Genomic DNA, 60,211 nt, shown 5'->3' on the forward strand with positions numbered 1-60,211 from the left:
ATCTTACTGTTTATTTTCAGCATTTTCTTACTAAATTTCTTCCTTTCTTTCTTATCGTCCTTTCTTGTTGTATGTATGTTCTGTGAAGTCTTGTGCCTCGTCGGGTCCTTGTTACCTTTTACGAGGGACGGTTCCAGCCACGGGGCAACCCTTTCGGCCTGAGCTGTGGGCTCCCTGTCTCGCTAGACAGGAATGATATACTTGGTGGTTTCCTACACTGGGTGCTAGGAGACTGCTTCCGAAAACGAGGACAGCCGATAATACTAACGACACCATTGATAATATGAGGGAAAAATCGTTCCTGATTTAAAAAAAAACATTTTTGAAAAGTTTTATTATCCTTATTTATGCTCCATCATGTTAGTATGGCTAAATGAAACGATAGTTTCATAAAAGATAATTTTTAATTTTTTTTATAGCTTAGGTGGGTGAACGAGCTCACAGCCCACCTGGTGTTTAGTGATTACTGAAGCCCATAGACATCCACAACGTAGATGCGCCACCAACCTTGAGATATAAGTTCTAAGGTCTCAAGTATAATTACAACGGCTGCCCCACCCTTCAAACCGAAACGCATTACTGCTTCACGGCTAAAAAAGGCAGGGAGGAGGTACTTACTTACCCGTGCAGACTCACTAGAGGTCCTACCACCAGTAATTACGCAAATTACAATTTTGCGGGTTTGATTTTTATTAAACGATGTAATTCCTTCACCGTGGAAGTCAATCGTGAACATTCGTTGAGTACGTATTTCATTAGAAAAATTGATACCCGCCTGAGATTCTAACACCGGTGCATCGCTCAACACGAATGCACTCTTACTCGTCGAACTCGTTCGACGTGCAACCCATGCATTAGCCCGCTGAGTCTTTCGCCAGATTTTCTCAGCGGGTCGCGATTGCAATCCGATAGCTGTTAGGTCTTCTTGGAAGCGATCGGGCAGCTGTTAGCAAATCCCACCCTGTCCTGGTTCCATCCCACCTGTCCTGGTGAAACTAGAAATGCCTCCGTACTAGAAGAAATGCCTCAATCCTAAAAAAAAAATTGGCTTGTATGCTAGCTTGCAGTCTCTCTCCCCTAAGAGGAAAGAAATGTTAGGAGTGAGTCAGTTACCCTTTCCCTTTCCTTCCTTTGGTAACTGGAGGTTGGACTATGGGCTGATATGGTAGTTGGGTCTCCCCCGAAACGAATCTTTCAATTTTATTATTCAATAAACCTTTAGACAATACAACTTATCGTATTAATTTTGTAGTTTTGTGGCTTAATCAGGCGGGAACTCAATGCTATTTTATTTGTAAACAGTCAGAATACAAAACAAATATTCAAGGTATGAAAATCTTATGTTTAATTTTATTACAAAAATATCGATTATTCTGAACTTTGTAATTTGGCTATTTATTGCTATTGATCTGTATGCCATTTTATTTGTAAACAGTCAGAATACAAAACAAATATTAAAGGTATGGAAATCTTATGATTAATTTTATTACAAAAATACCGATCTGAACTTTGTAATTTGGCTATTTATTGCCATAAATCTGTGCTACCCGCCTAAAAATGTCGTATAATGTGTATAATCTATGGTGTCCTTTTTTGTAGTCTTCAATGCAAATTGCACATAATTTATCTGTACCATGACATGGGGTAAATTGGGATCCTGGGGTAAATTGGGACAAACCTGCGGAAGATTCTCAAAGTACCTGTAGCACGGAATCTACCTAATTTTGTTTATGTTAATATTTATCAATGTATAGAAGAAAAACCAAGTTAACTATGGAAGTACTAAATATGAGTTATGTTGGTCCCAAAAATTCGTCAAATTAAATTGAAAATAGTGGTTGAAAAGTGCGTTTTAAAACAGCTTAAAGAACTTTTAAAAAAAGTAATATTATCGTTGTTTTTTCAATAAGATCACAGTTTATATAAGTTTTTAATACACCTGGAAATACCACAACAAACGGTAAGTTGCAATATTCTTATTTTAAATACAATATTTCGACAAAATAAAAAATGTATATTTTTTCCTTTCTTTTTGGGGAAAATTGGGACGTATGTAGGGTAATTGGGAACGAGATTGGAAAAATTAGGGACGAGAAAACACAAAATTGGAACGCCAAAAGACAAAATAGGGATGGCTTGTTAGGGTTGTCACTGATATCTTATAATAGATTTTTTAGCCTATACTATCACTTAATTGCGTGATGTAAAGAAGGTTAATGTGTTTATCAGTTAGTTTATGTAAGTATTATAGGTAAAAGAAAAGTATATATATAATTACTTTTTTTTCGCGACATTTACCTTGTAATATCTGCCCGGTCGTATGTTCTTTATAGCAATAAAAAAAATTTAAAGTTAAAAGAACTCAAACGAATCAAAACTTTTGTTATTTCAGAATCTATTCACGCGTCGAATCATGATTTTGTTAACATTCAAAACGCACACACAAATAAAAACAGGCCTCAGATTTTAAATGTAACATTAATTAAAAATCCGAGATATCCAATTATGAGTGAGTGAATTAATTGAGTTTAGTTATTTAGCTTAGAAAGAATTTCTTTTATTTTTATTATTATTGGCAGTAATCAGATAAAGCTGTTTTTTTATCTTATTCACCTGATCTTACTCTTGCTCAAAGATTATTTTGAAAATGTTGATTAAATAAAATTGTATTATTGCATTTCCAGTCCTTTTGTTTTCTATTTTTTATTCTATTTTATCATTTTGTTTCAGAGTTGTGATTTTTAAGGAAATTAAATAATAATTTTCTAAAATATAACATGCACATACTTTTTTTGATCATTGTATTGTTGATTATCATTCACGTCACATCGCTTCGGAATAGAAACCAGCTTAATTTACACTATGTTGTGTATTGTGCTTAAGTTATGGATTGTATTCATCATTTCGGTCCATATAAATAATTATATGGCACCTACCTATATATCGCAGTACTGCGAGTTGACAACCCTTACAAATATCCCAATTTAACCCTTAACCGTGTCAATTTACCCCGGACGCTGGGTAAATTGGGACGGCCATTATTTTACCGATTATTTCTTTAAAATGAATAATTAAAATTATGTAACGGTTTTTATCACCTAGGTACGTTCAAGACTCAACTTATTTCTTTGGTTGAGCAGTGACTATTTAATTGGAACTATTTTAAAATTCAATCTGAAGGTCGATTTTGTCCCTATTTACCCCATTGTACGGTAACAAAGAGAATAAAATACACCAGATTAATCACTAATACATCTCTCACCTGAATTTAGATGTTTATTTAGAGGACATTCATTTTGTTTCACATAAAAATAGGTACAGTCGACGAAGACGAAATGGCAGAGTCGGAAGTTCTTGATTTAGATTTAAACATTGAAGATCTTGTACCCAAAAGCCCGGAGAGGTACGTAGCAAATGCGTAAAATCTATAATTCTAACATCCTAAGAAAACATAATCATAACCCCTTTAATATTTACGGTTTTTTAATCATTAAGGGGAAATCTAATGATGCTTTTGGTTTGACCTACTTTACAATTCAAAATCTAAGTAGATTGTAACTACATCTTAAGAATTATTGATATTACGACGTTGAGTATGACGCTATACTATTCCTCATCGTGAAATTCAGGGTGGATAGATTGAGGTTTGCTCTACCTACTTCCAAAAAAAAACATTTTCGGGTTTTCTAGGAAATAAATTATATAAATTGATTATTACCTGCTGTTTAACATAGGATGCTGAAAATCAATAATTTCTTTGTTTTAAATTTGTGTTAAACTTCCGCAGTCCAAAATAATCATGTGTAACTACTTTAAAAACATCTGGTAGGGCAAATCACAAAAAGAACCCTTGGTTTTAAATTTCATGTCTTTATGACACAGACGATTATCTTAGGAGCCATAAAATTTTTATCCGTGTATGTGGTACATTCGATACAGGTCTGCTGACAAATTTATGAAAATTCAATTAAAAATTCAATTCACATGAAACTACAGATTAGTAAATATTTAGCATGTTGATTATCATTGCATTAGATGGTAGACAACTAGGATGGTTGCAACTAATGTTACCAGAGCCTTAGATGTGATATAGTGAATGCCTCTAACCAACTACGGTGAAAGTTTCAATAGTACTGTGAAATGATTGTCTCATCTTTCAAATTGGAAAGAGTCACTGATTTCTGGCAGATATAGTTAGTATGGTTATAACTCCCAAGTGCAAGCTCATCATATGCTCTGGATGTAGAAGCACCTTGGTTTTTTGTATTTATATGATTGATTGCTGGACAAAAAAATATCATTGTCCTCTGTGTAAGTCCTCTAATTTGAAGTTATTAGAAATGATGAGTTTTTCTATCTTTTGCATAGATGGGTGAACAAACTCACTGCTCCCCTGTAACATTACTTCTAGAGCCTATCATCTCAATGTTAATGCTGCCAGTCACCTTAAAATATATAGTCAGCATTAGCAGCAAACTTGTCCATTAGACAGTGAATCTATTAGTCACTTGCCTTTGTGACACCTACTCATAGAGATGGTGGTGCTATCCTAGGCCAATATCGCACAGCCAAAAATAAGCTTATAAGCTTAAGCAAATATATAAATTACTGTTTAAAGTTAAACTTTGTGTTCTGGAGCCTGTCCCATTCTGTAACTTTTGAAATATTGTGTGGAAAATTCTGACAAGGGCATTATATAACAAATACCCAATGAAATTTATTTGAACAAGATATTATGTCACGTAGGTTTTAGATAAGGAATATTTTCACCGATGTGGTGTTTAAAAGCCTCTAAAAATTTTTTTTTTTCATGTTGAACAATCATATCACAGTGGCAATGCGTAATAAATGGACTGATAATAAAGTGTCAATTTAAATTAAATGTATATAAATTTTAGTATTATACTATCACTATGCTCATTATCAGGGTGGCGCTTGTGCTTGGGGAAGTAGAAATACAAACTTATGTACCTGTAGCAGTTTGTTTCACTTTTACAAAATTCAAGAGGACCAACCACGTTCGCATTCACACAACTATCCATTGTCCGCCACATTTATACTAAAACTAAGGACCGTACAAGTAATATTTTGTACATCTAATATAATCAATTAACAATAGCCCAAGTTTTACATTTAACAGATCACTCTTCAATGGTCTAAACATTAATTGAGTATTAAATTTGTATTCATGTGAATATTGATGTCATTATTCATTATAATGCACCCTGTCTGGCATGGAACTTTCTTATTTCTGAGCAGATTTTAATTTCGTTTATCTTAAATTACTTCCCACCGGTCTTTTTTACATGATAATAAAAACAGGTTAGGTGAAACATTGGTTAGGATGGGGTTCTACAGATTCTGCAACAACATACTTCCAATATATGAATACAAAATGAATAATTAGCAAAACAACATGTACTTTTCTTTTTCAAGCCTGGCTGAAGAAAAAAAAGACAGTGGTAATTATTTATATAAGTTTAAAAATTACAAAGGAGCATTGGCTATGTATGATGAAGCCATAAAACTGTGCCCAGAAAATGCAGCATATTATGGCAACAGATCTGCATGTTACATGATGCTATGCATGTATAAGAAGGCTCTTGAAGATGCACAGAAAGCTGTATCATTGGATCCAACATTCACCAAAGGATACATACGGGCTGCGAAATGTTGTATTGCGTTAGGTAATTTATTTATTATTCAAGGTTGTTGAATACTTTATTAGTTACCATTTGTTGAAATGGTATACATTTTTTTATTAATTTTTGTCTTAATCTTTGATGAATGAAAATTACAAATGAACATATTACTTTCTCTTCATGAAAAAACCTATCTATACTAATATTATAAAGAGGAAAGATTTGTTTGTTTGTTTGTTTCGAATAGGCTCCGAAACTACTGGACCGATTTGAAAAATTATTTTTCCATTAGAAGCCGACATTGTCCCTGATGAACATAGGCTACTTTTTTAAATTTTTTTTTTATTTTTATTTTTTGGTTTCATGTGTGTTTTAATGTTTCCGAAGCGAAGCGAGGGCGGGTCGCTAGTAGAAAATATATGACATAAGGAATTTCACACAATTGTCTTAAGAAATGTAATCAAATCTTTGGCAAATATATTTGATCAGTTGCATGCCACCATAGAGATGATGAATGATAATTTTAAACATTGAAATGTTTCATTAAATACAACTAATTTTCCTTTGATTTGTTTTAAATTTATATATTTGTGTATATTTTATCTAATTGAAAACTTCAGGAAAGCCTACTAACATAGTACCGTCAATATTAGATATGTAGCACACAAAAGATCTCAGCAAAAGTATACTTTTTAAAGTTAACAACATATACTAGTATTGAACAAATTAAATAATATTTATAATTGTAAGTAAATGCGGTAATATTTTTTTTTAATTAGTTGTCCTTTAAATTCTTGTAGCTTATGAAAAGATTAAGATGAAATCATTATATTATATATTTTTTATATATTTATTCAGTTATTAGACTGCTAAAATTGTTATAGTCCCATATACCAAGTTGGTTATTTTTTTTTAATATCCACTATTAAATTTTGTAATATATATGATGTTATATCTTTAAACGTAATACTATGTTACAGGAGATCTATTAAATGGTGAGCAAGCTGTTCGACGGGCCACTGAGTTAGGTGGTGTTGAGTGTGTTAGTGGTGAATTGCGGGCATTGGAAACACTCAAACGGTTACATGAAGATGCCCAGCGTGCCCTTGATGCTAATGATTATCGACGTGTAGTGTTCTGTATGGACCGTTGCCTAGACTACAGCCCCTCTTGCACTAAGTATGTGATGTTATTGCATTCAACAACTTTATTGTATTGCATATTACAATTTGGAAGTGAGTTAAGTTTGTACTGTCCACATTTGAATATTTTTAAATATATTTAAGTACCAAATTTTATTAAAATACAAATGTATATGCCATATTGAATGTGGTCTAAGGAAATTTACTTTATTGACACAGAGTTCATACCTAAACTCTGAATTTATTGCTTTGTGTTTTTATTAATGATATTTGTAAAGAGTTTTTAATGGGTTGTGAAGATAACCACTTAAATTAGATGGGTGATTAATTTATATCACTTAAATTAGATAGGTGAGTAATAAAGTCAATAATACTGAAGACTAATATCTGATGTTTTTACAGATGTAAACTGACAAAAGCTGAATGCTTAGCATTGCTAGGACGCTGCCAGGAAGCCCAGGAGATTGCTAATGATTTACTACGACTTGATAGTCAGGATACAGAGGCTATATACGTCAGGGGACTATGTTTGTATTTTGAAGTAAGTAAAATTGCAAAATTATTAATTAAAAAAAAAGTAGTAAATATTGCACAAATACGAGTAAAACATGTACAGGGCCAAACTTAATGCTACAATACCCACTTTGATAAAGCGGCAGTACACGAGAACCCTCTCATCGTGGCCGCCGGTAACTACATTCCCGATCCTGCGGAAAGAATGGAAAGCAGTCGACGTCGCCCCAAACACGTCATTTCGGATCCTTCCGATCCACTACCGGTGCTTTTAGGTACCTCAAGCACCGGTCATCGTTCTCGTCGAACCCGTCGCTTGCGACTAAGGGCTCGTCGAGTAAATTAACCCTCAGACACAGCACACTGAGTTTCTCGCCGGGTCTTCTCAGTGGGTCGCGTTTCCGATCCGGTGGTAGATTCTGCGAAGCACGGCTCTTGCTAGGGTTCGTGTTAGCAACGCCATCAGGTTTGAGCCCCGTGAGCTCACCTACTAGTTAAGGCGACGCTGATATAGCCTCTCAAGGCTATCAGCTTAAATAGGAAAAAAAAAGCTACAGTACATTATCCACCAGAGAATCCTAGCTGATAGGGGATAATTTTTACAGTAGTGTAAAATTCAAGATTGATTATAATATAATTTACCTATATGTATACGTTATCTATATATTAATACGTGAACCAAAAACTTTGTATCCCTTTTTACGAAAAATGCGCGGACGGAAGAGTATAAAATTTTCCACACTTATAGAGAATATAGAGAAGAAGCGCACAATGCTCATAATTTTTGTAAATAATGCATAAAAGATACATTAAATCAATAAAGAAAACATTACACACACTACATACCATGTATTTGACGCACACACGCATGCATACTATTTATTGTCAAACTTTTGTTCTTGACATTTGTGGTCAATTTGAGAATAGATTGTTAATAATTGTTGATAATTGTTTGTCTTTGTTAATATTTTTTATAGTGTAGTCTTGGCGAAATTTGTGATTATAGAAGTATAAAATACAATCATAATAGTGTACAAACTTACAATTCCAATTAATTATAGTCGAATTTCGACTACTGCGGGACCCCTAGTACATATTGATGCGTGAAAGTGTGACAAAAAACATCTCATAAAAAAAAAACTTTTTTCAGCTAGTTGAATGGTTTAAACATACTTGAAGTTCAATTAAAACATCTTCAAAACAACAGCTTTGATACTAATATCAAATAAAACGGACCTTTGATTACAAAGATAAATGTCGCGTGTTAAGCGAAACGTCGCTTAAACCAAATAGCCTTTCACATCTCGATATATTATTTTCATACACAAAATCGAAAAATTAAAACAGTATTACACATAAGTGAAAAGTTAATAAATCATTAATAAAAATTCCAATATAAATTTCAGGACAGAGACGAACAAGCGTTTAAACACTTTCAACAAGTATTGCGTCTCAATCCAGATCATAAGAAAGCTGTGGAAACCTACAAGAGAGCTAAACTACTAAAACAAAAGAAAGAAGAAGGTATGTTAGTTCCTGCTATAATAACAGAGAATAACATATTTTAACATTAAACTATTAAAACTAACTCTTCTGTAGCTTTTTAATAGATAGATGGACATATTAGCTCACCTAATGCTAAGTGAATGTCGCCATCCATCTTGAGACATCCACTTTATATCCCTTTCATTAGTATAATCGATATTTGACCCTTCAAACTGGAACTATGGTTGAATACATACTCCACAGATGGATGATTGAGTAGTATTTCGAGGTAGCCTATATATTATAACCATGTTTTTTAAGAACTGATCACATCATTTCTAGCCATTCTAGTATTTCCCACTGGTGGTAGGACCTCTTGTGAGTCCGCACGGGTAGGTACCACCATCCTGCCTATTTCTGCCGTGAAGCAGTAATTCGTTTCGGTTTGAAGGGCGGGGCAGCCGTTGTAACTATACTTGAGACCTTAGAACTTATATCTCAAGGTGGGTGGCGTATTTACGTTGTAGATGTCTATGGGCTTCAGTAACCACTTAACACCAGGTGGGCTGTGAGCTCGTCCACTCATCTAAGCAATAAAATAAAATAAAAATTACATTCAATTTTATTTTTATTAATAGGTAATGAAGCTTTCAAAATGGGACGCTGGCCACAAGCCCTCGCACTTTACAACGAAGCGTTAACTATAGACAAAAACAACAGGACCGTCAATGCCAAGCTCCACTTCAATAAGGCCACCGTCTGTGCGAAGCTGAACATGCTCAATGAAACCGCCGAAGCGTGCACCGCCGCCCTCGAACTCGACGAAAACTACGTAAAGGCTCTTCTGAGACGAGCCAAATGCTACACGGAGCTCGGCGAATACGAGGAGGCCGTTAAAGACTATGAAAGACTGTACAAGATCGATAAGAGCAAACAAACCAAACAGTTGCTGCACGAGGCCAAGATGGCGCTGAAGAGATCTAAACGTAAAGATTATTACAAAATCCTTGGTGTCGACAAGAGTGCTTCAACAGACGACATTAAAAAGGCGTATAGGTTGGTACATATTATATTACATGAAAATTGTTTTTCAATGATTGATTTTTTGTAGTTCTTTGTATGTGTGCGTGTGCGTGTGTGTTTTGTATGCAATTGTCGAGATTTAACGAGAATAACGCGAACCATTGTATCATCCCTATTATTTATTTATCATGTTTTATATAATTTATCTATTCTAAGATATTAAATAAAACTTTTAATTTCATCTGAGATTCAAATCGATTGTAAAGAATTTCGTTCCTACGTTCGTTCCGTAAGGACAAGCTATAGCTAATTTTTCTAATTAAATAAGTACTTAACAAATGTTCACGATTGACTTCCACAATGAAAGAATAACATCGTGTAATAAAAATCAAACCTGCAAAATTACATTTTGCGTAATTACTGGTGGTAGGACTTCTAGGAAAAAAAAGCGTAAAAAAGGATTATAAAGCACGTTGCAATTTTTTAACAATATAACTAAAATCAATTTTATACATTTTAGGAAACGCGCTTTAGTCCATCATCCGGACAGACACGCCAGCGCCACAGAGGTGGAACGTCGCGAGCAGGAGCGTCGCTTCAAGGAAATAGGAGAAGCCTACGGCATCCTTAGCGATCCCAAGAAACGTAAACGCTACGACGACGGACACGACCTCCATGATGACGGCGCAGGAATGAGTGGTAAATTTAACAAAAAATACATTTTAATACATTTTATTTATAAAGTTCATTTAAGAGCAGTTTGTCAGCTCAAATCGTTATTAGTATGGCCCTTTTTTAAGAAATTAACAATTAAAGTAATTGTAGTAATCAAGTTAAAATTATTTATAATTTGTGTAGTTACTGGTGGTAGAACGTCTTGTGAGTCCCCACGGGTAGGTACCACCACCTTGCCTATTTGTACTGTAAAAACTAAGACCCTAGAGCTCATATCTCAAGGTAGATGGCGGCATTTACGTTATAGATATCGATGGGCTCCGGTAACCGCTTCACCAGGTGGGCCGTGAGCTCGTCCACCAACCTAAGTAATAAAAAAACTAGTAGGTAAAACTTATTATTAAAATTAATTTAACATTATGTCTATTAGTTACTTTACACTTTGTTACTTTAATAAGAAAGGACATTTATAATGAATACATTTAGTTTTTGTGCATATCTCCATAATTACTGAACAAAGGACAATGCCCATTTTCTATGGGCGTTTGGGCCCCTAAAAAAAGTTGTCGGGTGATGATGATTTTAACTTAATTTGATAGACAAAGAAATATCGTTTCATATTCAGAAAACGATTTTTATATTCTCACCCAGGTTTAAGAGAAATCTGTTTTTTTCTGCAGCTAAAATTAAGTTGTTAATTGTTTTCTTCGAAATCAATAATCGCTCTCATAATTATTTACAGTATTAAATAAGTTAATTGTGGTTAATGTTGCTAGAAATAAGCCCTTACGTACATTTTATTATTATTATATCCTCATAATAATAATAAAATGAAATGAAATCCGGAAGCCGGCAACGATATTGTTGTTGTTGTTGTTTTTAAATTCGCCAACAAGCAGGCAAAGAGCGTAGCCTATACAGCCTAGTCTGTCATAGTTATGTTTTTTATATATTTTTTATGTTAATAAAAATCCGGTGTATTTCTTTTTATTGCTTTTTGGGAGTTTTGACGTCAACTTGATGAATAGCACATTGAGTGAGCGTGAATTTCCGCAACCTTTTATCTTGAAAAAAAAAAAAACAGTCACTGCTATGTTAGCCACAGTTTTATTCCAATGCCTCAATAATCGTGAACAACGATTATTTACATTTAATACACAAAACAACACCCAATTTGTATATTATACATCACAATAAGCTATTAAAAAAACATAAAATAAAACTTCAAGTGACGCTTCACTCGGGTTGCTGCCAAAACTCTCTGATCATATATAATAAGAATAGAGTAATGGTAGGCCATTGAGATTTTTACTAATGGAATCATTAATATCTAAAAATATTAAATAATTCATGGTTTTAAGTAATAATTATTTTTACAATACATAAATATTGAATTGAACAACAATAAACTAAAAAGTCTGTGAATTATAACCATTAGCAATTTTTTTAATTTGTTGTTCAAGTCACAGACAACTCTTTCGTTTGTCAGCATATAAGTTTACTATAAGGCTGTATGAGCTAATTTTACCTTTGTCTATTGGCGAATTTAAAAACTATGGCACTCAGTTTTGGGATGTTATCAAATAAGTAATTTATTTTTTTGTAAAACAATGCCAGGGTGAAAGAAATGTTGATACATAAACTAAACAACATGAAAAAATAAGGCATAGTTTTTCAAGTACAAATAGTTTTGTCATGAAGTTGGCCCACTTTTGGGCATTGTCCTTTAAATTGATTGATTGATTGAATGAAACTGATTGAATTATGAAATTTGTTGCAGATATCGACCCTAATGTAGTATTCCAGTCCTTCTTCGGAGGTAATCGGCCGCAATTCGATTTCCACTCCGGTAGCAGTTTCCCAGGCTCTGCGTTCAGTTTCCAGTTTGGATAAATTATCAAATTACACGTAATACTACTACGCATCACCAATAAAAATCTCCCATTGGCGCATTAACATCAAGATAAAACCAAAATCATTCCATCTATAACGAAAATTCCAATTTTGTTTTTATCACGGTTTATTTTTATCATGATCATCATCAGCCTATAGCAGTCCACTGCTGGAGATAGGCCTCTCCAATTGCAGTCACCCTCAAACATATTTCCCACTTCGTCATCCGAGTGCGTTGAGCGCAAACCTGCCCAACCTTGAGGCCACACCTCTCAGTCATTTTGATTACGAGGTATGCTAATCTGCATGACAATTGGAAATTTCCACAACGTTGTCTGAAATGACTTTATTGGATTACCATGGATTATTCTGACTTGCATTAATTGGAGAGTTTGCTCATAATGGCCACGCAGGACATGCGACCTGGCGATATCGTTTATTTTATAATTTGGATATTGTATATGGCTAAACAGTTTAATGACCTTCATCATTTTATAAAGGACTGATTTATTTAAGTATCTTCTATTACAGCCTCTAGTTAATGAGTGAACAAAAAAATACATTTGTGTTTTTGTTGAACATTGTTTTCTGAATAAATGATACAAATTAGAAAGCCTGCTTTTAAACAAAAAAAACAAAATGGTAACAATAAGAAAATGCCAAACATATTTTAAGATTCGTGATGAAACAGTAAACCTAAAGATTGGTAAATGTATAATCTCTTTCGTCTTTATTAGACTATATAAGTATTTTTCAAATGTAATGCTCGTTGAAATCCCTAGTCTTTCTCGCTAAACTTTTATCAATAAACATACTAATTTGCTCCATATAAAAATAATCCTAATTAATTTTTTTATCATTGTCTTTAGTGACTGTAATTTGTTGTTTCGAACATAAGCGGTAATCAACGATTAAATTAAATGAAAATATCTTAAATTTCAATAAATACCATCACAATTTTTATTTTTTTTATTTTAACTCCTTAAAATAATGTTTTTTCTGTATTATCTATATTTAATAATATATAAATCTACAGTGGTTTTTACGGATGTTCCGTTACAACTACTGAAAACCATGCATCCGATTGACTTGAAACTTGGTATCCATGTAGAAAATACATGTACTTATGGATAGGCTCATATTTATAGGAGTGTTGGACTCCCTACATCAGTTGCGGGGGCGTTAATGATGAGAATCTTTGTGGGGGTGAGAAATAATAATGTTAATTTTATATGCCCAGCGAAGCCGACGGGTAAAGCTAGTATATAATATATATATATATATTTAATACGCTACATACTGAAATTGCTGCGTACTTTTCTGCCACGTACCGTTCCGCGTTGGAATGAACTATCTTCCACGGTGTTTTCCGAGCGCTATGACATTTCCTTCTAACGAGGCTTGCGGAAAGTACTCAAGTAGACAGCGGCTTAGCTGTGCCCCTGGCATTACTGACGACCATGAGCGACGGTATCCATATACTATCAGTAGATCGACTACCTAAAAGGGAAAAAAAATCACGCAAATTATAGTTAGCGTATTTACTGGTGATTGGGCATGTTGTGAGCTCGCATGAGTAGGTACCACCCTGCCTATTTATATGTAGTAGTGGTAGTAATGCATTCTGGTTTGAAGATCAGGACAGCCGCTTTACTATAGAACCTTGATTTAGACCTCACGTCCCAAGGTGGGTGACGGAATTAAAGTTATGTCTCCACTACCCACTTAACACCAGGTGGGCCATGAGTTCGTTCACTCGTCTAAGCAATAAAAAAAAGAAATGGAAATTTTAAATAAACAAAATTGTCCATTTTTATTTAAATTTAAATCCTATTATAGTATTTACTATGGAACATGAAAAATTTGTATAACAACAATTATGATAAAAAATTTATGGTAATAATCGCAAATGCTGCAAATTTTCAACTTGAAGAAACGAAATCGCATTACGCTATTACGCTGCATATATACGCTGCTTCACGGCAGAAATAGGCAGGATGGTGGTACCTACCCACGCGGACTCACAAGAGGCCCTACCACCAGTAAAAACCTATGATAAGCAACCCAAATGATAGCTAATTGTAAAACGAGGGAGATATTTGTAAGGGAATTAGAGTAATTAGTTGGAAGCGAAAGCGTTTTGTCATGTAGTTGACTAAACCAGCCTGACGTTCAAGGTTCAAGAGAATAAGCTAAAAAATTAATGAAAGAGTAGTCGTGAATTACTTACCTACTCTAAAATTGCCTAATAGCAAACGCAGTATAGCAAGGGTAGTTGTCTCCAAAACTTTGTCGGCAAAAGCTACAGTAATTGAGAGAAAATATCTAAGAGAACTTTATTACTAAATGTTTTTTTTTTTGTATTTCTTTATTTGTTAAAGTAAGAGACCTTTATTATCATGTTTCATTTTTATTTTCATTTCATTGCTGCAATATTAGTGAGACGTTTTCTTATTATCTTTGTTTTTCATATAAGCCATGGCCTTATCATCGGTAGACCGTTTACTTTTCGTTTTACTATCGATTCCCTCAAATCTAGAAAAAAAAAACAGGTATTGATTACTGGCTGGTGAAAAGTAGAAATCCTGAGCTGCCTAACCAATTTCGAGAAACCATAAGTCCCTTCGTACACAAAGCTACGCAAATCTTCAAAACTAATGTTGTAAACGACATTAGTATCAAGTCGCGAGTATCGAGTAGCGCACGGTCCGTACACACGACAATGAATCGCAAGACGCGAGTTTCCTGCTTAGTCAGTATACCATTACTTTAGCATCAGATATTACTTGTTTACAAAACTATGAACTGACTATGCTTAAAACTATAAAAATATACCAATCTGTTATATTAACGGCCTTTCCTACTGCTACCCAAAGCTTTTTCTCTTATTTCCTTTTTTGAGTATTCCTTTAATTTATAATTACATAAAAAAGGATATTTTTCCACTTCCGAAACAAAAATATCAAAAAATTGCTCCGCTATCTTGGAAATCGCCGAGACTTATGTAGCGAAGATCTCGACAGGCAGGTCGCGCGCGATTGGCACGACGCGAGTCGCGGGACGAATATCGGCGACGCGACTCGTGTACGAACCTCAATGGATTTCTATGGCGGTAGTCGCTTGGAGACTAAAATCGTCGAGTATCTAAGATTTGCGTAGCCTTGTGTACGAAGGGCCTAAAGGACGAAAAAGTCGTCCGTGATGACGAAAATTGTGGTACCGACTTATTCGAAACATCGGAAATAATATAATTACAATAAAAAAGTAAAAAGCTTGAAAAACGATATTTATGAAACCTGTTTGAAATTTGAAGAAAGGCATGAAGTCGTCGTGGCCTAAAGGATACGTCCAGTACATTCGTATCTAGCGATGCACCGGCATTCGAATCCCGCAGGCGGGCACCAATTTTTCTAATGAAATACGTACTTAACAAATGTTCAGGATTGAGTTCCACGGTGAAGGAATAACCTCACGTCGAGTAATAAAAATCAAAACCGCAAAATTATAATTAGCGTAATTACTGGTGGTAGGACCTCTTGTGAGTCCCCACGGGTAAGTACCACCACCCTTCCTATTTCTGCCGTGAAGCAGTACTTAATGCGTCAAACCGGGAGTATAGCTAACAAGTAACACTGGCCCTAGCAAGAGCAGTGCTTCGCAGAATCTACCACCGGATCGAAAACGCGACCTACTGAGAAGATCCGGCGTGAAACTCAGTGGGCTGTGTCTATCTATGGGTTTATTTACTTGTCGAGCACTTCGTCGCAAGCGACGGGTTCGGCGAGGACGGTGACCGGTGCTTGAGGTACCTAAAAGCACCGTTAATGGATCGGGAGGATCCCTAATGACGTGTTTAGGCTTGAGATCGAGGTTTCAAATGTAATATATATATATAGCCCCCGTACCACCTTTCAATCGAGCAGCAATAAGCAGAATGGTGCTTTTGAACTTTTCATATTTTTTTATTTATTGCTTAGATGGGTGGACGAGCTCACAGCCCACCTGGTGTTAAGTGGTTACTGGAGCCCATAGACATCTACAACGTAAATGCGCCACCCACCTTGAGATATAAGTTCTAAGGTCTCAGTATAGTTACAACGGCTGCCCCACCCTTCAAACCGAAACGCATTACTGCTTCACGGCAGAAACAGGCAGGGTGGTGGTACCTACCCGTGCGGACTCACAAGAGGTTCTACCACCAGTAGGTCATCCGTCTATACATCAAAAACAAAAAATGTACTACAGTATCACTGCACTCTCATAAAATTTTTTTTGTATTGCAAAACTTACTTTTTTATCTTGAACAGTTTCTTTTTTTGCGTTTTTATGGCTTGATGTGCAGTTTTGAAAGTTAAAACATATCGTTTTACAATGTCAACGTTTACTGTTGTATTTTCTGGATACATACGCTTTTTCCATGCTTCTCTTTCATCTAACCACATGCGTTGATATTCATATGATAGCAACCATTCGATACGTGATTTACCTTCCTGAAAACAATCCATTCCCTTCATCACCGCAATTAATGATTTTATGAATAAAATTTTAAATCGGTGCCTAATTTGTGTTTCAACAACTAGCACAACAATTAAACGCTATTTACCATAAACTTCCAAGGTTGAGGATTGTATTTAGGAAAATCAGAAGAAATTATGTTGTGAATTGGTCTGCATTGGATGGATTTCTCCCATTTAATACCAGTCATTCGTCCCATTATTAAAATCAATCCGGCCTGATAGATACCTATATGGGTAAAGATTATATAGGTATACCGAAGAAGCTAAAGGCGGATTTTAGAAAGTAATGTAATAAAAGCTCCCTAAAAAATTTGATAATGATAGGATAAGAAACTGACATCTACATTATATTAAAATTTGTATTCAAAGAGAATGTAAGGTAAGTAATCAGTTGTTTATTTTATTTGCAAATATGTATAATGAAGAGGCTTTTTACTAAAAAGCGTTTACAGATATACTTAGGTACATTTCTTATTATTTTAAAATGAAGACTCGGTTTGATAAGAAATGTAATAAGTGAAAAAAAAAATCTTTTCCTCGCGATATGTATTAAGTTATTATTTAGAGTTCTGCGGGCTACACAAACAGACACGGCATGCGGGCCGTTCTTCGCACAGCCTTATACGGACACGGTCACAACAAGGTTGCTCTTTTTCGCAATATTTTGTTTTATTATTATGGGTTCTGTAGAATGCACCAAAGTATGGTTTTCACAAGATAAAAAGTCGTCGTGGCCTAACGGATAAGACGTCCGGTGCATTCGTGTTGAAGCGATGCACCGGTGTTCGAATCCCGCAGGCCGGTACCAATTTTTCTAATGAAATACGTACTCAACAAATGTTCACGATTGACTTCCACGGTGAAGGAATAACATCATGTAATAAAAATGAAACCCGCAAAATTATAATTTGCGTAATTACTGGTGGTAGGACCTCTTGTGAGTCCGCACGGGTAGGTACCACCGTCCCGCCTATTTCTGCCGTGAAGCAGTAATGCGTTTCGGTTTGAAGGGTGGGGCAGCCGTTGTGACTATACTGAGACCTTAGAACTATATCTCAAGGTGTGTGGCGCATTTACGTTGTAGATGTCTATGGGCTCCAGTAACCACTTCACATCAGGTGGGCTGTGAGCTCGTCCACACAGCTAAGCAATAAAAAAAAAAACTGTATCAAAGTATTCAACATGAGACGTTGCATTTAAAAATGCCACGGGCTCCCTGTTCGTATTCTGTTAAAATGGATAAACCAACATACACTGTAAAACTTATACAACTTAACCGACCCAAGCAACACGGGGCAACGTAAACATAAAGCCGCCGTCGTCCGAAACATGTCAGTCATTGTATTGTCGGATCTCCCAGATCCACTCTCGGTGCTTTTAGATTCTTCAAGCACCGGTCGTCGTCCTCGAATTAGATGAGCGATCTAACTCATTGACACAGCCCACCAAGTCTCTCGCCGGATCTTCTCAGTGGGTCGCGATTCTGATACGGCGGTAGATTCTGCGAAGTAAAGCTCTTGCTAGGGCTAGTATTAGCAAATTATCTCAGGTTGGGCCCGTGAGCTCACCTACCCGTCCGCGCCTAGTTGAAATAGTCCTTGTCTACCAGCCAATAGGTAAGCAAAAAAAAGCTTCGATATGTTTCACGCAATAAAAAATCTATGTTTTACATACATGTTACAGTATTGCTAATTTATTCTCTTCTATACGATTGGACCATATTTTTGGTTCATCAGATATAACAATCAAGTTTTTGTTGTTAGGGGCCATCAATAAATTACATCACACGAATTTTGAGAGTTTTTTCCTCCCGACCTCGTCACAGGTTTTCACATTTTTAGAACCCTCCCCTCTGATGTGAACTCAAACCTTATATGCTTGTATTTAAAAATAATCGAAAGAAAAAGCCTTTGACCCCCTGCCCCTTGTCACACAATGTTTTGTTGTTCGCGCGTAATGCAAACGTTACCAGCTATATTTTAATCAGATTTTTAGGGCCGAGTCACACCGGAATGGCAGCGATGCTAGCGGCCCCAGGCGTCGCCGTTGGCGTCCTCCAGACTGCACGCGCTTAGTCTCCTCTTGACTAGTTTAGTTTCTTCATTCGGCAATGATCGTGTAATAAAAATGAAACCCGCAAAATTATAATTTGTATAATTACTAGTTGTAGGACTTCTTGTGAGTCTGCGCGGGTAGGTACCACCGCCCTGCCTATTTCTGCCGTGAAGTGTGAAGCAGTAATGCGTTTCGGTTTGAAGGGTGGGGCAGCCGTTATAACTATACTTGAGACCTTAGAACTTATATCTCAAGGTGGGTGGCGCATTTACGTTGTGGATGTCTATGGGCTCCAGTAACCACTTAACAACAGGGTGGGCAGTGGGCTCATATGGGTGGACGAGCTCACAGCTTATATAAGCAATAAAAAAATTTAAAAAAAACGTGTGTTTGGAGTGAACATGATGGAATTGGTTATTATATATGACCGCGGTGCCGCGAGCGTCCTCGTGTCGCCGCTGGCAGAACCACCGGCAAAACGCACGTGGCGCGCTTCACCGCGGGCAGGCGGCGGCTGTGTCGCGACATTTTCTAGCTTTTCAAGCGATACTAATCTTTTAAGTATATAGATAAAGTTTAAAATTATTTCACACTGAAAGTGCTCGCCGCGACGCTGCCGTTGCGGTGTGACTCGGCCCTTCCACTTGTCATGTTTAAAAAATTCATGTGGCCTTCTCACAGTTAATAGTTTAGAGGTATAGCCAGGCCATTACCTACTCTAGCTAATCCGCGAAAACAATACAAATGTAACGGACGTGACGTTAGCTGTCATGCCCTGCCGCCAGCCAAGCCGCCAAGCCATGTTAACACGCCCCCTTCCGCCGCCGCCGTCAGCCAAAGCCAACGAAGGGGGCTATAGTGTTAATGAAACAAGCCATGCCGGCCATTTCTAGCTGCTTTCTGCATTCTCGCACAAATAAAAGAACTTGTCGTTACGCTGCTGGTTTTTTTGTCACATCATTTGCAACACAAACCAAGAAGCATTCGAAAGGCAACCTTGTCAGAATCAGCGCGAATATACTTCTGAATGGCGGCCCCAATGTTCCTTTCAAGAGTTGGGTGCGTTCAATACCACGAAACATTAGACGACGGTAATAGAACCAGACCAAGTGAAATGCTCATTAGTTTAGTATTTACATGTACACGTAGTATGTAAATAAGATTTTCAAGAGTTGGGTGCGTTCAATACCACGAAACATTAGACGACGGTAATAGAACCAGACCAAGTGAAATGCTCATTAGTTTAGTATTTACATGTACACGTAGTATGTAAATAAGATTTAATTAAATTTGAGATTAATTGGTCGCTACCTACGTAATAACGTAACTTAGTAGAAGTTCTTTGTTTAATAGCTTTTCGTGGCGGCCAATATAATATTATATCAGCATAAGGTAAGCACTATTTTACAAAAACACATATATGATTTTCTGATTTTTTTATTTGATACACAACTGCATATTACTACAAGTAATTAAAGCGCCGTGTACCTGGAAAAAATAAAATAAACCATTAGTAAGCACAGGGTTCTTGTCTTATTTTACAATATATAAATTTTTGTATCTAACTATTTACTATATTTAAAATGTTGTGAAAGGTGTAAAGCTCAGATACTAATCTTTTAATTAATTCCAATTAAAAGATTTTCGCACCTTAGCTTCTTAATATTCCCTCCAATTCTTTACATTTTCTCAAGGTGAGAAAACGACTGCCTCGGAGGGTGTTTTGGCATATTAGTGTGTAGAAATCATGATTAATTTTTCAGTTACGAAAATAAAGAATCGTATTAGAAATTATATCCATATTATACAACACTAGATACTTATGGCTAGAAATTAATGTCCTGAGCAAACATGTGTACTGAAAAGTCTAACATTAATTATAGTGATAACTAAACATAGAAGACAAGGGTGTGACAAAATCAATTTAAAAATGGCAATCTCAAGACATGCAAAAATAAAATGAGATTATGAAGAAGTGGGCTTTATGAAGACAATATCACAGTGATCTATTTGGCAGATAAAAACATATTCAGTGTGTGCAGCACTGTTTGTAAAACCAGTATTGATAAGTTTATTTCCTGGTGGTACCAACAGATGCTAAGGTAGCTGTTGTAATTAAATTAAAACATAGACCTTGAATGCTAAGGTGGGCGTGGCATTCACATTGTTAAGTGTATAGGCTCCATTAACAACTTTCACGAGGTGGGTCATGATCATGTCAAGAAAAAAAAAACAATTCAAACTACTTTAAGTCTTTAAATCAATTATAATAAGTTTTATTTTTTTATTTTATTGCTTAGGTGTGTGGACGAGCTCACAGCCCACCTGGTGTTAAATGGTTACTGGAGCCCATAGACATCTACAACGTAAATGCACCACACACCTTGAGATATAAGTTCTAAGTTCTCAGTATAGTTACAACAGCTGCCCCACCCATCAAAACCGAAACACCATACTGCTTCACAGCAGAAATAGGGGTGGTGGTGGTGGTACCTACTCGTACGGACTCACAAGAGGTTCTACCACCAGTTATAAATTTCATGAATTTGAATGAACTAGTATTAAATGTAGCAGAGCGTGGTAAATTTATTTAAGTGCTTTTTGTTGTTCTGTTTAAATATAAAAAAGATACATTAGCACTTAGAAATAGTATGATCACTAAACTATTGTTTACATTATACAAACAATAGATTCAAAACGATCAGGTTACACATTTTTGCCTATTGTAATGAAATTAGGCATGTCTTGACAGTCAATACTTACAAACTGCAGACAATTTTTTCAAGAATTGTTTAGTTTGCTATATCACATGGGAAGCCTCTGTATCCAAATACTCAGTTAAAATATTACTTAGTTTCATTAAAAATGAGCATCGAAACATTTAAACCAAGAATTTATCCAGTCTGTTAAAATATAATTAATATTTTTTCCACAGATAATGCAAATTTAGTTCACTGAAAGAAAAAACTTCATTTTCCTGTTCCATTTTAGTGGTGTACTTACAGGTACCAGTATTTATTTTCTCTGTTATTAATTCACTTTTTATTTTATAGTAACACATGTTACTTTCTTAGTGGATTTGGAGTGGAACCCTTAAATCATATTTCATAAGATTAGACTCCCACAATTTTGGGTTCAGAATTCAAATTTCAGTAGGATTAGCTATAAATAATCTTTGGCGTATTGAGGAGGAAATGTAAAAGTCTGCACATGTTCCTTGGTATTTTGTAAGGTTAGGTTAGGTGCATGTTTATTTGGATTGATATGGATAGTTTAGATGTATCATTCATACAAAAAACACGCTTTCACTTTGATATTTTGAGAAATGGGTTGATGTACCGGTTGATTATTGAGTATATCATAGAAATGCTGAAGACAGTGAAGATCTTTGTTTTAAAAAATTGGGATGATGGTTAGTCAGTTTCGTATAACGTGGGGTCAAAAAATGTAAATCAATAACAAGTTAATAGTGAAGACATTAAAGAAGAGTAATGTAAGCGGTTATGCTTAATTTATTCTAAACAATATCCATCAGAGCATCTTACCGTTTATTTGGACCTCGCACGCATCTTCCTCCTTTTACGCTTTAGCCTACGCATACGCTTCTTTCGCCACTGAAACAACCAAATTGAAAACATGTTGTACTATCATGAACATTTACAACAATAAAACTTTAAAATGAACAAGTTATAAAATTAAAAAAATACCTTAGCTCTCATTTCTAAGCAACTAAAATCAAGAGAACGTTACTATTAAAAGTGTTTAATGTTTGAAGATGACAAATATTTTAATCGATTTACAGTCCGTCTACAGTGCACACTGCACAAGCGTCCGTCAAATAAGAAACGACAGAACTTGGATAAATTCGGATTTTGGAACTTTTGGAAGTGTTGCCGTGTCAGAAATTTCAAATTCCCTAGATAAATTGCTTTAGTGGCATTGTTTTAAACGATATTTTTTTAAAGACCAAGTCGATTCTAAAAACAAAGATCTGTAAGATTCCGTTTCCTGTTTTGTTATTAAACATACGCACAAGTTTTTTTTTATTAACTAGAGGTCAGTATTGATAGCTGTAATTAATATTAAAAAAGGTAACTGAAACAATCATTCGTTACTTTCAAGAAATTTAGCTACATTTAAGTACTTCAGCAATAGAAATGAGGTATGTACATATTCTAATAATAAGGCATAATTACACTTGGCTGAATTCAGACGCTACTGAATTCAGTGAAGTGTAATAGCATTAAGTAAGTTAGTCTACTGAATTCAGTAGCAAGGATGGTTTCTGACTGACTGAATCATTTAAAAGCCTAATTAGAAATGCATTTAGGAAGGTGTAATCGCATTTAGTTACTGAATGGCTTCAGTCGGCCCATAGCTCTCCGTGCGCGAGGACGTTTTAGTTTGTTTTTTGCTTTCGAATAAAAAGTATTAATTTCGGTCGCCTTTATTTAATGTGCCAGACATTTATAAATAGCCCGACATGTTTCAGAGATAGTTTTTGTCATCAGGGGTTGGGATATTGAAGAACTAAATTTTAAATCTTGATACGAATTTCCTGTTTCAAGAAATCTTAATGTTACAACCAATCTTTCTTTTGGACTTATACTATCGTAGGATTAGATATGTAATAGTTAAATAATAGATATATTATAATAGACTATCGTAGGATAGTATCCTGTTTTTGAATAAACGGTGTCACAAGGTTTAATATTAGGTCTAAACGAGATCGAATCCATTTATAGACAATTTCTGAAGTCTGCTGGTTCTAAATCACTCATAATGTTCATATTTTCTAACATTCCGCACAGCAATAATGATTTCTTCACCGATATTCTTGTTTTTATTTTTTATTTTTTTGAGAAATTTAAACAAAACACAAAAACAAAAAATTAAAAATTGTTGTTGCTTAACAATACTGGGGCCATCCTCTTACGCACACGACACGTCTTACTTCGTCGCGTTTAAGCTGACAATTGATTCAGTAACTGAATTTAGAACAGTGTACCTAATCAGAAGCTTCTAAATTTGCTTCTGAATTCAGACGGCTGAATTTAGCCAAATGTAATAAGCCTTTAAACTGTACCTTTATAGAACTTTGGAGTATGAAGGGAGGGTAAAGGTAAGGAGAATCAACTGCCTGTATTATTATGAAAATTGTCCGTCGAAATGTATTAAATTAGGTTAGCGCCACATTACCATCAGGGAAATGTTAAAGGAAGCGCCAATTATTAAATTATGTTAATATGTGCCGGCTGAAGTTTGCTTATCATGCGTGTGTAGTAAGGTTTTAATGTGTCGAACCAGTATGAACAATGAAGTCGGACAGTCACACATATCTCGTCAACCAATACAGTCGAATTATATATTGTTTAGAGCCTCGTAAATCAGTGTAGACCAAGCGTACCGTATCGAATAATAAATACATAATTAAAAAACGTATATTTTAACTCGCCTTTGTCTGATTTTACTCTGACATACAAAATAATAATTACCATTAAATACAATACGCTAAAGTGGTAGCCTCGACGTGATTTGAACACGCAACCTTCTAAAGTATGTTAGATACTTTTTCATAAAATGAAATGTTATTAAATAAATATTAGTGCTATTCTCAGTTTACGTAATAAAATCATTCTAGGTGCACGTATTCTTGTAATAACTATTAAGATTATAATTTACTGCAATATTTTTTACAACGTAAGTTGTTGACATTTTCAATAATTAACTAATTTAGTCGATTTTTTTAAAACCCTGTATACGTCAATTCATCTACATTCATACTGTACCTTTTGTCTACACGAAACGTTACTTCAGTGGTCTACACCAACGTGGTTATTTTTTCTCCCCTATGAAATAATTCTCCTTGCCTCTACTACCCTCCATAATAAGTAAAAAGTGCGTATTTCATGTTAATGCTAACTGCAAAAAAATTAGTATTTCAAATAGCAACCAGATTGGCGCTCGCGTGTTGGCCTTTTATTTATTTTATCTTAGATCAGATCTAAGATTAAGGAGGGTAGAGGTAAAGAGAACAATCTCATATGGGAGAAACTTGAATAAGTGCCCCATTTTTAGCACTAAATATTTACGTTTTGAGTATTTTTTTTAATTGAGTTCTAAGAAAATTATATAATTTTAATTGAATCATCTTATCCAGATGATAGTGATGACGATGATTTATCGAGTGCTCCGAGTTTAAATCAATCAATTATTTCATCATCAAGTGATATATTTATTTAATGAAACAGATGAGTTATTTGAGCCATTAATAAAATATCTGATGACAGGCAGTACTTTTGAGAGCGCTCGATTGTGCGAAGCGTTGCTGTAGTTGGAACATTCAACGTTGAGCATTATGCCGCATAATTAAGGGTGAGACCGATATATTAGTATTCATTATGATATTCGTAATACAGCTTGTATTCGTGTATCGGTAATCCGTCGAATTCTGATATGCTAATATTCCGTATTACTCTATTCATAATATTAGCCAACTCACATCGGTCGGGTTGTATCTATCACTCGATAATATACTGGCATACGCCGTACGTGTCTCGCGGATATCTGTCTATCACATTCATAACAATACTGCATGCGCTAAGAGTAAGTGAGATAAACTACATGTTTACATATTGAGCAATGAAAATAAGTACATATCATTATGAGTATAAGGACTATTTTTTAATTCAACTTTTTACATGTCAAAGATGCTAGTGGGAATTTTTAAATGCATTACTTTTCAATGTTTGAACCTTCATTTCTTGATTCAACTAAAGATTCTACTCAAGGCAAAATAGTGCATTTTTACATTTATTGGAATAAAATCGGTGAGCTTTATTTTCATTATTTTAATTTTATTTTCTGTTTCTTTTGAATTAGTTGGTTTTAAAACGATGATTTGAAAAACGAAAGTAGGTACGGTAGTTGACATTGTTTACCAATTTCATAAATTAATTTTTTTTTACACAAAATGTAATACTGCCACAACTAAATTAAGTGTTTTTACGTAATAAATTATGATGACAATATATTTTTGCGGTGGTATTTAATTATCTTCTACGGACTTCTCAAAATTTAAATAAAAGTTTGATTTTTTTATTTTTTTTTATGAAGTGTGATTTGAATCGAAATGACTTTCTAAACAAACGGTTCGTGGATTATAATATTATAGGTATTGTGTACCCACTAGCCACCTCAATACCATGTGAGAGGACTTTTTCAAAAAATTTTCCAAAAAATTTTTCAAAATTTCTAAATTTTTTTCTGACCGACGTAACAGGCTTTCGGTAGAAAAAGTAAAAAAGCTGATATTTTTATGCACCAATAAGAAATAAATAATATTACTAACTTGTTGTTTATATTAATGTACAATGTTGACCAAATTCTGATTTAATAATATTATTAATTTTAATGTACATAATATTACTTGTAAAATATTTAGTGTGAAGTCAAATTCCTAGATACAATATACTATTTATATTATTAACTAGCTGACCCGGCAGACTTCGTAGTGCCTCAATCGATAAATAAAAGACCTAAGCTTTTGTATAAAATAAACTTAAAACAAACAAAAGGAATCCGACGAACGGGGGACACATCAAAGGAAAAACAAAATTGTTATTTTTATTTAATTCCGAGCATTTTCATATTTATCTACCCTTGAAACCTTCTTTGGACTTCCACGAATAATTCAAGACCAAAATTAGCCAAATCGGTCCAGCCGTTCTCGAGTTTTAGCGAGACTAACTAACAGCATTTCATTTTTGTATATATAATACCTTAACTAATACGTGAATATCCTGATATCTTAATATACTTCGATAAAACGGATAAACGAGTTAAAATTAATACGGTACGAATACCGTATTAAGTGTATTAATAATCATTAACTTATTTCACGAATACCGTATTAAGTTTAACTCGTTTACCCGTTTTATCGAAGTATATTATGATATCAGGATATTCACGTATTCGTTAAGGTATTATAATATTACATCATGAATATATTAGTATTCGCTAATATTGATAAATATCGGTATTAACCCATCTTTACGCATAATGCGCTCTAGTGCTGTAAACTACCAAAAATTCCGGATTGAAAATGCTTAAACCAATTTAGTGCTACTCTCACAGACACTGCACTAGGTCCATAAACATTGCAAATTTTTTTCGTGGCTTGCGTTGCATTTTTACCTTTTTTGTAGTAAAATTTTAAAATGTATCAAATTTCTTCATTAGAGTCACTCATCTTGACAGTACGAAAAATAAATAAAAATCAGACATTTTCCTAATTTGTCTTTGGAATTATCTTTTTTAAAATTTAAACTTTTAATGATACCAAAACCAGCCAGATACAAATAGTATAGCCAAAGAGATTTTATTAAAAGTTCATACATACTATAATGCGAAAAGATTTTTTCCCCAACCTATTATTTAATGACTAGTGTTTACGTAGTCCAAACTAATTTCGTCAAATATATAATCTAAAATTATTGTTGTGTTAAAACGTGGAGACATCGGTTGCATTTCCTTATCAGCTTTAAATAAAATATTCTTTGTGATTTTGTAGTGCTTACAGCTCTCTCGTCCTTTTTTATTTCTCATTTCTCTATCTTATTCTAATAACTTTCAGCGCCTTTTTTTAAATTTACCCGGCTGCTACTGTAGCGCCACCCCTATTTAGCAGATTTTAACGGACACTTTTTCACAACAGAGACGGTTCTCCTTACTTCTATCCTCCATATCCATCTAAGATAATGTCAGCGCAGTTCATAAATATTTTCTTTTTGTATGAGTTTTTTTTTACGTTGCAGTGACAAAAATATATGAAAATTAATTGCCGCTGGTACATAATTGTATTTACTTCTAAGTCCGAAAGCAATAGCGATTGTAATTTTAGTTTCTTAATCTTGACGATACACGCAATTTCAAGAATAATAGATTTCTGTGCAAGGCCTTACCCAGTGGCTGAATAGCGCAAGCGTTAAAACTATCAAATCGTCCATCCGCATACGGGGACACCAGATACAAAGACATATTTATAATATTTTTCATTTATTTCATATATTTCATTTATTTATAATATTTTTTTAGATAAAGTTGTAACGTTATTGTTTTGTATTATACATTAAAATATTATTTGAAAATGTTAATGATGGAGTAAATGTTAAAGATGCCAAAACACCATTGTTTGTATTTTTGTCGGTATGTCTGTAATCTGTATGCTCTCTGTATGTTTGTGCATAAGCTACGTATGAACTTCTTCATAGATTTTAATGAAAAATAATATTATCACAGCTGATTAACTACTACGTAGTATCCTGCACATAGTATAGAATTCTTTTTAATGCGCCTAAATCAAACACGTACCTTTTCTAAAAAAAAAGAACTCGTGCGTATATACATTAATTTAATTAAAACTAAGTGTTGCTTATGAAAGTTCCCAAAGGATGACGCCACAATATGCGAATCCGAATCTAAAAGAATATTGCACTTGCGTCCGCTATTTCTAAAATGATATTATGCGAAGATTTTAATAGAATAATAGAATTACTCATTCTATATTAAAATAACTCTACAGTAATACACGGGAACGCCAGCTTATTGCATCCTGATAAATAGTGACAAAGCGCAATTTTTGCGTGACTGTTGTTACACAATTGTTTGGGATCAATGTACGATTTGTACACCCTGAGGCAGTGAAAGCTTTGATCAGAATGTTGTAAATTATTAGCCAAAGTAGCAGACCAATGGAAGAAGTAATTGCACTTATTGATGATACCTTCGGCAAACGTTCCTAGTATTAGTAACGCTGGTGGTAGAATGTCTTGTGAGTTAGCATGGGTAGGCACCACCACCCGGACTATTTCTACCGTAAAGCAGTAATGTGTTTCAGTTTGAAGAGTGGGGCAGTCGTTGTAACTATGCTGGGACTTTAGAACTCATACCTCAAGGTAGGTGGTGGCATTTACGTTGTAGATGTCTATGGGTTCCAGTAAACACGTGGCACCAGGTGAGCCGTGAGCTCGTCCACCCATCTAAGCATTAAAACAAACCGTGGAAATCAATCGTGAATATTTTTTAAGAACGTATTTCATTAGAAAAATTGTTATTCGCCTGTGGGATTCGAACACCCGGGGAATCGCAATATACGAATGCACTGGACGTCTTATCCGTTAGGCCACGACGACTAAAATGATGCATGTAAGACATGTATCATTTTAGAGTCCAACAAATTTTCTTTCGAAATCCTTTTTAGCCAGTTCGTTAGTCTTTTCATTGCTTTTAATACTCTAATGGATACTCAAACTAGGTTGAACCTGTTACGCCTTCCCAGCTTGTTTAGGTACGAATGCGATCTTGACTACAAAGGCTCTATATGAAACAGAAATCTGTGGCACTGTGCATATAAATTGGATTAAACAGGACTATTTGGCGCGAACGTGAGAAGTGAAGTTGTGGGGTTTGTTTTGTTTGGTCTATTTAGTGTTTCTTCAGATTTAAATGTGTAATAACGGTGGTTCATTAACTGTTTAGTATCTGTGAAAGTGTACAAATTTGGGAAAATGAAACAAATCCGCCGAACGTAACTTCTCAGGATTCTCCAAAAAGTCCACTGAAAAAGTCTCAGTAAATGACAACATTTTACTGAGATTATATTTCATTTCATTTCACTTCATTCATATTTTCAGACTGTTGGCTGTATGGTATAATACCATTGTCTTTCCAGTTGGAAAAATAAAACTCCTACTGCTGACTGCCGTCTATGATTATGAGTCACTGATCCGACAGTGCGACAATGTGCATTTTCGCGCCAAAAGTGAAAAGGTTTGTGAGATCAGATTTCATAAACCAAATTAGTGAAAAGGGCAGGCACACAACAGTCATTCCTTTGTTGTGAGAAATTATCTATTTTTGATTGAGGTAAATGTTTTGATATCATTAAAACGTATATTCAGTACCCAAAGATATTTATTTCAAAAATAAACATCGATGTTACCAACGTAACAAACTCAACTAATCGGGAATTGTCAATTTCGTAAGTCGCGTTTAGAATCGTGAAATTCAACATTTAAAACCAATTATATTTTGGTTTGAAATCCATTTTTATTATAGATGACTGTGATTGACGGGCTGTCCAATGAATAATAATTCTTAGCTTAGAAGTGTAAATGTGACTTTTTAGCTTTTATGTTTTGAGTTAACAGCTGCGGTGGAATAGTGACGCCGTGTAAAAAATGGTTACGTCTAACATAATTTCCGATAAAAAAGTTGTTAAAATGGATAATAGTAACGTTGCCGTTGTACCGCAAAGAACATTATTGGGTGAAGTTAACGAACATATAACGTGCCCATTATGTCGAGGGTACTACATAGATGCGACCACAATAGTGGAATGCTTGCATTCCTTTTGTCGTAGTTGTATTATTAAACACCTTAAAGCAAAGAGCTACTGTCCTGTATGTGAAATGATGATAAATTCGGCAAAACCCAATATCAAACTTGACAAAGCACTGCAGGACATAGTCTACAAACTTGTGCCTGGGCTCTTCCAAAAAGAAATGGAAAGGCGGCAACATTTTTATGCCTCGAGGCCTGGACAAGCCGCAACAGCTACACCAGAACAGAGAGGTGAAGACACAGAAAGAATAATTTTCAGTCCTGAAGATGTCATTTCATTTTCGTTAGAATATGCTGATGTCACAGATACTGATAGCATATCCAGTAAATCTTCAGATAGTAATGAGCCTCCACCAAACTCAGCATCTACTAGAAGATATTTACAATGCCCAGCTGTTGTGAATATAAGTCACCTAAAAAAGTTCTTAAGTAAAAAGTTTGATGTTGACAGTTCACAGTTTGCTATTGATATCTTGTACAAGAAAGTACCTTTACCTGACTACTACACTTTAATGGATATTGCTTATATTTATAATTGGAAAAGGAATGAGCCTATGAGATTTTTTTACCAGATAATTGATTATGTAGCAATAAGGAACAGAATTTTTGATATAAACAGAAAACGATCACACTTTCATGATCAAAAATTGAGTCCTGTTTCAACAGAAGATACAAACACTAGCAGTCCGGCACCTAATTTGCATGATCATGCTTCGGAAGCTTCTTCTGGACCTAGTAGTCCCGTTCCTGATGATAATAATAGAAATACTCCTGAAGTTTTGATCAATGATAAGATGAATGTACAAAATGACGAAAGTTGTAATGATAAGAATGATTATTCCTTGACAAATAAGCTAGATGAAGATGTAGAGAAATCTCAGTTTCTGAATTCATTTGAGCTCACTGCTAAAAGTAGCTGTATACCAGTAAAATCCCCACAGAAATTCAACACAGAAAAACTATCTCTTGCGAAGGAAGTGGTTACTAAAAGCATAACAAGCAAAGTGAAAGCTGAAGACCCAACACCTGATAATTTAAAAAGAAAAAATCACACATCACCTCCTACACCTGAATTAAAGAAATTAAAAGTGGAAATATCAAATTGTTTGCCTAGTTTCAGTGTTCAACCATCAAGCTCAAGTATTAGCACCAAAACAGAAGAAAATCAAAGAAAACACGAAACTGTTGATTGTAACAAAAATAATCAATCTGCTATAAAAAATAATGCACCAAGTGCTACTCCAACTACCAGAGATTTGAAGCAACCACAGACAGTAAAGCAACAAGTTGGTACTAGTAAGCAAACCTTGGATAATTCAGGTGTTAAAAGAACAGTTGTAGGACCACAAAATATTTTATCTCCCAAACGTAAACCTCCAAATGAATCCACAGCAGAGCAAGCAATGCCGCAACAACAACAACAACAGCAACAGAAGACTCTATCTCCTTTAAAGTTACAAATACCAAAATTAGATGCAGTTTCCAAAACAAGTGAAGCTCCAAAACCCCCATTAAAAAAGATACCAGATCTCAAACCGAGCATGCCAATGTTGCAATCAGCTCACAGTAAAAGTCCAGCTATGAATAAAGTCAGAATGGATCTATTGGCTAATAATAGTGACCCTACTATTGATAGAAGCAAAATATTATCACAAGTAAAATCATCCATGGGTGTACAAAGTCCAGCCCAAAATTCAGGCGACCCATTGAAATCTCTGTTTGACTCGTGCAAAATTAATATACCATCTTCCCTTTCCATTACTTTAACAGATCAAAAATCAGACAATCGCTGTCCTGTAGATACATTAGATCCTAAAAAAAATTTAACTAATAAAAACTTAGCTGCTGCTAGTAGTAGCAGTATTTCTGCCCATAAAGTGCCCAGCCCTCCAGTACACAATTATATAGAAATTTTAAAATTACCTGAATCAGATTCTAATTTGAAAAAAATTGCAAAAAACGAAGCTGATTCTAAAACAAATTCTCAATGTAAACCTGAAATAAGTCAAACAAAACCTACAACCAAAGGGTCAGAGACTTCCACTAAAGGCCCTGTTCCTAATTTAAAACCTATTGCTGACACAAAACTTGCTAAACAGGCTGGAAATTTTTCAACACCCATCACATTTCAACAAACTTTTGAACAGCAATTACAGAGCTTACAATGTGACAAAAAAGGGAAACCAAAAAATAAGGCACAGGTACCTAAGTTGGTGCCGGCTACCCCAAAATCCCTTAGTGCTGTCACTAAACCTATCATACCAGTAAACAAACCTACAAATAGTTCTAGTACTGAAACTAAAACCGGCACTGCTTTAGATTTAACAACCCCTCACAACATTCAAAGTCAATTAGCTGTTCAGCAAACATTTGATAAAGCTTTGGAAACTATGCATTCTATAGCAAATTTGGCAAAGAAGCAGAATTTGCCATCAAAAGGGATCCCAATGTCTTTGACACATAGCAATATTTTTCCAGGCATCACAAGCAGACCTTTAACTGCTGGAATTAATTCAGTACGTTTATCATCCCCAAATACTATAAATCAAGTAAAACTTGATAAACCAAACCCAAATGTGCCAACAGTGACTGGTAATAGTAGACAAGAAAGTTCTATAAAAAGTAGCCAAGTAAAACAATTAGGCAATATGAATTTGACATTGCAGTCTCCCGCTTATCAAATACCATCAGCCCACCCGACTAGCAATGCACAACCTTCACCAAGGTCTCAGACACGTTCTCCCAGTTCATCTCCTAAATTGGTCATTGCTGAAGAAAAACAAACAAGTACTACTGTAATGGAACACAATGTTAGCCAGTTGAATCAAGTAACTAGCACACATATTACTAACTTTGGTACTCCAAAGGGAGAATTATCTAAAACTTTACCAGGTCCATCAAAACCAAGTCTTAAGCAAGTAAAAAACCTCAATACAAATAAAGTTAGTGGTGTATGGCCATCTTTGACTTCAACACTTAAAACCACTGCATCATCGTCTATGAGTAGTAATTTATCGCAGCATATTGCTAAACACATGGAAGTCAATGCTTGGATCAAAGCTCAAAGGCAGTATGAATTTATGAAGAATATGGGACATCAGAATCAAAATGAATATCACAAAGATAAGCAGTAGATGTTATTTGCATATTTGGATTTTAATTTGAGTGTGTAATTTCATATTAGGCTGGACTGGAATATGCTAACCACAATTTCATATTTTTATAAAATTTTGATTTATTTTATTTTGGTTATTTCAAATCAGTTGAAGTATTCATATTTAATTTTAGAGATAAAAGTTATTGTGATAAGGTAAAATGCTTCAGAATAATCACCTGAATTATAAGATTCTAAATTCAAATACCTAGCACAATTGTGCTTACTGAGAACTATTTTTTTATTATTTAATTGGGAATAAAGCATAATATTATGTTAGTAATTAATGTAATAATTATTGCATTAAAGATAATTTTAATGATTATGGAAGCTTTTAACAGTTAAATGTATTGTGGTTTATATAAAATGAGCATCTGAATAATTTTAAAATTAGATATAAAATGTACAATGTTTTATGGTAGAGAATATTAATAAAAAAATAACCAATGTTTATGTGAGGAATACAAATTTTATTATTTAATATAATTATTTCACAGTCTTCTGATTGTTTTATTTTTTACATTAGCCCGTTACCAGAAAGGTAAATAAAAATCTGTTTAAAATGAAACTAAAATCTCCTATGTTGTTATTTTATGTGTACAACTGTATATTTTCAGATGTCTGTTCAGGCCACGATTCCATTTAAACATCGTAAAAGAACTTGTTTAAACAATGACGAGAATAATGATTTATCTAATATAAATTATGTTCCTAAGGAAAGGGCCTTAAAAAGAAGTTTAAGAGATAGGAAAATTAAAATCGATGATGGTAAGTGTTGTTTGAAATTAGTAATTTTAAATCACTAGCACCAGGTCGCCCGTGAGCTTATCTGTCCATCTATAAAAATGAAAAATAATTGACAACAGGACAGAGCATCTTATTGTCTGTCTACCTAGTTGGTTTGAAGATTTATCTTCTAGACTTATAAGGCAATCATCAACAAAGGCTCATCGATTGTACAATTGCGAATCCTTAATATGTTTGGACATATCATCCATAACGAAAGCTCATTGGAACAGTTAATGGTTCAAGGAAGAGTAGACGGTTAACACTCTCGCGACTGATCACCCACAAGATAGACAGACTTTATTATGTCATCTACGAAGTGTTCTCTTATTGAATGTACACGCACCGCTACAAATAGAGAGAGAAGCCTCGCAAAAGCCGCAACCAAGGAATAAAAACAATACATAACCACGACCACTTCCCCAGGAGTTTACGACTGAGTAGAAGTCTTATAAGGATATCCAATCTATATATCTTTAAAGTAACAGTCTATAACATAGTGACTTTTTAGACACCCCCATTAAAAAGAAAATAATGTTTTCAGATGACAGTCCTAAAGTAAAAAAAAGTAAAAGTTCTAAAAATACCACTGATGATAGAGTAGCAGAAGTATGTTCATCTTTGAATGATGAGTGAGTATGATTTTTCTTAAGTAGGTTAATTTGTAAGATGTCGGATGTATGGTATTCAAATCAAGAGATGCGACTATGTCGTGGTTCAACTCCTATGACAAGTGATTTTATAAGTGAATATGTACCTAACGCATTCATGAACTAGGTACATGAGAAATACCACCGTCACCACATTGGATGATTGCTGGAACTACTGTGTCCGTCTCAATTGAGACGTCTCAAGAGACGCGTCCGTCTATTTCTTGTGACGGTCGGAACACGGACTTCTGAAAAATTGTCCTCTGTGGTGGGCTTGATATGGAGATCGTGCGCACGATGGCACTGAACGGAGCTCCTGAATGATATGCCAGCCCTATTGAATTTGTTGCAACTTGATCGAGAATACCTCACCTTCTAAATCAGGGCTGTCCTAACTACATACCTGTGCGGTCTAATTAAATTTACTAAGAAAGCTGGAGGGCAGCAGATTTTTAGTTTTCAAATAAATAAAAATTCAGTATAATAAATACTTTCCCAATATACAATTCCCCCATTCATAGTAAAACATAGCTTCACTTTTAAATGATGTCATGTGAATGGAATGTTACAAGAACAAAGATAAATTATAAATATTGATTATATGTTTCGACAAAGGATTCTAATATGCGAAGTATTTATATCCAAACTATTTTCTGATAAAACATGCGTCGCGGGTCGCATGAAAACAAGTCGCGGGCTATTGTCTGGACAGACTTGTTCTAAATAGTTCTTACAGATCGCCGCGTAGGGCATAATAATACAAATTCTTTAATATGCTATAAGCTCTTGATAAGCGAAATGAAAAAACTAATCACTAATTTAAAAAATGCAAGCATCTAATAGTCACCCTTTTATGAATGCAAGTATACTTGAACTTATAAAAGAAATGCACCTTCAAACCGGAAAAAAATTTTTTAGATCCCCAAAAATATTGAAGCCTTTAACAAGTAGAGAAATGGAAATTGAACAGCTCGAAAATTTTCTAAATGAGCATTTGGAAAATGAAGAATCAGCATCAATTTACGTATCGGGTCAACCGGGAACTGGGAAAACAGCAAGTCTGTCCTATATTTTGCAGCAACCAAAAGTAAGCAAATTCATTATCCATTTCGATTAATATAAAAATGATTTCTACTCCCTGCATTATCATATGATAACTTGTCTTAAAAGGATTTTTAATTATTTGTTTACTAATTATAATTTGTAGAATTAAAAAGCCTTAAAAAACCTAAGCAGACTAAAACATACTCTAACAATTTCATAAAATTTATATCTTGATTTATTGTTTTTATTATATATGTACATATCTTTAAAAAAAATGTGATTTTTCTTGAAATTAAGCCAATTAATGTCACCACCACATCCTGTGTAGGTAAATACATCCTAGATATATAAACCGTAAAAAACTCATCGAAATATGTAAGATACCTTTTCATGAACTTTAAACTGTATCGGCCTACTTAGAAATGCAGTCACTATAATAAAGGTTTTGCAGAAACATCTAATAATAGTAATAAAAAGCTTTTTTTTTTTTTTTTCCTACCTAAGCTGAGAGCCTTGAGAGGCTATATCAGCGTAACCCTAACTTTTGTAGGTGAGCTCACGGGGCTCAAACCTGATGACGTTGCTAACACGAACCGTAGCAAGAGCCGTGCTTCGCAGATCCGGCGAAAAACTCAGTGGGCTGTGTCTGAGAGTTAAAGTAATAAAAAGCGTTGATGTAAAATGGTGTATATAATTCTGATGAATAAAATATTTTTAAAACCGTTAAAATATTTGTTATATGCATGGCACGTCTGATAAGACATGTTGTTGGTTTTTAAACTATTAACCTGATTGAAATATGGACGCATACGTGCTTTCTAAACAAGTGAAAATTGTTTGAAAATTATTTGAAAAAAAAAGATAAAAATTCTAACTGGAAATATGGCAATCATATTTACTATTAACCATGCATTTCAGACAGAAATGTTTCTACGTTCCGTTATAAAGAATCATCATTAATAGTCAAATAAGGCCTGTTTTAGTTCCATCCTTTTTAAACTGAACACATGTAATACCCATATATTTTATTATGTAAAGTTATTTTCCTTGTTACAGATTAAAGACGGTTTTAAGCAGGTATACATAAATTGTACTATGATGAAATCAGCAGCCAGTATTTATAGCAGAGTGTGTAAAGAGTTGGGGTTGAAACTGACAGCTACCACTGAAAAGGCATGTGTTAAAGCAATAGAAAAGTATCTACAAAAAAGACATAAAATGATGTAAGTGTTATTGACTAAGTTCTTGATGAAATTTTGGTAATTGTTGTTATAACCCCTAAAATCTATAATAAGAACTAACGACGAGGGTTCACGTGTCTAATGTTAACTGTTACTAAATTTCATAGACATCACAATATGAATCTCGTTGTCTTCATTCATATACGAGAGGGTCTATTTCTACTTTTCAATGACATGTTTTCTTTGGAGCAGAAATAGGCGAGAGGATGAGAAAAGACCACGTGGCCTTATATTATGTCCTGATAAAGATAACCCACTAAATATTGTTACAAGAAACAATCTTTTGTTACAGTTTGTTAGTATTAGACGAATTGGACCAATTAGACAGTAAAAGACAGTCAGTGTTGTACAGTATATTCGAATGGCCAGTCCTACCAAACTCACGAATAGTTTTGATTGGGGTGGCGAATGCTTTGGATCTAACTGAAAGAACGCTACCGAGGCTGCAAGCGAGGTGTTCCCTAAAGCCACGCACTTTACACTTCGCACCATATACCAAAGAACAGATAATAAAAATATTCGTCGCTGTGTTGGCGAATGACGACAAGGCTAACGTTTTTTCGCCTGTTGCACTCCAAATGTTAGCAGGTAATTATATCAAGATATTCAGTCAGTCGTCCGTGTAACCACGAAAACTGCTAAGTATTCGTAGAAAATACTTAGTCAAGTCATAAATTCTGTCACATGTTTAATGTAAAATAATTGAAACAAGTTTATTCATTATGTAACCATTCATATACCAAAATGAACTTAACAAAACATAGATTCTTATGACACTAAAGTTTATTCAAAATGACCTCCGTGATTTTGAAGGCCTTCAATCTGCGCGGCCAGTCGTCCATCGCAGCACGAACGAGGTCCATGTCAATATCGGCGGCTGCCTTAATCAAGGATATCTTGAGTGACTCCAAATTGGGATGAGGCTTTGAGCACGCCTTTTCCTCCAAGTGTTGCCATATCTTGTAATCTAACGGATTCAAATCTGGACTGGAGGAGGGCCAGTCTTCGTGCCGGATGAAGTCGATTTCACGCGCCGCCAGCCAGTCTTGTGTGCTCTTCGCTCTATGAGCTGGCGCCGAATCTTGTTGGAATATCCAGTGCCTGTTATTGAACATGGTATGAGAAACAGGTTCCACAAGGTTCGTCAGGACTGTATTTTGATACACAACTGCATTCGTTTTAACCCCTTTCTCACAAAAATGTACCTCTGTTAAGCCCCAATAAGAAACTCCCAACCATACCATGAGCGAGGATGGAAAATGACCTCGTTGGACACGCGGAACGCGGTTGCTCGCTTCTTCACTACTGTGTGCGTACACCTTATCATTTTGTTTGTTGTAGCTCTCTTCTACGGTAAAAATTTTTTCATCCGAAAAAAGAATTTCCCGATATTTTTTTCCCGCGTACCGCTTCAACAAAGCGCGGCATCTCTTCAGTCTCAGGTCCATTAGACGAGCATTCAAACGATGTCCTGTTTTTCTTCGATATGCCCGAAGCCCTAAGTCTTCATTTAACACCCTTTTCACCGTGGTTCTGCTTAACCCCATCTGAAGGGCCAACAGTTTCTGCTTACGTTTGGGATTTCTTTGAATTCGCGCCTTCACAGCTTTCATCACTGCTGGAGTCCTAACAGACCGAGGGCGACCACTTCTTGACCTGTCATCTACACTAGAGTCTTCATTGTATCGTTTGATGGTACGATAAACGAATCTTTTGGTTATATTCAAAATTTTCAGTATGTTAAAAATTTGAATTGGCGCGTAACCGCAACGATGCAACGCAATAGCTGCAACACGGTCTTCTTTAAGCGTCCACTCCATATTTAAAAATGAGTAAAATTCTAAAAGTATACATTTTTATTTTCATGAACAATTCGAAATTCGAATTCAATAAACTTTTTTGTGGCCAGCATTCTAAAAGAAAAGTTTTTACTGTGTGACAATACTTATGACCTGACTAGTTATATCTTTACCTATGAAGTGGCCGTTTTACAATACCGACCATTGGAAACTTAATTTCGTATGGCTGGCAATAAATTCCAAATTCAAATGAATTTTATTTAAAAAACATGGAAGCTTAGGTTCAAATTCAGTCATTTATTTAAAGATCAGAGTTTTTTTGTTTGTATTTTTTTAATCAATATCGACACGATAAAAATACGAATTCTGTCGCGGTAGTAGTGCCGCACAAACGACTCACACAACATTAATAACGTGTACAGAGTAAACAAGCTTTCAACATTAGAATCCCAAAAAATATTAAGAAAAAAATTGGTATATTGGGTGCCGCCCAAACTGAACGATTGCCAGCGCGACGAACGCGTTAAAGGTGTGCTTGGCGTTCTTCTAGTGATGGTCACGGGGTGACTTGTGGGGGCCGAGGCTGAATTTCCGGGCAACCTTGGTTAATCGCTTGTCCTCGCTGCTCCTACTCGACAGGGCTCGACCTCCTACGACACAGCAGACGGTCTCTGAGCTACAAGAGCTAGGGTTGGAAGTTTTGCCTCACTCACCGTATTCATCACTATCAGACTTTGCGCCGATAGAATTCTACATTTTTCAAAGTTTGGACAACATGGCAGGAAAAAATTAAATACCCGAGAAGCCGGTACAAAATACCTTTGACAAGCTTGTTAGCTCACGTACATGTGATTTATTCAACAAGGCCATTGAAAAATTACCACTATGGACTGGCAGAAATGAATCGATAATGCTTATTAAATTATGATTAAAAAAAACTGTATTTCCTTACTGTACTATACTCTAAATAGAAACTTCATAGGTAAAGACTCATAATATAATGACAAGTAAAACTACTTTTAATTAAATTAAGATTACTATGATGCTACAGAGTCAAATATTAAACGTTACATTCAAAACTAATGTTTCGTGTTTGTAATTTTCAGCGAAGATAGCCGCTGTATCTGGTGACATGAGAAGAGCATTAGATATAGGACGGAGGGTAATTGAGGTCGCAAACCGAAACAGATTTGCAGAAAACAAATCTGTCGATAGTTTATTGAGGGATTCGTCAGTGACCGTGGAACTGAAGGAAGTTCTGCAAGTTCTGAATAACGTGTACGGTGGTTCAACGAATATAGGATCAGAAGTCGACGAAGGGCTCCCGATGCAACAGAAACTGATATTATGCAGCTTAATATTGATGTTGAATAAGGGAAAGAACACCGATATTCTGATGGGAAAGTTACATGAGGTTTACAAAAAGTAAGTTTTCTTATTAATTTATCACTTTTAATTTATTCAATTATCGTTTGGTGAACTCTTTATTCGTAAGGTGGGCAGATGAATTTTGCTGATGTTAAGAGGTTACCCAGATTCCAAAGATCCTGAATAGGAAAAAAATCCCTGGTCATTGTCGAGAAATAATAAGGAAAAAACAGGCTTCTTCATGCTTCTTTTTTGTCTACTTATCTGCCAATAGTGTGTCGCCAATAGTGGCTATTCTGACGTCACCTTGACTGGTGGGCGAGTTTATTGGGGTTCAGACTGAAAGAAATTGCTAACACCTGCCCTCTACCAAGAGCAGTGCTTCACTGAATATCATCTCTAATGCCTCAATTGTTAGGCTAAGGCATTGCATTTGCAGTAGAAAAATAGAGAATAGAATAGATAGTAAATAGACAATTTTTTGAACCAAAGTACAAGGTTTAGGGAAATCTACAACTGTAATTATAGGTAATTTTCCAATTACAGAGCATAATGCGACTCAGTGACGCACAATGCCGAATTATGCTGAAGCTTAATTGGAACGTGAATTAGTTTTCAAATACATCAGCAGAGTGCGCTAAGTTAGCACAGTTTTAATTAACATTGATTATTTATAAGAAACTACGACGAAACGAAAGCCTTACAGTTTTTTTCAACATTAAATAATATTACTAACGATAATATGAACAAAAATTCGATCAATGCCCACTTAAAGAAAAAACACTTGTCAATTTTCTGTCACTGAGTCGGTATCGATTGCGAGTATCACGCGAGAGCAGTACTTTTGAGAGTGCTCGATTGTGCGAAGTGTTGCTGTAGTTGGAAAATTCAACGTTGAGCATTATGCCGCATAATGCGCTCTTGTGCTGTAATTGGAAAACTACCATTGTAGTACCTGTTATTAGGTTTATGAAAACTGATGAAGGCATATTTTTATTGCTTAAATGTGTGGACGAGCTCACTAGCCACCTTTTCTTGAGTTGATAGCGATGAGTTCTAAGTCTCAGTTTTTACATACAATGGCTACCCCACCCTTCAAAGCGAAACGCATTACTGCTTCAGGGCAAAAGTAGGCAGGGTGGTGGTACCTATCCGTGTGGGCCCACAAGATGCCCTACCACCAGTATCTAATTAATTAGTAAGCCAAATTATAATTTTTGCGGGTTTGATTTTTATACACGATGTTATTCCTTCATCGTGGAGATCAATCGTGAACGTTTGTGTGTTAAGTACGTGTTTCAATAGAAATATTGGTATCTGCCTGAGGGCTTCGGATACCGGCGCAGTTGCAACGTTTGATACGAATGTACCTGACCTGAAAAAAAAAAGTCCAGTTTTGATATGTGTCCAACTGTCGAGATTAGATTGTTGTCTATATATGTGTGGACGACCCTCGATCCACCTGGTGTTAATTACCGGTATCCATAAATAACATCAAGAATGCTCTACCCCACCTTGAGATCCGAGGTCGATGCTCCAATTGTATTGCATAACGGCTGTCCCGCCTTTCAAATCGGAACGCATAATTATTTTGTGGCAAAAATAAATAGGTGCGTACGTATGCTTACGTAGTACGCCCCAATACCAGTAATTACGCAAATTTACTACGCATTATTATGTATACTAGTGGTCACTCGGTGGTTGAAATTCAACCAAATTAATTTAAATTATAAGTTTGAACATTATTATGGTTCTATTGTCAGATACTATACTTCTATTAACCACAGATTTCACCAAGACTAATTACACTATAGACAAATAATATTAAATACAAACAATATTAATCTATTCTCAATTTGACCACAGGTTAACAATAAACAAAAAAATATATAATATGTTTATGCGTGTGTGGGTGTCAAATACATGGTAGTATGTGTAATGTTTTTATTTATTGATTTAATGTATTTTGTATGCATAATTTAAAAAAGATATTAGAGCATTCTACGCTCCTCTATATTCTCTTATAAGTGCGGGAAATTTCATATTCCTCTGTTCGCGCAATTTTCGTAAAAAGGGGTACAAAGTTTTTGTTTCACGTAAAGGTACGAAATGTATTTTCATTGTGGAAGTACGTATTTCTGTTTTTTTTAAAATGGTACTTGTTTATGTGATTTGCGCACTAATATAGCCAAATCACTACATTACAGTACACGTTCAGCACTCATATACAGCGGTACTCACCACATCAACATACATAGATAGATTTAGTTACTCGTTAGCGAAGTAATAAACGGATATTCTTTGACTATCAGTGATTTCTTCCTATCTAAATCTCAAGTTGTGTACGCCACATTCAGCAGCGCATACAGGGGCAATCTTATCCTTTACGCAACAATGTCTTTATTATCTTCGTATTTTGTAACATCCCTATTAATTAATTGTGTTGCGCAGGGTGGCGGCGTCAAGGAACATAGCGGCGCTGGGGCTGAGCGAGCTGTGCGGCGCGTGCTCGCTGCTGGAGGCGCGCGGCGCGGTGCGGGTGTGCGCGGGCGCGGGGCGGGCGCGGCGCTTGCGGCTGCACTGGGACCTGCCCGAGCTGCAGGCCGCGCTCGCAGACAAGCCGCTCCTCGCAGAAATACTTCGGCACGCCGCCTAATTATTTCCAAGGCATATACTCGGCCCACCGAAATATTCCATCACCCTTTGCTGTGAAGCATTCGTGCGTTCCGATTTTAAGAGTAGAATAGCCACATTACTGGTGGTAGGACCTCTTGTGAGTTCGCACGGGTAGGTACCACCGCCCTGTCTATTTCTGCCGTGAAGCAGTAATGCGTTTCGGTTTGAAGGGTGAGGCAGCCGTTGTAACTATACTTGAGACCTTAGAACTTATATCTCAAGGTAGGTGGCGCATTTACGTTGTAGATGTCATATGGTCTCCAGTAACCACTTAACACCAGGGGGCTGTGAGCTCGTCCACCTATCTAAGCAATAAAAAATAAAAATTTCATCCTCATGTTTCAAGGTGGAATGTCATTGTAATTTCTATGTTCGGTAACCAAATATCTCCGGGTAGACAAAGTGAGGCTGCTTTTAAAAAAAAAACCTTCCTTACCGAAACAGTTTCTCGAATACGAGTGGCGATATTTTTGTATGCCATCATTTCATGCAAGAGCGCTTCCTATTATTACCATAATCGCTTTCAACTGTTCACACAATAGTAAAATCTCGCATTAAATCGGACGATAATCAAGAAGACATTAAAAAGGACATTCACCTTAGTGTCGAAACCGTTACGTTTGTATAATCTAGACATTATTTGCTGAATTTCTTTGGATTCAAGAAACGTTCCTCGCGTGATACAGTACTGGATCTCCATCGATATTCTTGTCTACATCACAGTATTGTTTGGTAAAATGAGGATGGCAGCTGGCATAACGAATTTGTCAAGTTTAGTGTATTGTTAGTCATTAATCGGACAGACGATCTTTAGAATAGAATTAGACAAAAAGCAAGGGCTGTTTAATGGCATATAATTGGGCGAGAAGAGAAAAACGTTCTTTATTTGTTTGTATGCTGCTAACACAATTTGTGTCAATCGGAGTAATAATACAAGGTGCGTTCTATTCACACACCATTGTACGTTGCGCAACGAGGCCTGAGCCACGCGATGCGCTCGATGAGTGAATGTCTCGGTTTCGTATGTATCTAGAGATTGCGCAGCGCAGAAATCTCTTAAATGCGGTATTAAAATGCACACGTACATACTAGTGAACGTTACGTGGTTACGACACTATGAGAACTGTCGTGCGAAAACAGATTCGTACGTTTCTCTAAAATTTGCGCACCTATTATGACGCTCTGTCGTTAACCATCTCGTGGAACTGCGTGTATGTAACTTGTTATTAAATACAAAAATGTGTGTAGTCTTAGGTTTAGTGGATAATTAATTTTAAGAATTTTTAACCATTGACTGAATTATTAAATTTCATAATAAATTGTTTTGTTACTCATTTGATTTGCCTAAATAGAGTTCAGTGATTGAGAAAATGTTTTAATGTTATGTTAAGAATAAGTATGTATTTAGGATGTGCTCAAAGTACATTTAATTTTGTACATTATATTGTCCTTTACTCTAAGCCAGTCTAAGCTAAAACCGTTTTGTTAAAATTTATAAAACATAAGCGATGAAGAATAATTTTACTGCAATTCAATAATCATGTAAAATGTAATTGATTTGGTGTTGAAATGTATATTTAATGTGGCTGTTAATTAATAATCAAGTTTTTCTTTAAACAGTTTTAAACTTATTTTAAGTTTAGCCTAAGGATTAAGGAATTCAAAGGATTTTTATTTAAAGACATATTTTTATATTCACGACCAAAAGTTTTACTCTCTGTACACAATCCTTTATCTTTTTACGATTGTTTGTTTGTAACCTAACTTTTGTTTCTTTGTGATTATGGAAGTATTGAGCTGACGTAATAAAATTATACCTTTATTACCTAATTTTATAGATTTGTTTTGTTTAGGTTTTTTTTTAATTAATAAATGACAAGAAATGAAATAAAACATTGAAAAACGTACACGTATTTTAATGCTATCTAGTATACGTTAGTTACATTGGTGCAATTAAAAACTTTACAATATGAATTTTGAAATTAAATTCAAATTAACAATATGTACAAAACAAAACCAAAACGTTTCATTTTGAAAAACCGTAATTTTATTCAATCTAGTTAACGTTTTTGATACACGAATTTTGAACGATACATTATAAAAAAATAAATAACTTAAACGTAGTAAATCTACTAGCCGCTTTTTGTACAATGTCAACGTCAGCCATCAAAACTACTCGAAGGGTGAGAAGCTTAGAGACGCAGTCCCGGGTTCCGTGATCGGACAAAATTAAGTAGTTCATCACTGTCTTCGCACACGAATGGCTTTACGTGGTGGCAAGCCACATCGTGCCATTTAACGCCATCATTATAGAAGTTGTTAAGTATCGCCAGACAGGACTCGTCGTTACCCTATTGGAAAGAAACATATATTTAAAAATAAAGTTTCAACATTAAACCCAATGTTAATTTCAAAGATATTAAATTTACATTTATTTCGTCTTTAACGTAACTTACTTGAGCAGCTTCTCTGTTATCAGGCTGCGCTTGACCGTAGCCACCGGTGTAAGACCAATCGCCCGTGTTACGTTGGGTGGTGGGCCCGATCTTGGCTCCCGAACCTGACCAGAACCAACCGTTCACATTTGGAGGCTGTAGGTCACCGCGGTCACAGCCGGCGAAATTACATTTACGACCAGAGGTCCAAATGTAACGTATGTTTCCGCGAGCGATCCTTTGCTTTACAAATTCGTTTTCCTGCAACCATATCATATATAAGACTAAGTACGGTATATTTTAAAATTAATTATAGTACTAAACTAAAGATGTAAAAAAAATTTTTGTGATTACAATGATACAAAAATGATAACAATTCATAAAAAAAACTGTTTGTCTTGGTCTTGATTACTATGATTAGAAGTACTAAAATTTCTTAATTAATTACTTTTTAAATTATTACATTTGCAGTTTAATCTAAAAATAAGATTATATTCAGATTCTGCATATAAATTGCCGGTATAAAAATGTAGGTGTCTGGGTTAAGTGATTGATTTGTATTCATTCGCCATATACAGCAGCTCCTTATAATTATTTATAATTTAAGTGTCAGTATAGGGAAGTATGCGTCCGCAATGCACGTCCGGCACTGATGGAAGTGTGTTACACGAACACGGCTAAAGAAGGTAAGTATTTGTGCCGCGCGCCACTTGTACGGCCCCAACGCGTGTTGATCTTGACGCGCTCGGCCATTGCACCCCTTTCACGCAATAACTTCAACGCTCTATAAATTTTGGATTTGCTTGATCGCGTGCATCATACTCAATTATCTTATGTTTTTTATATTGGCTTTGACGGGCAGATGAGCTCACGGTCGATCCTCTTAGGATGTTAACAGAGCTCATACATAAATAGGTTTCGACCACCATTCAACTTTAGGCACGAATAAGGTCGAAATTCCACTCGAAATCGTGCTTCTTGAACTCGGAACTTTTTGGACTGATTTCTCGCTTTTTCAATACCATAACGGATTGTAAGTGTTATGTATAATTACAAAAAAGCTTTAATAACATTATTTGCGTATAGAACTCATCGTAATTCTGATTTATTCTTCAAGCGACTAAAATGTACCTGTCAATGCAATGTTAATAAAATTGCATCCTTCTTTAAATTGTACATCAAGGCTTTACAAAATTAGTATGAAGTATCAAACAATTTAAATAAAATAAATACATTCTATTGGCCTCGCTAAAGAAGACGCTTACTAAGAGGAGTATGTATTAATAATGACGAATGTGGATTGGTTTTTCAAGGTCTAATGAATGCATCAAGATTGCTTCACAGACAAAAGAACTTTTGACCTAACAAGGTTTCTGCAACAATAGTTTGTAAACTGAATAGAGACGAATAAGAGGGCATATTTTTTATTGTTTTCGCACGAGCCTCCGGAAGCCCGTAGACATCACCAAGTGAATGTCGTCACTCACCTTGAAACATGAGATCAATAAGGTGTTTAACAGTTGTGTCAGCTTCTTTTATTCCAAATAAATTAATGCTTCACGGAAGAAATAAGGAAGATGTAAATTACCCGTGTGGGCTCACAATATATTCTGATAAGAGCATATAGTTTACCTGGGGTGTTTCTAAGGAAACAGCGTCCATGCAATGCCTGCGGCAGATGTTCCTTGCGTCCAGCCAATCCACTTCTAAGCTGCGTGTTGGAGCATGTTCCCAGCTAAAGAAATACGAATGTAGTACTCCCCGTGCATCGCGGTATGTCGAATGGCGTACTCCTGTTCAACAAAGTTAAAGGTTATAGAAAAACTACGTACTTACATGTCATTAAGTGATTAAATATGTTTACCTAGTTAGATGGGCGGATGAACGTGTCGTCCACTTGGTCCTAACCGATTACTGGAGCCCATACTTAACATAAGACTGAATACTATAGTACAATTTTAGATATCAGAGTAAAGTATCAATTGTATTAAAATTACGATTATCTCGGTTTTGAACTACAACTATTGATGTATTTGCCGCAGATATAGATAGAGCAGTACGACACTAATCCGTTGCTGTTTCATAGGACACTAGCTTTATCCAGTCTAGTCATGACTACTGTTTATAATAAGGGGCCACTTGTTAATTAAAATAAGTTAATAATACTAAGAATGAATGACGGGGAAGTAACAGAGATAGTTTAAGATTGGAGTATCTAATTAGTACCAATTTTTCCAAGGACATGCACTTGACATATCTTCACAAACGACTTCCTCAACGAACAAGTAAGCATCGTGTATTATAAATCAAACTCATTAAGCCCTAAATGAAAAAATTTGTACCTACTGACGTAGGTCCAAAATTATACTAGAAACACTAAAATGTATTTCGCATGTTTAACCGTCAACAATAGCTACTACTTACTGAAAAGTGGATTTCGACATGACTTAAGTAGGTTTATGCTTTTGTTTGTTTCGCAATTTTACACGTTGCAGTAGGTATATAATATACTACCTATTGATTTACATATATTTTTTGTATTTATAGCTTTGAGTTCTGCTAATAGTATATACCCTAACTAAATTTTAATGACTTTTTTGTCATAGTTTTGCAAATTTAGGAATTTTACGGGTTACGTTTCCAATTTTTTAACCGACCTAAAGAAGAGATTCTAGTTTTGCATAGTGCGTTTTTTTAATTCCTTAAAAACAATTGACAAAATTTCACCTGTCAAACAGCCTGAACAGATCTCAAGTGATACTTACCGTTGACAAGCGGTATGTCATGTAATTAGTTAAACAGCTTGATGAAGAAAGAATCTAAGATTATGTATATAATTTGTGCTATTTAAATTATACTGTTATATACGCTCAGTTTTATTTTTACTATTTTTACACTATTTAAAATGATCTACATACCGAACATAATATCAAAAATATTCTATGTTTGTGAAATTCAGATTAATGCGGGACATTACAGTCAGTGAAAATCTGCACTGCACAATCAAAATGAAACTATCGTCAGGTCGTTAAATGAAGCGATCCTTTCATAACTAGAAAGTGGGTGCACGGTTTGAATCAAAAATAAATGATGTCAAAATAAATTATAATTGTATTATTTTAAAATTGTTCAAAACGTTTACAAGTAATTAAAGATTAATGGTAATATTTTACCGGAAGCCTTATCAAAGATTTCGTAAGAGTTTAAACATAAGAATGTAATTACGTAACAGTCGATATTAGTTATGTATGACCGACGAAACATCTTTGTATTTACTTAATGGTTATTTCCTGTCCAAGCGCAGTGATGTAACCCATGCCAAGATGTTATTTGCGAGAAAACGACTTAGCGACGGTGGAAGTAAAACCCTGCATAACCTTTCAAAAGAAAGTAATTATTATACAAATTCAGTGGGCACAGCACTCGAGCATAGTTACTTCTCAATTGCAAAGAGAAAGTTGTGGAATATTCTCTCTTCTACATTGGAGGTAAATCGTAACGATTACGTATAATTCCTTTTTTTTTTATTCTTTATTAGAGCCATACACCTATTAAGTTAAGTCGGCTATATAATTCCTTTATAAAGTTCAAAATGTTATAGAATACTTTTCTGTTACTTATTTATGATAAATAAATAAACAAGTTTTGTTTTTAATGCCTGTGTTATTTGTGTCATGAGTGCGAAAACATTTACGAGACAAAATCAATTAGGTACGTGCCAATTTTTATAGATTAAATGAAAATATACATAGTATGTAGATATATACCTACATAATAATATAAATATTGTCTAAACATGTCGACATATACCTTTTGCACGAATTCCGCAGTAGTGCTTCTTTTGTTCAGGACATTGTGTGTAACATATTATATATGTACATTGATTGAATGGCCTGAATGCACGTTCGCTGATTGTCATCGCGAGTGCGCTCCCATATAATGTGACAACACATGTACTATTTGCCGCACCCTCCACATATCATGCATTGCGAAAGTTTGTATTTTCCCATCATTATTTCCTTCTTACTAAGAGAATACTTTTTACAAAGAAAGATACGATAAAAAAATACGTATAATATTTTACAATTTTCTATTACCTAAAAATAAATTTTTAGTCCCTACAAACGAAGCGATTATAAAATTATTAAAACGCTTGGATTATTAGAAACGTTTAATTTGTTTTTACTAAAAACCATTATCCAATTCTGATTATAATCGTCTCTAAAAATTTCTATTTAAATTACATAAGTTTTCTCACATAATTAATACAAAATAAATGTGTTAGGCATGTAAATGAACCCAGACATGTATAATTTCTAATAGCCATAGTCATGTTTGACTTTTCTGGCATATCGACATACCATTTACAGAAAAACGGAAGTGTCGAGGATGCTCTTTGCAAATGATCTACCTTGATTATTTTAATCAGACTATTGGAATTGGTACTCAATGTAAATACCTACATGTCTATACATACCTACGTTGCCAAATAAGGCCCAAGAAGTTGTAATTCTAATCTACTGCTATTTGCTCCTATAAAAGGCTTATGATCTTGAATGTTGTTTTATTTTGTTTATAATATGATTAAAACATGTGACATGTATACTATTCCACTCACGGAACTTTGGAAACAAACTAGTTTTAATTTTTTTTAATAAGTAAAATAGTATTTAATATACACGATGTTCGGTGACGGTAGTGTAGTGTTTAATTTATTAAACGTAATGCATACATACATTTTTGTAAAATATGTAGAATGTGAACGTAAACCTTGCAGATTTATTTACTGGTGGTAGGACCTCTTGTGAGTCCGCACGGGTAGGTACCACCACCCCGCCTATTTCTGCCGTGAAGCAGTAATGCGTTTCGGTTTGAAGGGCGGGGTAGCCATTGTAACTAACTATACTGAGGTCTTAGAACTTATATCTCAAGGTGTTTGGCGTATTTACGTTGTAGATGTCTATGGGTTACAGTAACCACTTAACACCAGGTGGGCTGTGCGCTCGTCCACAATCTAAGCAATAAAAAAAAAGTTTAATTGTAGCTACTTTTAATGTTTATTTTCGCTTTTTTTTATTATCATTATCTTATTTATGACCTTCAAATCCTTTACAGTTTTCGTGCTCATGAATGACTAAGGTGTTATTCCTTAATATTTAAACATAGTGCTAACCACCATCTATTTTTCTAGACTTTTACCTTTCGTTAAACAGAGAACGAACTAAAAGATATTATATCTTAAAGTCAGGCAGTTTGTTAGACTTTGCTATTTTTCACGTCGAGAATAACAGGGTACACACGTCTGCAGTTGGCTTTTTGGCGGGAAAGCGAGGAGTGAAGTTGTATGAATTGTTTTGTTAATAAAGTGCTGCTGCAGGTTTAAACGTGTAATAATGGTGGCTTATTAACTGTTTAGCATCAGTGAAAGTGCACGAGTGTGGGAAAATGAAACAAAGTCGCTGGTCGTGTCTTCCCGGATTCTTCCAAAAAGCCACTGAAGTCTCACTAAATAACTGAACCTTTATTTTATTTTATCTCATCGCGATTCATTTAATTTCATATTCAAATAGATCAACTTCGTCTCTTTCCACCCCATATTATTTTTTCATATAAAAGAATATTACTTAAGTACTCGTATGTGTTTATTGAAGACTAACTGAAGATTTTGATAAACTCGACACTAACAAAAATGACATCGTAAGAAGCCAATTGCCATCTTAGAAAAGAAGAAGTCTGCAGATTGTCAACATGTTCTGGACAATGCTGTCAACTATACATTTGAAAAATCCAAATACTTGCTAAAAAATAAACAAATTAATTATACGTATGGTGCGCGAGGCCATTGAAAAACAAGACCGACTTTAATAGAGAAGAGTGTTGGCGATTATCTAAGAGTTGAGGTCCTCTATCTTGAAGACGAAAACTCAAGTCAAAGTTACCATATCCATTTCTGTGGCAAAACAATTATGCATTCCGATTGGAGGCTGGAAGCACTGGTATACCTACATTATAATTAAGCCTTCTATCTCATATCTCAAGGGGGGTCGAGGCATTTTCGTTATGTTGTCAATGAGTTCCGGTAACCACTATACACTAGTTGAGCTATCTGTGATCGTTCGCTTGTCAACGCCATAAAAAAAAAAAAACATCCAATATCTGAACTCCCAAGAATCCAGAAAGACGTTTGATTTTTCAATAGTTGGTATAAAATGTTTAGATATAGGTACTTACTACAATTTATATTCATAATTTAGTGAATGTTGTTACCGTCTGTAAAATATTCGTAATATTTATATATTTTGGTTACAATTTTATAACTAGGTACATACGGTTGGCACAACTCCTGGGATCTGGTAAAGCTAGACGTCTCTGGGCCTCAGCGAAGCATAGTGCCGCGAACAAAACTGCTGCCGCCAGGCAAAAGTGCCGGCTCATCTAAGTACCAAAATAAGTAGATAATTAATGTTTAAAAATGCATATTTATATTGATAATAGGTTACAAAGATATAAAGAAACTTTGGGATCGAAATTGAATATAATGGTGGTTCTTTTTCATAATGTTTAAAGTCAGATTTCAAATTAGTGACTCGCGTTGGGTACATGGGAGATCATAAATTTATTATTGTACATATGTTGCAGTTTAAATAGAATCTTAATTATAATAAAAAGCATTTTAAGGTTTTCGATATTATTGAATTGAATACATTTGATATAATTGAACACATATTAAATAAATGTTTCTTCACACACAAATATTAAAAAAACTGAAGTGATTTTAATAATAATACCGTAATGTACAATACACGATTTATTTACACGAATATAAAGTATACGTTGAAAATATTAATTCATTCAGGTCCACGTATAACTTGTTTGATAGGTACGTTTTGATATTTTGATGAAAGTGGTCGTGATTCGGCCCATATTACGTGTTCGCTTTCTTTTTGTTTATGCAGACCATGAATGCTTGAGGACAATCGATACGTGAGACGAATTTATTTTCTTGTATTTGTGAAAGCGAACCAGCTTTGCTGACCTCCTTGCCTTAGGTGTAAAGTGTTTGCGTGAAAAGCTGCTCGCTATAACACGCGAGAAATCGCTGATTCGGGACGCATTTTACTGCAAACGAAAGTTCTTGATCTTTCTGCTTTTGTTTATGTCATTTTGCGTAAGACATGTGTTGTATATACACAATAACGAGTTGTGTAATATCTGTAAAATAATGGTACAGACGAAGATACATAAAAAAAAAACAAAAAAGGTCTGCTAGTAGTTTGAAAAATTACGTTGTTTAAAATTAATGTATCTTAATTAGTAAAAGTTAAGTTAATTAGTAAAATTATTAGCTAAAATGACCAGACGAGCTCGCGATCCACCTGATACATAAAGATGATGTTAGGCGGTTACCGGGGCTCTGTTTATAGCCGATATATTTTTTTATATTCCCGTCTCCTTATTTAAAGTATTCTCAGGTCCGACACTACACTTCCTAACTTTAGAATCCTTAAGCGCACTCTGTTTATAATAAAAATTGAGGCTCATATGTGCAGCGCGTACCTCTGTAGTGTTGATGAAGACTGTGAAACACGGATGCGCGTACTTGCGGAGAACGGCTACGGCGGGCGCGTGCTGCTTTGATGTAATCTGTACGCAATGAACGACTGTGAGGCGCGACGGTGTCGGAGGGACTAATGCTGGCGCAGGTTTCCTCTCTAATTAAGCCTCCGACATTCATTCACTTTCACTTCCAATGCAAGAGAAGAATTCACTCGCTACTCGGCGCATCCTAACCATGCTATGTTGAAGACCTTCTGGAGGTCGAAAAGTAATAGAATGTTTCAACAGATAAACCGTTTCAGTATGAACTATGTAGGACAGAATGAACTGACCCACTACTGGAGTTAGCCGGTCTAATAAATTCACATAATAACAAAACCACTACAAATAATGTAATGTAATTGTTGAGAATCTTTTACGTGTGACCTGTAAAATTGTGTTTGCTCCCCGATCCACTAACGGTTTTATTAGGTACATCAAGCAAAGGACGAAGGATTCGGCGAATAAATTAACCCACAGACACAGGTTCTGGAAGGATTTTCTCAGTGGGTCGCGTTTACGATCCGGTAGTAGATTCTGCTAAGCACTGCTCTTGCTAGGCCTAGTGTTAGCAACGTCCTCAGGTTTGAGACCCGTGATCACACCTACTTGCTCGGTTACGCTGGCATAGCTCTCTAAGGCTACCACCAGCTTAGGTAGGGAAAAAGAAAAATAAATGTTTGGTCTATTGTTGAGACGAAAGCTTTTGAATTACCAACACTGGCCGTTAAGTTCAGACAGAAGTTCCTCCCGTAAATTTGAAAAAATATTAATATCAGTGGCTATGACGTATAAATATTTACAGAAAATTAAATGAGGAATTGATCCGGGAATACCTCAAATTATATGTTTACAAATTATACAAATTATAAGATAACGGTTGTGCACACTAATTAAATGGTTATTATCATTTATTACAGATCATGCACTCACAGTCCACCTGGTCAATTCCAGTTGGTAATTACCAGAACTCATGGACATCACATAAATCATATCACGGCCCAATTTGAAACATGGGGTGAAACTCTCAACAGTACTATATGGCTGGCCTATCCTTCAAATAGCTCAAACATTCAAATGCTTCATGCTGCTAAAATAAGTACATTTGCTACGCGTCCCTCACCGTTTCACCAAAAAGTGAATCATATTAATTATTCCTTATATATTATATTATATATTGGCCTATTTTGAATGCTGATAAATTTATTCTGAGTGTTGTGAGATAAAAATAGATGGTGATTGAGAGAGAGAGAGAAAGAGAGAGAGTATACACAAAATAAACAACGCGAAACAATAAATACTAATTAAAGTATAATTGGTGGCCTTATCGCTACGAGCGATATCTTTCAGACAATCTTGACTTCCTATCATCAGGTGGACAAGAATCATTCGGAAACAAATTACGATTGCAATATTTATTGAAAGTCCAGTCTTTATCATCCATTACGTAAAAAATCATTTAAAAACCTATTTATTGAAATTCGACCATATTTCATTTACTGAGAACAAAAAATATTTATTGAAGTCCCTACTACTGAATTTTAATTTTCTATTTTTTTGCAAATTATCTAAGCAATAGCCGGCCATTTCAAGAATCTGAATATGTTCCGTATTCCAGCGAAAATGAAAGTGACGGGTAGTTGAAATCTACCACAAACAAATAACTATAGAGACATTATTGTCCATAAGACGAGATACCAGATACCATTTTCTGCGCATCATACTATACGATGGATATTCCAATGGAAATGCTTGATTTGTGTTTGCAATTGTAAAAAGATCTATTATACATTATTTCATTTGTTTTGATTAAAAGCGTCACACTAAGGCTAAATTAGTAATTTTTTTTCAAAATTATAAACATTCTTTACAAAACTATATTTATATTTTTGAATTACCTTGAAAAGCGCGCTTTGTAATATAGATCAACGGTGAAAAATTGAATGTTTTATTTAGACTTTTAACGAACACACTTCAGACTTCGAACAACAAATTTGATCGAAGTTTTTAAAGTAGTAATTAAATCCCCCCTAACTTTTGAAGGTGATTTTTGACGTAACTTTCATCATCAAATAGGTACGTATGGCTGCACGCACGATTTCTACACATATCATAATAATATACTGTCGATATTAGGAGCTTATAAATTTTGGTTTCTTTTTTTTATGATTGAAGGATGGCCCGGAGGCCTTTCTTAGTTTCACCAGGACAGGTGGGCGAGCAGAGACTCAGCCAGAAGGGGTGGAATTTGCTAACAGCTGCCCGAGCGCCTCCAAAGGAGACTTAACAACTCAAGAGCAACTGCTTCGCGAATGAATCTACTACCGGATCGGAATCGCGATCCTCTGAGAAGATCCGCGAGAAACTCAGCAAGCTGATGCATGGGTTAGGTAGCGCGTCGACCTCTTTGTCGAGTTCGACGAGTACGGTTACCGGGGTCCCCAAGCCTGCTCAGAGTGTTAGAGCTGAAGGCGTCTAATGCAAAGGTTATGCAAAGGATCTGGTGTTTCCGTAAGGACGTGAGTTCTGTTTCTGAAACCCGTATCGTATCTGCGCGTAATGAGCGTAGTTTGATATCTACTCTATTTAAAATATTTTCGTACTCTGGCTAATAATTTTAAACAACCCATCTGCTTGTGAGGAATTCATCAATACGCTGTTATATGATGTTCATACATTGTTCATGTTTTTTAGTCGAGATATATCACTCAAATAATAGAGCTAGATTTTTTGCCAGTCTTAAAATGTATGCATTAAGCTTAGTGATACATACAGATTTAAATTAGAGTGGTAATACAACTGACCATCCTCCAAATAGTCACGAATTCCAGTGCCTATTCAAACCATCTAATCATGAACCTGTTTCTATTTAAGCTGAACCTTGAATCTCGTGTATTGTACCTATGTAGTAGTAGTAAAATGTGGCCGAAGATAAACTTATTTTAGTGCTATATTGTGTCGACAGAATATGTGAATACGTCCCACATCATGTTGCAGAATGATATTTCAATGAGTAGAATAGCAGGACTCGTATTAAAAGTCACTAGCTAGTCGAGTAACGAGGCTATTCTTGTAGCTTCAGCGTAATTTGACAGTAGTAAATTAAATTAGTAACTGTAATTAAAATTAAATAAAAAGTATTTTTTACTTCAATGCAGTATTCGATTACGTTAAATACAAAAAATTAAAGATATTATTCAATTGGTACCTATTGGAAAGACAAATGTCGTGGTGCTATTGCGTAACTCCCACGTAGATGCGGCAACAACCTCGCTATGAGGTTACCTGTTACCGGTGCCCCCTGCCCCCTACTGTTGCAGAAGTTGCGAATCGCCTTTTACTCGTCATTAACTTTTGTGGAGCGTTAATTATTCAGTTTATTTTCAATTTCGTGAGTTACCTACCACTTTTAAATTTAATGTTTTGCGTCTTCCACTTTCACTGATGTTTGACCACGTTTTTTTTTTTACGTAATGTTATTAAATAGTAAATGGAAAACGATGATGACTTTGGTTGGTATTGCAGGTTCTAAAGTAATGCTGATATTAATACTTACGTATTATTATTTATTTTTCTTACCTATTCGCTGATAGCTTAAGGGGATGTTCCAGCTTCTCGCGGACGGGTAGGTGATCTCACAGGCTCAACCAGAACATATAATTTGAGTTATTTCCGGTCCAATTCCTCATTAAATTTTCTGTTGATGTTTATACATAGCCTAGAGCATAGCCTATAGCGTAGCTGATTTTTCAAATTCACGCTAGGAACTTATGTTTGAATTTAGCGGCCAGTGTTGGTGATACAAAAGCTTTCGTCTCAATAACAGAGCAAACACTTTTTTTTCTTTCTACCCATCCTGGTAGCCTTTGAGGGCTATGGCAGCGTATCCGATCGAATAGGTGAGCTCACGGAGCTCTAACCTGAGGACGTTGCTAACACTAGCCCTAGCAAGACCAGTGCTTCGCAGAATCTCCCACCGGATCGGAATCGCGACCCACGGAGATCTGGTGCGAAACTCAGTGGGTTATATGTATGTGCTAGGTTGCTTGTCGAACTCTTCGTCGTAATTGACAAGTTCGACGAGGACGGTGACCGATGTTTGAAAAGCCTAAAAGCACCGAGAGTACATTCGGGGGATTCGATAAGATATGTTTCAGACGACGGCGGCTTTGCGTTGCTCGCGTTTCCTGGCTCGGATATTTAATTAGCGACGCCCACTATAAGAGGGTTGTCGTGTCGCATCGCTTTTTCGAAGTAGCGTTCTGACGCTTCCTTTACATATCGGTTCTATCCTTAGGTCGTGGTCAAGTGCATGCGGGCCGCATAAGCGAACATTGTACTTGCATAGGTCGTGAGTGGATGTATGCAAGTTGTGTAGAGTGTCGCCTTGTTATAAAGGAAGAATTTGCTTCGCTTGCAGATCATGGGGTAGAGTCGGTCGAGTAGGTACGGGGCTCGGTCGCATGCTGACTTTATGAGGAGACCGAATGTCATCTCTCTGTCAATGGTGATGCCTAGGTACTTAGCCTTCGAAGCCTACGGTATGGACTGGCTAAATATTTGGATGACGGGAATGGAGTTACCGCGCCTAATTCTGGACGAGATGCCTACCAGTGGTGTCGGGAGAGCGACTTCTTACTTAGTTATTAAGAGCGGTTTGTTTGCAACGTCAATTTGCTTAAATTTCAAACTTTCAAGGGACAAAGGTCCTCTATCCTGAAAGGTCCTGTAATCATTAAGATGTTAAGGGCAAGGTTATCATTAAGGGTAGGGTAGCCATTGTACTATAGTATACTTAGACTTAGAACTCATGTCTCAAAGTAGGCGTTTACGTTATTAATGTATATGAGCTCTTAGGCGAAACTAAGCATAAGAACTTTATACATTTTCGGAAAGTTCACATCGAGTGAGCGCGGAATAATAAGCACAAAACAGCCGCATACCATTTTCTCATCTGTTTGTCAAACAATTTTCTTCTTTTAGTCAGCTAATACTCCTTTCAAACTTCATTCAAAGAAAATAATAATAATATGGTATAATGAAATAAAAATAACACTTAGTACGAAGTGGGTCGTCAACATGTCTTTCTATTTACAAAAAAATCATGACGTCCCGAGATGGCCCGAAGACTGACAGACGCTTAATAATACCTACTTTGTAATATTAGGCCAGAGGGCCGCACGAACAATGAATATGATAAGACATAAACAAAGAAGTCGTCGTGGCCTAACGGATAAGACGTCCTGTGCATTCGTGTTGAGCGATGCACCGGTGTTCGAATCCCGCAGGTGGGTACCAATTTTTCTAATGAAATACGTACTCAACAAATGTTCACGATTGATTTCCACGGTGAAGGAATAACATCGTGTAATAAGAATGAAACCCGCAAAATTATAATTTGCGTAATTACTGGTGGTAGGACCTCTTGTGAGTCCGCACGGGTAGGTACCACCACCTTGCCTATTTCTGCCGTAAAGCAGTAATGCGTTTCGGTTTGAAGGGTGGGGCAGCCGTTGTAACTATAATTGAGACCTTAGAACTTATATCTCAAGGTGGGTGGCGCATTTACGTTCTAGATGTCTATGGGCTCCAGTAACCACTTAACACCAGGTGGGCTGTGAGCTCGTCCACTCATCTAAGCAATAAATAAAAAAAAAGTTTTTATTCATTTTTGACTATCTGCATACATACAGTCGTATTCATTTAAATATTATGTAACAATAAAAGTTTGGCGGCTTTGACGTGTTATTGTTACTAGAGTTATATTCTGGATCGACTAAGGTTTGAACGTGACACTTAACACAATGTATTATAGCCACTTACCGTCTACATTTGGTTATGGAATGTCATAGACAGGATATGAATCAGATCTTTTCGATCATTAGGGTGCAGAACTAGTTATGAAAAGTTATACAATATGATTATTTTGTTATGTAACCATAGAAAGACGTGTCTCTAATAACGAACACTTTCTGTAACTTTCCATATAAGTTGCATATTATTATTGTAAGCGTGGACAATAAATTTTCAATGTATTATTAATTCAAAAGAAAAAAATCCAAGATAACACCTCTCAACATCGTTTTTCGCTCTATTATATCGGTGATTTTCTGGGAGAAAACTTTTTATAATTATTATATACTAGCGACCCGCCCTCGCTTCGCTTCGGAAACATTAAAACACACATGAAACCAAAAAAAAAAATAAAAAAAAAATAAAAAAAAGTAGCCTATGTTCATCAGGGACAATGTCGGCTTCTAATGGAAAAAGAATTTTTCAAATCGGTCCAGTAGTTTCGGAGCCTATTCGAAACAAACAAACAAACAAATCTTTCCTCTTTATAATATTAGTATAGACTAGCGACTTTTATTATTGGTTTCTGCACGATTTAATGGATGTTATTATACCTTCCTCTTCAATCACTCTATCTATTAAAAAAAACCGCATCAAAATCCGTTGTAAATAATGATAGGCAGCGGCTTGGCTCTGCCCCTGCATTGCTGACGTCCATGAGCGACGGTGACTACTTACCTTCAGGTCGGCCGTAAGCTCGTCTGCAAAGGCAATAAAAAGCAATAAAAAAAAACAGTATTATGTGAAATTGTTTATATTATTAATGTCCTATTTTTGTAAACCTTAATGTTGTACACCCCGTATATGCCATTAGAAATTGCTTGTTTTTCTTAAATAAACTTCAAATCAAAACGGATCTTTTACTACTACGCACCTGACCTGAAGTAAGCTTCAGGTCAGAAAAACTAGATACCGATCGTATTGTGAGTGTTCGAGGGAACTTTCACACAAACTGTCATAAATATTCTCAGAATGACGTCATTACTCCAAACATGTGTTTAACAAAGCAAATATTTGAAGGCAATAAGACATCCGTGTTAAAAAAATTGTAGAACTTGTAGATGTAACTGTTCTGATTGTGCAACATTGAAGCAGATTTTTTTTTTACCATCGAAGACGTGTGTACATATGCAAGTGTGTTTCAGTGAAACCAGGGCCACAGACTAGGTGCGGTCTATATAAACGGAATAAAGTTATCTAACGGATGTACCTAATAAAATGAAGTTTTTTTTATTAATCATGGCTTTAGTGTTGATTGTTA

The 60,211-nt window shown here is 35.4% G+C and overlaps 4 protein-coding genes and 1 long non-coding RNA gene across 8 annotated transcripts; 2 read left to right on the forward strand and 3 right to left on the reverse strand.

Moving 5' to 3' along the window:
• The first annotated feature begins 1,546 nt into the window (after positions 1–1,546).
• On the forward strand, positions 1,547–13,332 carry Tpr2 (Tetratricopeptide repeat protein 2). 2 transcript variants are annotated; one of them, XM_089740250.1, is made up of 9 exons: positions 1,547–1,629; positions 3,213–3,403; positions 5,437–5,687; positions 6,623–6,821; positions 7,187–7,325; positions 8,704–8,821; positions 9,421–9,838; positions 10,326–10,504; positions 12,261–13,332. In XM_089740250.1, exons 2-9 carry the CDS (start codon positions 3,336–3,338, stop codon positions 12,371–12,373), a joined length of 1,485 nt encoding a protein of 494 aa, XP_089596376.1. In that variant the 5' UTR covers positions 1,547–1,629; positions 3,213–3,335; the 3' UTR covers positions 12,374–13,332. The 2 variants fall into 2 exon arrangements, with proteins under 2 accessions (XP_089596376.1, XP_028042455.2); XM_028186654.2 differs by lacking the exon at positions 1,547–1,629 and having other exon boundaries at positions 2,799–3,403.
• A 1,431-nt stretch (positions 13,333–14,763) lies between these two features.
• On the reverse strand, positions 14,764–17,603 carry LOC114247486 (uncharacterized). 2 transcript variants are annotated; one of them, XM_089740252.1, is made up of 4 exons: positions 17,357–17,603; positions 16,977–17,116; positions 16,664–16,863; positions 14,764–14,908 (listed from the first exon to the last, which is right to left on the reverse strand). In XM_089740252.1, exons 2-4 carry the CDS (start codon positions 17,085–17,087, stop codon positions 14,809–14,811), a joined length of 411 nt encoding a protein of 136 aa, XP_089596378.1. In that variant the 5' UTR covers positions 17,088–17,116; positions 17,357–17,603; the 3' UTR covers positions 14,764–14,808. The 2 variants fall into 2 exon arrangements, with proteins under 2 accessions (XP_089596378.1, XP_089596377.1); XM_089740251.1 differs by having other exon boundaries at positions 16,977–17,603.
• Positions 17,604–20,366: 2,763 nt separating this feature from the next.
• LOC114247444 (uncharacterized) lies at positions 20,367–22,819 on the reverse strand. Its single transcript, XR_003624881.2, has 3 exons — positions 22,653–22,819; positions 22,491–22,559; positions 20,367–20,433 (listed from the first exon to the last, which is right to left on the reverse strand). It is a non-coding gene; the product is annotated as an uncharacterized LOC114247444 (long non-coding RNA).
• Positions 22,820–29,885: 7,066 nt separating this feature from the next.
• LOC114247462 (uncharacterized) lies at positions 29,886–44,971 on the forward strand. The gene is made up of 8 exons (XM_089740410.1): positions 29,886–33,479; positions 34,120–34,270; positions 34,833–34,920; positions 35,857–36,025; positions 37,039–37,205; positions 37,516–37,811; positions 40,129–40,447; positions 42,842–44,971. The coding sequence occupies exons 1-8, from the start codon at positions 30,186–30,188 to the stop codon at positions 43,044–43,046; spliced, it is 4,689 nt and encodes a 1,562-aa protein (XP_089596536.1). The 5' UTR covers positions 29,886–30,185; the 3' UTR covers positions 43,047–44,971.
• CTL4 (C-type lectin 4) lies at positions 44,967–53,251 on the reverse strand. Of its 2 annotated transcripts, none has more exons than XM_028180460.2 (5): positions 53,102–53,251; positions 51,831–51,936; positions 47,134–47,294; positions 45,523–45,762; positions 44,967–45,417 (listed from the first exon to the last, which is right to left on the reverse strand). In XM_028180460.2, the coding sequence occupies exons 1-5, from the start codon at positions 53,234–53,236 to the stop codon at positions 45,259–45,261; spliced, it is 801 nt and encodes a 266-aa protein (XP_028036261.2). In that variant the 5' UTR covers positions 53,237–53,251; the 3' UTR covers positions 44,967–45,258. The 2 variants fall into 2 exon arrangements, with proteins under 2 accessions (XP_028036261.2, XP_028036260.2); XM_028180459.2 differs by having other exon boundaries at positions 53,059–53,190.
• Positions 53,252–60,211: the final 6,960 nt, after the last annotated feature.

Source organism: Bombyx mandarina, chromosome 04 (genome assembly GCF_030267445.1).
Source record: "Bombyx mandarina strain Sakado chromosome 04, ASM3026744v2".
NCBI lineage: Eukaryota > Metazoa > Arthropoda > Insecta > Lepidoptera > Bombycidae > Bombyx > Bombyx mandarina.

Coding starts and splice junctions, on each gene's coding strand:
- CTL4 (XM_028180460.2), bottom strand. CDS start 53,236: ATGAATGTCGGAGGCTTAATTAGAGAGGAAACCTGCGCCAGCATTAGT. Junction 47,295..51,830: donor TCCCAGGAGTTGTGCCAACC/GTATGTACCTAG, acceptor TTTGTTGAACAG/GAGTACGCCATTCGACATAC. Junction 45,763..47,133: donor TTTCCTTAGAAACACCCCAG/GTAAACTATATG, acceptor ATATGGTTGCAG/GAAAACGAATTTGTAAAGCA.
- Tpr2 (XM_089740250.1), top strand. CDS start 3,336: ATGGCAGAGTCGGAAGTTCTTGATTTAGATTTAAACATTGAAGATCTT. Junction 3,404..5,436: donor GTACCCAAAAGCCCGGAGAG/GTACGTAGCAAA, acceptor TTCTTTTTCAAG/CCTGGCTGAAGAAAAAAAAG. Junction 5,688..6,622: donor GAAATGTTGTATTGCGTTAG/GTAATTTATTTA, acceptor ACTATGTTACAG/GAGATCTATTAAATGGTGAG.
- LOC114247486 (XM_089740252.1), bottom strand. CDS start 17,087: ATGGGACGAATGACTGGTATTAAATGGGAGAAATCCATCCAATGCAGA. Junction 16,864..16,976: donor CTCAACCTTGGAAGTTTATG/GTAAATAGCGTT, acceptor GATTGTTTTCAG/GAAGGTAAATCACGTATCGA. Junction 14,909..16,663: donor AAACTGTTCAAGATAAAAAA/GTAAGTTTTGCA, acceptor TTTTTTTTCTAG/ATTTGAGGGAATCGATAGTA.
- LOC114247462 (XM_089740410.1), top strand. CDS start 30,186: ATGGTTACGTCTAACATAATTTCCGATAAAAAAGTTGTTAAAATGGAT. Junction 37,206..37,515: donor CAAAAAAGACATAAAATGAT/GTAAGTGTTATT, acceptor CTTTTGTTACAG/TTTGTTAGTATTAGACGAAT. Junction 40,448..42,841: donor TTACATGAGGTTTACAAAAA/GTAAGTTTTCTT, acceptor TGTGTTGCGCAG/GGTGGCGGCGTCAAGGAACA.